Genomic DNA, 72,089 nt, shown 5'->3' with positions numbered 1-72,089 from the left:
CATTTACTTGAGTTGAATAGATAGGTGTTTGCCTACTTACCAGACCATCAGTGGTTCTGACCCCGTTTAATGGGGATTTCAGGTGTTGAACCTGCGTGGCGATATGCGGAGCAAGGCGGCATCAAGTTCCAGGGTTTCTCTAGACAGAGTTGTACTGCTTCCTTTTTATTGAACCTACACTGCTTTCCTAAGCAGTAGTGTTGTAATAAACATATGTTTTCGATAAAATGGAACACTTTGGTGGTCAATGAGTTGCTTGGCCACATACCTGCAACGTGCTCGGAGTTTTCTAAAACTGACGACTCATTATCGTCTGATTCCGCTGCTAAAAGCTTTTCTAAAGTTCCGCTGCAATGAAAAAAAAAAAAAAGAAATTCATGAAAATTTTAACTTAGCTTTGTTTTGGAAATCCGGGGCGTTACAGCAGCAGCTTCAAAAATACAAGTGGATTGGGAGCGATCAAAAGTGATCATAGCAAAAAGGCCCATAGTTGATGGTGGGAGCAAGAAGAGAATGTTTCCAAGTGGCCAGGGTTCACGACAACCCTTTCAGAAGAAAAGGTTCCAAGGTGGGAACAACACTCAACAAGTTGTAAGGCCAAGGCAGAACATGGCTCCAAACAACCTGCAGTCCAACCCAAACTGCCCAAAATGCCATGTTAATCACGCAAGAGGACCATGTCCACGTGACACAGGTGGATGCTTCTACTGTGGCAAAATGGGCCACATTGCAAGACAGTGCAGGAAGAAGCTTGCTGATGAGCAAAGGAGGAATGCCGGATCTGCCGGACCCTCTCAACAAGTACCACAACGAACACTAGTCCAACGACCCCCACCTAGAGTAGAACAAAGGCCTGCTGCAGGTCGTGTATACGCTATAACGACTGAACAAGTCGAAACCGGTGACCTCATTGAAGGCACCGTACCTGTTAATGGACATGCAGCTTACGTCTTGTTTGATTGTGGTGCTACTCATACGTTTATCTCCGACGATTTCACCGAACAACTCCACGCCTCGGTGCAACCGATTGATAAAATGATCGAAGTATATAACCCGTTGGGTTCACGCACCAAATGTATCCGGTGTGTGAAAAATTTGGATATTGAGATAGCAGGGCAACACTTGCCTACTGACGCCATCCTGATCGATATGATACAGTACGATGTCATTCTGGGAATGAATAATGCCAAGATTCTGTGTCGCGAGGGCAGAGTGATTCTATCTCGACCTGGATTACCTAAGATGGAATACCGGTTATCCAAACCAGTTCCACAAAAAAGGCTCATATCAGCACTTAAGGTACAAAAATACCTTAGGAAGGGTTGTGTGGCCTTCCTGTTGAGTCTCTCGGTGGAAAAATCCAACGACCAACCCCTTGAGAGTTTGGAAGTAGTGCGGGAGTTTCCCGATCTGTTTCCTGAGGAATTGCCAGGACTTCCGCCACTTTGTGAGGTTGAATTTGGAATTCAATCCTTACCTGGAACAACGCCGATATCCAAAGCCCCTTATCGTATGGCACCAGCTGAACTCAGTGAGTTGAAATGTTAGTTGGAAGAACTGATGGAACAAGGGTTCATCCGACCAAGCATGTCACCATGGGGAGCCCCAGTACTATTTGTAAAGAAGAAGGATGGATCCCTTCGGTTATGCATCGATTATCGGATGCTTAACCAGGCAACCATTAAAAATAAGTACCCGTTGCCTCAGATTGAGGACTTATTCGATCAGTTCAGAACAACGAGAGTGTTCTCCAAGATCGACCTCAGGTCTGGATACCATCAGCTCAGAGTTAAGGAGGAGGATATACCTAAGACTGCCTTCAGAACGAGATATGGCCATTATGAGTTCGTAGTAATGCCCTTCGGACTTACTAATGCGCCTGCTGTCTTTATGGACCTGATGAACCGAGTGTTCAAGCCATACTTAGACACTTTTGTCATCGTTTTCATTGATGACATTCTCGTGTATTCAGAGAATGAGGAACAACACAAGGAGCACTTGAGAATCGTCTAGAAAACCCTTCAAGATAATCAGTTATATGCCAAGTTTTCAAAATGTGAATTCTGGCTAGACAAAGTAATGTTCCTTGGCCATGTGATCTCAAAAGATGGAATCGCAGTAGATCCTGCGAAGGTCGAAGCTGTGATAGACTGGAAGCAGCCAGAAAATATCACTGAGGTCTGCAGCTTCCTTGGACTTGCCGGATATTATCGGAAGTTCATACAGGACTTCTCCCGAATCGCCGTACCAATGACGAAATTACTGAAAAGGGAGTCAAGTTTGAATGGACTGACCAGTGTAAGGAATGCTTTGAGGTTCTCAAACAGAGGCTTACCACTGCCCCTGTCCTTACCTTACCTTCTGGTCAGGGAGGCTTCGTTGCTTATACCGATGCCTCGGGAACAGGTCTGGGTTGTGTATTGATGCAGCATGGCAAAGTAATCGCCTATGCATCCCGTCAGTTAAGAATTCATGAGAAAAACTATCCAACCCACGATCTTGAGCTTGCCGCGGTAGTGTTCGCGCTTAAAATCTGGCGACACTACCTATATGGAGAGAAATTCGAGGTCATGTCGGACCATAAAAGCCTAAAATACCTCTTTTCTCAAAAAGAACTCAATATGCGGCAACGGCGATGGCTGGAATTCCTCAAAGACTATGAATTCACGCTTTCCTATCACCCTGGAAAAGCGAATGTTGTAGCAGATGCCCTTAGTCGCAAGACTGTTGGCACTCTGGCCAGCCTCACCGGACAATGGAAGCTGATGGAGGATTTTGTCAGTTGGAAGCCATTCCTGGCTGACCCAGGAAAGATTCGATTGTCATGCCTGACAATCCATATCGAGATCCTCGATCGCATTGTAGCCGAACAGTTCAAGGACCCCCAGTACTTGGAATTAAAAGCTCGTGCTGCAAAAGATGACACTTTCTTCCATTTAAAAGAGGATGGAGGAATATGGATGGAAGAAAGAATTTGAGTTCCAAATAACCCTGAGCTAAGACAGGAAGTACTCCAGGAGGCTCATAACAGCAAGTACACCATTCACCCTGGAGGTACAAAAATGTTTCGGGACTTACAGAGAAAGTACTGGTGGAGGGGTATGAAACGTGATGTGGCTACATTTGTCTCAAGGTGTTTAATCTGCCAGCAAGTAAAAATCGAGCATCAACGACCTGGTGGAAAAATGCAACGGATCGAGATTCCAGAATGGAAATGGGAGGGCATTACGATGGATTTCATCGTTGGACTGCCTCGGTCCAAGAGACAACATGACTCAATATGGGTGATCGTAGACAGACTCACCAAGTCTGCTCACTTCCTGCCAATCAACACTCGATACTCAACTGAACGATTGGCGGAGATCTACATTCGGGAAATCGTTAGACTTCATGGAGTGCCGATTTCGATCATATCCGATCATGACCCGAAGTTCACCTCTCACTTTTGGGAGCAGCTTCAGAGAGCCCTGGGGACGAAACTCAAGTTCAGTACAGCATTCCATCCCCAAACAGATGGGCAATCAGAACGAACCATACAGACTCTCGAAGATATGCTAAGAGCCTGTATGCCAGAATGGAAAGGTGATTGGGATTCCCACCTAGCGTTGGCTGAATTTGCTTATAATAATAGCCACCACGCTAGCATTGGGATGGCACCGTATGAAGCCTTGTACGGGCGACCCTGTCGATCACCAATCCATTGGGGTGAAGTGGGTGAGCGAACCTTGGACTCGCCCATAGTGTTGCACCATTATACTGAGCAGGTCCACATGATCAGGAAGAAGCTACTGACTGCTCAGAGTCGACAAAAGAGCTACGCTGATCAGCGGCGTAGGGAACTCACTTTTGTGGTTGGAGATAAGGTTTTTATAAAGGTCTCCCCAACCAAGAGTGTGTTTCGTTTCGGAAAGAAGGGGAAGCTCAGCCCCAGATTCGTTGGTCCCTTCGAGGTTTTGAGCCGGATAGGAGAGACCGCCTATAGAGTAGCATTGCCACCGCAGTATACACAGATACACAATGTATTTCACGTGTCAATGCTTAGAAAATACGTTCACGACCCTTCCCACGTCATCCAACATGAAGATATTGACATCCAGGAGGATATGACGGTGGAAGAAAGGCCAGTAGAGATCATGGACCGACGGGAGCAAGTGCTAAGGACAAAGGTCATTCCACTTGTCAAAGTGAGATGGCAACATCACGGAGTCGATGATTGCACTTGGGAGCCCGAATCGGATATGCGGGATAAATATCCTGAACTGTTCACCTTGTACTCTTAGCTGAATTTCATGGACGAAATTCCTTTAAGGGGGTAATGATGTAAGACCCGCAATTTTTCAGAAAATATCTGAATAAAATTCATGAGGCATTTACCGGTAAAAATAGCATTTCTTCTCAGAATGCGAAACGAATCAATTCCTGCGAGCCAGTTATACTTAGGATATTCGTCGAATCGCGAATATATGCTCAAACACTCTGGAAGCCATAACTTCCTACCTGAATGAAATCAAAGGATTCCTGCGAGCCAACTTTCTTAGTTACGTCAATACGAAGGGAATGGCGTACTCAGAATTTTTTGGAAAAAAATCGCCGGAAACCCGAAATTCTTGCGGGACCCACGAAAATATTGGTGGAACCCACAGAAATATTGCTCAGAAAATATCTGGTGGGACCCACAAAAATATCCCATGGAATATCCAAGTGGGCCCCACACCAAGGAACCTCTTGGCATTAAAAAGAAGCCAAGGGCAAATGGGTAAAGGGGAAACTTGGGGCCCAAGTTTCATTTCCTATAAATAAAGGCCCTCCCCTTTGGGAAAAATCGTCCCCCCCCTTTCTAGCCTCTTCTTTCTCTCTCCTACTTCCTAAAACCTCCCCTACCTAGCCCAGTAGGTCTGAGCCTACCTGACTTGGCCTGAGCCTGCCTGATCTGGTCTTAGCCTGCCTGACCTGGTCCTAACCCACTTGACTTAGGTCTGAACCTACTTGACTAAGTCCAAACCTAGTTGACTTGGCTTGAACCTAGTTAGGGTTGAAGTCAAAGTCAAAGTCCTTTTTGGTCCAGATCCCGGTTTGGATTTCTGAACCTAGACTTAGCCTACTTGAGCTGAGTTCGAACCTGCTGAACCCAGTTGACTTGGATCGAACCCTGTTTGGTTCAAACCACATAGGTTGAGTAGCTTGACCTACTCTACCTCTTTCTCAACTAAGTCAGCTTCATCTGACTTAGTCTGACCTCTCGAAGGAAGGCTCAAAGCCAAAGAAGCAACCCGGAGCCGTTTCTTCCGCGATTTGAAGTAAGTTCGCTTCATTAAACCATCTCTCTCAAGTATTTGATTGTTTGTATATAGCATATACTTTCTGAAGTAGTATCTTACTTTAGTTCTTGGTTGAGCCCTCTAGAACACTTCGGTGTTCACGCGCTCGCCTCGTAACTATCGTCCGATATATATGTTCGAATACGCAGTATATGCGTTCTTCAAAATAGTATCTCACCCTAGTTCTTGGTTGAGCCCTCTAGGACACTTCGGTGTTCACTCGCTCGCCTCGTAACTATCGTTGGATACAGATCTAGGTGTATATCTGCTGATACTGCCGACGCGTCTTATATCGCACAGGCCATGTAATTTACCTTTGCCGTCGCGTCGTATGATGCCAAGGCTCCCTGCTTTCTGTACTTTCGATTACTGCACTTCCGATTATGCATTTACTTACGCCGTCGCGTCGAACGATGCCAAGGCTCCTGCTTTCTGCAATGTATTTACTTACGCCGTCGCGTCGAACGATGCCAAGGCTCCTGTTTTGTTATATATGTAGAATATTTCGTTCAGTTACACACCCTGAACAATAGTATATGCATTTCCTTTACGCCGCCGCTGTATAAAGCACAGGCTTCTGCTTATATTACATATATGGCGCGTAAGTGAGCGTTCAAACGGAGATCAACTCCAAAATCGCCCATGCGATTCCCTTACCGCTCCTCGTACAAGATTCTGCTTGACGAATGAAGCCCCTATTGGAAAGGCTTCGCCTTTTGGCAAAATGTTCTTTACGTAAAGACTAAATCAATTACGTATGGCCTGGCTATGGCCCAAGGTTCCGGTAACCTTGATGGATGCAAAGTACGCACAACGGTGCGCATCCATTTCCCGAGTTAAGCGTAGCGATTTCCCACCAAAGAGGGGAGATGCCGCTGAAATGGATAAAAGAAAACGCACGCTTTCTCCGTTAAAGAGAGGAAGTGCTGCTAAAATTCCTGAAGGGCTAAGAATAGCTCAGAAAGAACGTAGCAGAAGTGCTACCCAGTTATGGAACGCCTTCTACGATGTAGAAAGGTTCGTCGCACCACTGCCGGTAGAGCAGAGAAGGTGTTGACAGAATGGTTGGCAGAAGAGCTGCCAAAACCAGTTAAGTGGCACAATGATGTCCTTTGTTGGAACGATGTCAAAATGACTCGTCTCCCTGACACCTGCAAGGGCATCATACTTGTAAGAGCCGTTGCGCCAAAGTAGTGGTAGCGCCTTGACAAGGTCCTGAGCTCGTTGCGTAAAAATACGCCGAGTAGCCGATCCGTAGAGATCGAGTCATGTGCATGCTCATTGAGAATTATCAGACAACCAGACTCGTAAGGGCCGCTGAGCCGGAGTGAGTTGTTTCCACCGAAAGAGGTGAAGTGCTCGTCAAGGCCGAAGTGCCGAGAGCAGAGTTAAGCATGCATATGAATAAAACCTTTGTTCCACGGTGAAAACCGTGTGGTTGATTGGGGTCGGGTACATACTTCTCAAAGGCTGCCCTATAGGCATGCAATGTTCGTCAAGTAATTGTAAGACCGGCAGGCCCCTTTCAGAATTTCTCACCGAGGAAGACGGTGATGGCGCAGCCTTGAGTGACATATATTTCACCCGAACCTGATAGAGTTCATTGATGGCCTTCGTCACTCAGAGGTATGGAGGTCGTGGTTATCCTTAAATATCTAAGGATTGAACCCAACTACTGCAGTAGCAGAATGCATTCGGATACCTAGTAAGGATCTCTTCCGGTATGCTGTACCGTCCTACTAGGGGGATGGGGTCAACAGGCCTCTGGGGTATCTAAAATACATAGAATAATCAACCCCCAGATCGTCGCGTTGTCGCCCAGATATGAGTCCCCTAAGCCCAGGGGGAGGTGCAATTATCGAAACAAAGCATTAGCTTAGGTACAACGCTACTTTGAATGTATGAGTGGATGACGTTGTTGAGTCAGTCCTGCATAACCTTTGTGAATGTGTCATGGTCGGTATACTACTGGACCGATTGGGAAAGAACCCCATTAATATCCGTACGACTAAGTGAAGCTCGGAGAGCTGTCCTTAGATTCGTAGGATACGGATGTGCCAAGCATAAAGGCTTGAGCTAGACATCCATTCGTGACTCTGAGGAAGTCAAGGCTAAGTCGTAGAGACTTGAGAGGTTATTCTAACTCACAGCCCTGAAGAGGCTTATGCGAAGTCATGACGACTTGCGTGGATGTTCAACTCATAGCCCTGATGAGGCTTGTGCGATATACGCTAAGTCATGGAGGCTTGAGCGTCGTATTACGAACTGCGACCCTGAGTGGTCTATGCATTTACTTGAGTTGAATAGATAGGTGTTTGCCTACTTACCAGACCATCAGTGGTTCTGACCCCGTTTAATGGGGATTTCAGGTGTTGAACCTGCGTGGCGATATGCGGAGCAAGGCGGCATCAAGTTCCAGGGTTTCTCTAGACAGAGTTGTACTGCTTCCTTTTTATTGAACCTACACTGCTTTTTCTAAGCAGTAGTGTTGTAATAAACATGTGGTTTTAGATAAAATGGAACACTTTGGTGGTCAATGAGTTGCTTGGCCACATACCTGCAACGTGCTCGGAGTTTTCTAAAACTGACGACTCATTATCGTCTGATTCCGCTGCTAAAAGCTTTTGTAAGTTCCGCTGCAAAGAAAAAAAAAAGAAATTCATGAAAATTTTAACTTAGCTTTGTTTTGGAAATCCGGGGCGTTACACAGATGGAGAATGAGAAAGCCAGCGAATTTATCCACAGGTGGAGAAGCACCTGTAACAGAATGAAAGTTCCCATCCCAGAGGAGCACGCCCTGCAGATTATTCTGAATAATTTTGCCCAGCCTCTAAGGAACCTCATTTCTACATCGCCTGCTAAGTCATTCATTAAATTGATTGAGAGAGCCGAGTGGCTCGAGACCGGCCTGGATAATGGCCTGTATGAGGGTTACCCTTTCGTCCGAGGAAATCCTGAGCAGAAGAAAAAGGCTCATGTTGCTTATTCCACGGATTTTCTTGACAACAGCGGTAGCTATGGCAAAAAGAAAAGCAAGAAGAATCGTAACAAGAACTCAGGGCATCCCAGGGCCGAAAGGACAAACTCGGCAGCCCAGAAGGGAAAATTTATTAAGCCACAGCCTGTTCAGTCAACGCCCCAGTCAGAAGCAAAGCAGCCAGAAAAGCCGAAGCACGAAGGTTGGAGTTATGATCGGGAATTTTCAGCTTTAGAGCAGTCCCGCGAAGACATCTTAGAATATATGATGTCGAAAGGAATGATCAAGCTCCCCAAGGTGGCGGACCCTCCCGTCGCTATGGGTAAATGGACTGACAAGTTCTGTAAGTTTCACCGGACTGTGGGACATGACACCGAACATTGTTTTGTCCTCAAAAACATCATTCAGGATTGTATTGACAAGAACATGCTGATTGAGGACGAGGATGAGCAGTAGCCAGAAATTTTGTCCAAACCATTTCCTAAACATTCAGCTTCGGTCATCACAGAACAGGTATTCTCTCTGCAAGGCAATATCCAACCATGTTCTAGGCAAGACATTCAGGATCAACATTAGGTCCTAGTCTTTCGCTAAGCACAGTCCTCCGCCAAGAGGGCGGATGTCACCGCATTTTCCAGTAAAACAACAAAGGCAACAACAGAAATTACCAAAGTAGTCCCCAGGATCCCGAAGTGCTTTATCAAGGCAGCTTCGAAGAAAGAAGAGGCTTCAGGGTCAGTTCAGAAGCCGATTACTGCATTATCCAACATCTCTATCTTGGACCTGACTCACGCTTCATCTGAGCACCAGCAAGTGCTAGAAGATCTTCTCAGAAAGATCAAGGTCAAGCCTAGCACGACTTCGCAAGACATGGCTCAGATCGTCAATCAGGCCATGACAAATGCACCGATCACTTTTTCTGATGAGGATTTGCCAAAACCTCATTCGTTTCATAACAATGCCCTATACATAGTAGTGCGGACTAGGGGCATGACAGTCCCTCATGTGCTCGTCGATGGAGGCAGCAACCTAAATATCTGTCCAGAAATGACAGCCAAGGCATTGGGTTTAAAAGAAGAGGAATACACCCCAGATCCGATCACGATCTACGGTTTTGATAACCATGGGCAGACAGCCAAGGGGAAGATATTTCTCGAAATTTTCATCAACTATTCGGTACATACGGTCCTGTTTCATGTAGTGAATGTGCCACCTACGTACAATCTGCTCCTTGGGCACACTTGGATTCACAACGCCAATGCGGTCCCATCAACCTTGCACCAATGCATCAAATGGTCGAAGGGAGGCATGATCACCACGGTCCTAGGAGAGGATCCAGAAGAATGACTCCCGCAGCCGATGATTCCCCGTCCTACTTTCACTGCTGACATCCCGAGCATCCGGGAAGCTGAAGAAATTGATCTAAGTGAAAGTCTGGATATGCTAAATTTGAAAGAAGTCCAGCCAACAGAAAATGTCACCGTAGTTGTTCAGTGGCAGGGACCTCGCTTCTTCAAGTTAGGAGGACGCCTCGATTGTACTTCATTCAAAGATCACCCGCTTTTTCATCGGTTCTCAAAAACAAGGAAAGGATTTGATCTCCTAATGAAGCACGGTTACCAACCCTTCAGGGGTTTGGGCAGAAATGAAGACGGCATCTTGGAGCCGATCGTCCCCGCTCAGCATATCATCGGCACAGGCTTGGGTTTCACAGGTCAGTCATCAGGAAGATCTACCATCTTCGTCAAGGGAGCCCGGCAATGAAGACAATGCCAGTGTTTTCTGTTTTTCTTTCCTTTCTGTCATCTTATAAGGGCAAGATCCGCCCCAACTCCTTTCTTTTCTTCAAACAATCACTTGTAAATATCAAAGTTTACTTAAATCAATGAAAAGTTTGTTTGCTCTATTCATCTCGGTGTACACGAATTCTTTGCTTATATTTTTGTCTATATTGTCATTCTCCGTTTCTGTACAAAAGGCAATTTTTTTCGAACATTTTACCTTTTTCTCAAAGGCCTCCTTTTCACTTTCAGGGTTGCCGGGATCATGGCACCTAAATCGTTCAAAAAGCTCGTTATCAATACCAACCTTTTTCAAAATAAACCAGCCAGAGCATGCAAAGCGAAGGCAGGGGCAGAAGTCAGCAAAATGCCAGAGCAGATTGAAGAGATGGCAGAATTCGACTCGACAATTCAAGGTTTGCCAGAATTTGCCAGCATTCAGAAGCAGGATGAACCATCGCCGTTGGTTCAAGATCCAACAGAGGATGTCAATATTGGTTCGGAAGACGATCCAAGAATCCTCAAAATTGGTTCCAGTCTAAGTTTAGATGAGAAGGAAAAACTCATCTACTTCCTCAAACAGCATTAGGAAGTTTTTGCTTGGACTTATGAAGATATGTCAGGTTTAGACTCCAAGTTAGTCGAGCATCGCCTTATGTTGAAGCCAGATTGCAAACCAATCAAGCAGAAACTAAGAAAAATGGATCCTCGAGTAGCACCACAAGTTAAAGAAGGACTCGAAGAGTTATTAAAAGCAGGGTTCATTCGGACCATCGAATACTCAGATTGGTTGGCGAACATTGTGGCAGTCCCCAAAAAGAATGGCAAAGTTCGAATCTGCATCGATTTCAGAGATCTGAACAAAGCAACCCCAAAAGATGATTATCCACTCCCCAACATCGATCTTCTGATCGATAGCACGACAGGCCATGCCATGTTCTCCTTCATGGATGGATACTCGGGCTACAATCAAATCAAATTGGCCGCTCGTGACCAATCCAAAACTTTCTTTACCACGCCTTGGGGTACCTTTTGCTATACAGTTATGTCGTTTGGACTCAAGAATGCTGGGGAAACCTATCAGAGGGCTATAGCAGTTATCTTTCATGACCAGATACACAAGAACATGGATGCCTACGTGGATGACATCCTGGTCAAATCTAAAGAAGGCGAGGATCATCTTGATGCTCTCAGCCAAGTCTTTGAAAGACTTATCCTCTACAAGTTGAGACTCAATCCGTAGAAATGTGTCTTGAGGGTAGAGTCAGGCAAGCTGCTTGGCTATATGATCAGCAAGAAAGGCATAGAGGTGGATCCTGCAAAGGCAAAGGCGATAATTGACATGCTGCCACCCACCAATCTTAAAGAGCTGCGGAGCCTTCAGGGGCGCATTCAGTCTATTCGACGTTTCATCTCAAATTTGGCCATGAGATGCGAGCCCTTCAATCACTTATTAAGAAAAGAAGTGAAATTTGAATGGGGATCAGAATGTCAGCTCTCATTTGAGCGCATCAAGCAGTACCTCCTCAATCCACCTGTTCTGAAGCCACCAGAACTCGGAAAGCCGCTGCTTCTGTATATTTCTGTCAACCACAATGCATGTGGCGGATTTCTTGCACAGTATGAGGAAGGCAGCCGGATAGAGCATGCCATCTACTACGTCAGCAAGACTTTCATCGATTATGAGAAGAGATACTCTCAGATGGAGAAAACATGTCTAGCCTTAGTATGGATGTGTCAGAAGCTGAGACATTATCTCCTGGCATCGGAAATCAAAATTTTGTCAAGGCTCAATCCTCTCAAGTACATCCTTGAGCAGCCTTTTCTTACTGGACGGATTGCAAAATGGCAAGTCCTCCTGATGCAGTATGACTTGAAATATGTTTCTCAGAAGTCAGTCAAGGGTCAGTCCATCGCAGATCAGTTGGCAGACTTCCCGTTGACAGAAGAAATCAAGGCGGAAGATGATTTTCCTGACAATCGAATTTGCAGTATTCAGGAATCTCCATGTAAGACCCACAATTTTTCAGAAAATATCTGAATAAAATTCATGAGGCATTTACCGGTAAAAATAGCATTTCTTCTCAGAATGCAAAACGAATCAATTCCTGCGAGCCAGTTATACTTAGGATATTCGTCGAATCGCGAATATATGCTCAAACACTCTGGAAGCCATAACTTCCTACCTAAATGAAATCAAAGGATTCCTGCGAGCCAACTTTCATAGTTACGTCAATACGAAGGGAATGGCGTACTCAGAATTTTTTGGAAAAAAATCGCCGGAAACCCGAAATTCTTGCGGGACCCACGGAAATATTGGTGGGACCCACAGAAATATTCCTCAGAAAATATCTGGTGCGACCCACAAAAATATCCCATGGAATATCCAAGTGGGCCCCACACCAAGGAACCTCTTGGAATTAAAAAGAAGCCAAGGGGGCAAGGGGGGGATAAAAATTCCCAAGAGGAGGTGGGCTTGGGCTATAAATAGCCCTCCCCACTCTCTCTCTTCTCATAAAAATCGACCCCCTCTCTCTCTCTTGCCTTCTCTCTCTCTCCTAAACCTCCCCTACTTAGCCTAACCCACCTGACCTGGTCTGAGCCTGCCTGACTTAGCCTGAGCCTGCCTGACCTGGTCCTAACCCACCTGACCTGGGTCTGAACCCACTTGACCTGGTCCAAACCCAGTTGACTTGACTTGAACCTAGTTGGGTTTAAAGTCAAAGTCAAAGTCCTTTTTAGTCCTGATTCCGGTTTGGGTTTCTGAACCCAGACTTAGCCTACTTGAGCTGAGTTCGAACCTGCTGAACCCAGTGGACTTGGATCGAACCTTGTTTGGTTCAAACCACTTAGGTTGAGTAGCTTGACCTGCTCTACCTCTTTCTCAACTAAGTCAGCTTCATCTGACTTAGTCTGACCTCTCGAAGGAAGGCTCGAAGCCAAAGAAGCAACCCGGAGCCGTTTCTTCCACGATTTGAAGTAAGTTTGCTTCGTTGATCCATCTCTCTCAAGTATTTGATTGTTTGTATATAGAATATACTTTTTGAAGTAGTATCTTGCTTTAGTTCTTGATTGAGCCCTTTTTGGACACTTCGGTGTTCACCCGCTCGTCTCGTAACTATCGTCGGATATATCTATGTTCAAACACGCAGTATATGCGTTTTTAAAATGGTATCTCGCCCTAGTTCTTGGTTGAGCCCTTCAGAACACTTCGGTGTTCACCCGCTCGCCTCGTAACTATCGTTGGATACGGATCTAGGTGTATATCTGCTGATTCTGCCGACGCGTCTTATATCGCACAGGCTATGTAATTTACCTTTGCCGTCGCGTCGTATGATGCCAAGGCTCTCTGTTTTCTACACTTCCGATTATGCATTTACTTACGCCGTCGCGTCGAACGATGCCAAGGCTCCTACTTTCTGCAATGTATTTACTTATGCCGTCGCGTCGAACGATGCCAAGGCTTCTGCTTTGTTATATATGTAGAATATTTCGTTCAGTTACACACCCTGAACAATAGTATATGCATTTCTTTACGCCGCCGCTGTATAAAGCACAGGCTTCTGCTTATACTACATATATAGCGCATAAATGAGCGTTCAAATGGAGATCAAACTCCAAATCGCCCATGCGATTCCTTGACCGCTCCTCGTTCAAGATTCTGCTTGACGAATGAAGCCCCTATTGGAAAGGCTTCGGTTTTTTGGCAAAATGCTCTTTACGTAATGACTAAGTCAATTTCGTATGGCCTGGCTATGGCCAAGGGTTCCTGCAACCTTGATGGATGCAAAGTACGCACAACGGTGCGCATCCATTTCCCGAATTAAGCGTGGCGATTTCCTACCAAAGAGGGGAGATGCCGCTGAAATGGATAAAAGAAACACACGCTTTCTCCGTAAAAGAGAGGAAGTGCTGCTGAAATTTCTGAAGAAGCTAAGAATAGCTCAGAAAGAACGTAGCAGGATACTCTGACATATAGCAGAGTGCTACCCAGTTCATGGTTTGCCCTCTACAACGTAGAAGGGTTCGTCGCACCACTGCCGATAGAGCATGGGAGGTGCTGACGAAATGGTTGGCAAAAGAGCTGCCAGAACCAGTTGAACGGCATAATGATGTCCGTTGATGGAACGATGCCAGATCGGCTCGTATCCTTGTGCCTGCAAGGGCACCTTGCTCGTAGGGGCCGCTGAGCCGGAGTAGAGGTTGCGCCTTGTCTAGGTTTGGACTCGTTGCATAAAAATACGCCGAGTAGCCGATCTAATTAGATCGAGTCATATGCATGCTCATTGAGAACGGTTACACAACCAGACTCGTAAGGGCTGATGAGCCAGAGTGTGTTGTTTCCACCCAAAGAGGTGTGATGCTCGTGGTGGCCGAAGTGCCAAAGAGCGGTGTTCTGCATGCATATGAATAAGACTTAAGGTCGCACATACCCCGCGGTTGAAGATCGTGTTAGGGGTACCCCCTCAGTAATGACTGTGTTGGGGCAGACTGAATGGGGTCGGGTACATACTCCCGTAGTGCTAAAAGCACGGGCTGCCTAAATGGCATGCAGATTCTGTCCAAGTAATTGTAAGACTGGCAGACCCCTTCAGGAATTATGCTCACTGTGGAATGACAGTGATGGTACAGCCTTGAGTGACATGTATTTTACTTTGGACCTGATAGAGTCCACGATGGCCTCAGTCACTCATGGGTTTTGGGGTCGTGGTTATCCTTAAGATCTAAGGATTTAACCCAACTACTGCAAGTAGAGGATGCATCCGAATATGGGCCTAGTAGGGTTCTCCCAGTTGAAACACACTGCCCTACTATGGATAGGGTCAACAGGCCTCTGGGGTATCTAAAATACATAGAATAATCAACCCCCAGAACGTCGCGTTGATGCCCGGACAATAGCTCTACCTGCGTACCAAAGGCGGGAGCAGTTAATTATCAAACAATGCATTAGTTCTAGGTACAGCGATGCTTTGAATGTATGAGTGAATGACGTGTTGAGTCAGTCCTGCATAACCTTTGTGAAGGTGTCATGTTCGGTATACTACTGGACCGACTGGGCAAAGACCCGTGTTGTATCCGCACGACTAAGCGAAGCTCGAGGAGTTGTCCTTAGATGCGTGGGATACGGATGTGCCAAGTATGAAGACTTGAGCTAGACATCACTTTGAGACCCGGAAGAGGTCATGGCTAAGTCGTGGAGACTTAAGCGGTTATTCAAATCACAGCCCTGAAAAGGCTTGCTCTAAGTCATGAAGACTCGAGCGGATGTTCAACTCATAGCCCTGAGGAGGCTCTTGCGATATACGCTAAGTCTTGGAGGCTTGAGCGTCGTTATTGCGCATTGCGACCCTGAGTGGTCATTATCGTACTTGAGTGGAATGGATGTATGACTGCATGCTTACCAGACCATCAGTGGTTCTGACCCCGTTTTATGGAGATTTCAGGTGTTGTATCTACGTGGCGATATGCGGAGCAAGGCGGCATCGAGTTCCAGGGTTTCTCTAGACATAGTTGTACTGCTTCCTTTTTATTGAACCTACACTGCTTTTTCTAAGCAGTAGTGTTGTAATAAACATGTGGTTTTAGATAAAATGGAACACTTTGGTGGTCAATGAGTTGCTTGGCCACATACCTGCAACGTGCTCAGAGTTTTCTAAAACTGACGACTCATTATCGTCTGATTCCGCTGCTAAAAGCTTTTATAAGTTCCGCTGCAAAGAAAAAAAAAAGAAATTCATGAAAAATTTTAACTTAGCTTTGTTTTGGAAATCCGGGGCGTTACACTCCAGCTTGGACTCTATTCTTTGATGGAGCCAGAAATATGTCTGGTATAGGGATTGGGATCTTGTTGATCACTCCTGAAAAGGAGATGCTCCCTTATTCCCTCAAACTCAATTTCCAATGTACTCACAACATGGCTGAGTATGAAGCTCTAATACAAGGCCTCAAGATTCTGCAAGACTTTGATGTCAAGAGAGTACATGCCTTTGGCGATTCCTTGCTTGGTGTTAACCAAGTTAATGTAGAATGGCAAGTAAAAGACTCGAAATTAATTCTCTATCAGAAGATCGCCTTGGCTCTCATAGGCGACTTTGAAGAGTTTCAGCTCAATCATGTCAAGAGGGAATACTATCACATAGCAGACGGCCTAGCCTGTTTAGGCTCTATTCTGTCTTTCAGGGATAGTGAGTCCTGTTGTTCCTTCGAGATCGGCAGACTTGATCAACCTGCCTACATTCCAATTGAGCAAGTGAACCAGGCCGCTCAGAAGGAAAAGCCTTGGTATCAAGACATCAAAAGCTTTATCGAAACTGGTGAATTCCCACCAGACATGCCAAGAAGGGAGCAACGTGCAATTCAACGCATGTCAGTCCGTTATTTCATCCTTGCCAATACTCTCTACCGTCGTGGGTTCAGTTCTGAGTATGCTAGATGCTTAGATAAGGATGAAGCCATGGAAGTTGTCCAAGAGGCACACGAGGGAATTTGTGGTGGCCATGCCGGTTACCAAACACTCGTCAAGCAGATTATCCGTGCAGGATATTACTGGAAAACCATGCAGCAAGATTGCCATCGATTTGTAAGGAAGTGCGTCAAATGTCAGATGCACGCGCCTTCCATTCATGCGCCAGCAGCATACTTGCAATCCGTGGTCTCTCCTTGGCCCTTTTCGATGTGGGCCTTCGACGTGGTGGGTCCGATCACTCCTTCTGCATCTAATGGCCAAAAATACTTCCTCGCAGCTACAGAATACTTCACCAAATGGGTCGAGGTTATAACTCTGCGAACAGTAGAAGGCCGGCATGTGGTTTTATTTATTCATAAAATTCTTCTTTATCGCTTCGGCGTCCCACATGATATTGTGTCAGATAATGGCAGCCATTTTAAGAATGAGAAGATGAAGTCCTGCTCGAAATTCAGGATTCATCACCACTTCTCAGCTCCTTACTATCCCCAAGGGAATGGCCAGGCTGAGGCCACCAACAAGATTTTGATCCGCATTTTGGAAAGAACAGTGGAAACAGGCCGTGATTGGCACGAGAAGATGCACGACGCACTTTGGGCGTACCGAACCACCATTCGAACCCCAACAAATGCTACTCCTTCAGAGCTCGTCTATGGGACGGAGATGGTGTTACCTCTACATATTCAAAAGCCCGCACTCAAGTTTGCATCGCTCATTGAACTTCCGATTGATCAGTATCAGCAACAGAGATTGGTACAGCTTGATCTATTAGATGAAAAAAGGCTTAAGGCGGCAGAGCACGCTCAAGCCTATCGTCAAAGGATAGCTCGGCACTACGCCAAATCGATCATTGAGAGAAGATTTCGAGTCAATGATCTTGTGCTCAGATCGACAGCTCATCTCAAGCATCGGCCGAAGGGCAAGTGGTCACCCAATTGGGAAGGCCCTTATGTGGTTAAGGAAGCATTACCCCGTAATTCCTATCGTCTGATCAATGCAGATGGAGCGGAATTGCCAGATCCTATTAATGCTTTACATTTGAAGAGATTTTACACTTAAATTCCTAGCCTTTTGTACTCTTCAAAAATCTCTCTCAATAAAGCGACGATTTTCTATTAAATTCTCACATCTTCTCCCTGATACTGGGGCATTTTATTTTGATCTATACTTGTCTTCCTTCGTCATATGCAGGCAGGATTAGATGAACTCTTTTTCTAAAAAACTTATCAATTTTTCAGTTGATCTATTTTTATTTAAATTGCATCTATTTCATTTTTCGATTTAATTGAATTTTCATCGATTTGTTATCCATTTTTATCAAGTTTTTATCAAACTTTTAAATTTTATCGATCTTTTATTTTACATCCCTTTCAGGTTAAGGGATAAAAACCTGAACTACTTCCCATAAACTCTTCAATTCATATCAACCTTTATTCATTCTTCCTGAGGATAAGGGAAAATCCTGAAGTAATCAAAGTTCAGACCATCTTGGGTCAAGAATCTTGAATAAATCTCTGTAATCGTCGGAATCTATTCATGCATTTTGTCAATTCTTCTGAAATCCGACTCTTGGGTAGGAATTATCTCCTTCTCATCTGGATTCCGACTCGGATTTTCTTTTTTTGTATATTCTCATTTTTGAAGTTTCAAGTTCCGACTTGAACTTCCTTTTGAATCCAATGCTCGTGTTGGACAAATTGTGATGTTGAGAATGCGAGTTTCCAAACTCAATTCTCATTCATTTTCTCATATTTAAAAACCGGGTTCCGACTCGGATTTTCCTTTTTTGTATATTTTCATTTTGAAGTTTCAAGTTCCGACTTGAACTTCCTTTTGAATCCAATGCTCGTGTTGGACAAATTGTGGTGTTGAGAATGCGAGTTTCCAAATTCAATTCTCATTCATTTTCTCATATTCAAAAACCGGGTTCCGACTCAGATTTTCCTTTTTCATATATTCTCATTTTTGAAGTTTCAAGTTCCGACTTGAACTTCCTTTTGAATCTAATGCTCGTGTTGGACAAATTATGGTGTTGAGAATGCGAGTTTCCAAATTCAATTCTCATTCATTTTCTCATATTTAAAAACCGGGTTCCGACTCGGATTTTCCTTTTTTGTATATTCTCATTTTGAAGTTTCAAGTTCCGACTTGAACTTCCTTTTGAATCCAATGCTCGTGTTGGACAAATTGTGGTGTTGAGAATGCGAGTTTCCAAATTCAATTCTCATTCATTTTCTCATATTTAAAAACCGGGTTCCGACTCGGATTTTCCTTTTTTGTATATTCTCATTTTGAAGTTTCAAGTTCCGACTTGAACTTCCTTTTGAATCCAATGCTCGTGTTGGACAAATTGTGGTGTTGAGAATGCGAGTTTCCAAATTCAATTCTCATTCATTTTCTTATATTTAAAAACCGGGTTCCGACTCGGATGTTCCTTTTTTTTGTATATTCTTATTTCTGAAGTTTCAAGTTCCGACTTGAACTTCCTTTTGAATCCAATGCTCGTGTTGGATGAATTGGTGTGTTGAGAATGCGAGTTTCCAAACTCAACTCTCATTCATTTTCTTATATTTAAAACCGGGTTCCGACTCAGATTTTCCTTTTGTATATTCTTATCTTTGAAGTCTCAAGTCCAGACTTGAACTTCCTTTTGAATCCGATGCTCGTGTTGAGAATTCGAGTTTTCAAACTTAATTCTCACTCATTCCTTATATTTGAAAAAACCGAGTTCCGACTAGGATTTTTCATTTTCCCTAAATCTTCATTAAATGTCCATTTTATTTCCCCTTCAGGATAAGGGATAATCCTGAAACACCGGCAATCATTCTCGCTCAATTCTCAAATATCTTCGAATGTCTGTCTCATTTTTCAAATCCTCCTTTTGAAAAACCCAGTACTCGTACTGGTGTGCATTTTTCAAAAAACCCAGCGCTCGTACTGGGGCTTTCTCTTTGAAATCCAGTGCTCGTGCTGGTGCATCTAGCGCTTGCGCTAGTGTTTGGCTGACTAATCAGTTAGACCTCCAGGTTCAGTCTTTGTGCTAACCGAACATCATCATTTCAAGTTCTAAATTCTCAATTTCGACCTTCAGGTCACCATTTTATCAAGAATCAATCTTTTTCTCTTGCAAAGGACCCTCTTCAGGGAGAGTTCGAGGGAGCTCGTTCTTTTCGCATGCAACCATCTTTCGTTCGCAAGGACCCTCTTCCAGGGAGAGTTTGAAGGGACTCGTTTTCTTCGCGAACAGTTCGCAAAACAACAACCAACTTTACACAAGAGAACCCTTTTTCCAGGGAGAGCTTCGACAGAAGCTCGTTTCTTTTGTGGCCCCTGTTTTATCATCTTTGGCCAACCCCTTCACAGAGGACCCTCTTCTAGGGAGAGTGTGATGGACTCATTCCTCTGTGATACTTTCTCAACTTTGTTTTTCGGCCACCTTTCCATAAGAGAAGCCTAGAGATAGGGAGTTTTGACGAAAACTTAATTTCTCTTCTAAAGTTCCGTTTTGCAAACACCTCCTCTTTGGGGAAGAGAGGAGTATTTCCAACTTCCCATTCAGGTAAGGGCTTAAGCCTGAGTCTCTCTTTTTGGGGAAAAAGAGAGGAGAATTTTGTCACGGACATGTCGATCCGATATCGAGCGATCTCCTTCATCAGGGATTTATAGAATACTTTCGCTAATTTGCTATCAAAAGTCATTGTTGATCTCATAGCTTTCTAAGGCTACCTTTAGTATTATTTCCAAAAGAGTAAGACTTTTTGCGAAATAAGAACTAAATTCAAGCTGTTTCTGTTGGTCAACCAAGAGGATGAAGAAAAATCTTCGATATGACCGGCAAAGGAAAATTCAATGATGTTGAAAAGCCATAAGTGAATTGATATTGATCATAGCTATGGCGCATTCTTAAAGATTATTCTTTTGGCGTTATGACAGTGGAAATATCCTGGGCAGTAAAAAGGACCTACCCAATCCATATATCCTCAGTCATCCAAGCTAAGCTGCAATCAAATGTCTGCAAAAGGGATCTCTCAATTGTCGTCAAGATGAAGGCGAACCAAGCGAGTGGACCCCCGGGGCCAAAGAAGATTTGAAACATCTCCAAGATGACCGAGTTTGTGACGGATCCTTCCAGGGAAAGTTCGGATCACCGTCGAGATGAAGGTGGATGTGATGGACCTACCGACAAACCCTAAAAGATATTTGATTCCAGCTATCATCTAAGTACCTTTGAGCCAATACCATCATATATAATCCCTGAGATAAATGAAGGATCGGAACATCTCCAAGATGAAGGAGTTTGTGACGTACCATTCCCTGAAAAAGAGAGAAAAGTCAGGACATCTCCAAAATGAAGGATGATGTAAAAGCCCAAGAAAGCCCCATGACTCAAAAGAGTGCAAAAAGATCATCATGGGAAAGTGCCCAGGATATCAAACTGCCCAAACTGCAAAGAATCTTCTTTATCTATGTGAAATTCTTCTATCAATATCTTTTCATTCAATTACTTTTATGAAGCTAAGAATATTTTCTCTCCTTTCATATCAAGGAAATTGATAGCATCCTTGAAGAAGACCAACAACTAAATTTGACTTTGATCCTAGATTCTATAGAGTTAACCTAGTTGGGGGTAATACTCTAGGTGGAAAAGGGAACATCTTCCAAAAAGTGCTTACCTTAAAATTACCTTGAAGCAACTGTAAATTTTATCATTTTGGCAAAATTTTCCAGCTTTCCTGATAAAGAAATAAGAACTTGATATCTGTTTTGATACATCTTGGTGTTGCCTTCCTCGTCTTTCGCTTTGTCGAGAGACTTGCCTTCTCCTTGATAAAAGGATTGCCTTCTTCGTCTTTTGCTTTGTCGAGAGACTCGCCTTCTCCTTCATAAAAGGATTGCCTTCTTCGTCTTTCGCTTTGTCGAGAGACTTGCCTTCTCCTTGATAAAAGGATTGCCTTCTTCATCTTTCGCTTTGTCGAGAGACTCGCCTTCTCCTTGATAAAAGGATTGCCTTCTTCGTCCTTCGCTTTGTCGAGAGATTCGCCTTCTCCTTGATAAAAGGATCGCCTTCCCCGTCTTTTCGCTTTGTCGAGAGACTCGCCTTCTCCTTGATAAAAGGATTGCCTTATCCGTCTTTCGCTCTGTCGAGAGATTCGCCTTCTCCTTGATAAAAGGATCGCCTTCCCTGTCTTTTTGCGTTGTCAAAAGATTTGCCTTTCTCCTTGATTAAATGATTGCTTTCCTCGTCTTTCGCTTTGTCGAGAGACTTGCCTTCTCCTTGTTAAAAGGATTGCCTTCTTCATATTTCACATCTTACATTCTCCTTGTTAAAATGATTGCCTTCTTCATATTTCACATCTTACATTCTCCTTGTTAAAAGGATTGCCTCCTTCATATTTCACATCTTACATTCTCCTTGTTAAAAGGATTGCCTTCTTCATATTTCATATCTTACATTTTCCTTGTTAAAAGCATTACCTTCTTCATATTTCACATTTCGCCTTTTTCTTACTATTGCCATCTTCATATCTTCATATTTTACCTTCTCCTTGCTAAAAAGATTGTCATCTTCATTACCATCTTCATATTTTCGCTTTCACCTTCTCATGTCCAAAGGATTTGTCTTGTTCCATCTTTCGCCTTGTCAAGAGATTCGTCTCCTTGATAAAAGGTCCGCCTTATTCATCTTTCACACCATCGAAAGATTCGCCTCATGCTACCTTATTCATCGTTCATCTCTTACATTCCCTGCAAGAATTACCCCATTCAGTTGAAGTATCTCTCCTGTCCCATCAGGGTTTCGAGAAATCCGTGTGGTCGGTTCCCGCTCAGGATAAGGGTTAAACCTGAACTTTTTGCAAAAGGTCTGTTATTGTCAAAAGCTATTTTCAGTCTCAGCAATGAGGCGCCTAAGAACAACCCCTTTTCAAAGCTTTAGGGACCCCCATTTTCATCCTTTTGCAAAACAACCCCTCTCGGGCTTGTTTTGCAAAGTCTAGAGGCCCATCACAGTTTTTCTCGCTCCTCGAGGATTCTGTATCCATTCAGGCTAAGGAGTAAACCTGTCGCCTCACTCCTCGAGGTGTAACCACCCGAACCTTCTGCGAGAGGTCGTCTGTTTTTAGAAAGCTGATTTTAGTCTCAGCAATTAGGCGCCCAAGATCATCCCTTTTCCAAGCTTTAGGGAAACCCTTGATTTTCTCTTCTCGCAAACCCCTTCTGGATTTGTTCGGCCAAACTCCGAAGGTCCCATTATGTTTTCTTCATCCGAGGATTCCGTATGGTCGTCCCTTTCAGGTTAAGGGTTAAGCCTGAACTTCGTTCCACGAGGTATCTTCCGTTCAGGTTAGGGTTAAACCTGAGTCTCATTTTCCAACTAGATGTCCTTTCTAGTCCCATCACAGTTTCTTCTTTCGAAGATTCCGTATCATCTCCCACTCAGGTCAAGGGTTAAACCTGAATCTCGCTTCGGCGATGCGTTTGTTGTCCCATCACGGTTTCTTCACTCGAAGATTCTGTATGGTCGTCCCTCTCAGGATAAGGGCGAAGCCTGAACCTCGCTCCGCGAGGTACCTCTCGTTCAGGTTTGGGTTAAACCTGAGCCTCGTTTAGATGAGGTTGTAACGCCCCGGATTTCCAAAACAAAGCTAAGTTAAAATTTTCATGAATTTCTTTTTTTTTTCTTTTCTTTGCAGCGGAACTTAGAAAAGCTTTTAGCAGCGGAATAAGACGATAATGAGTCGTCGGTTTTAGAAAGCTCCGAGCACGTTGCAGGTATGTGGCCAAGCAACTCATTGACCACCAAAGTGTTCCATTTTATCGAAAACTACATGTTTATTACAACACTACTGCTTAGAAAAGCAGTATAGGTTCAATAAAAGGAAGCAGTACAAAATCTGTCTAGAGAAACCCTGGAACTCGATGCCGCCTTGCTCCACATATCGCCACGCTGGTCCACCACCTGAAATCCCCATTAAACGGGGTCAGAACCACTGATGGTCTGGTAAGCATGCAGTCATACATCCATTCAACTCAAATACAATAATGACCACTCAGGGTCGCAATGCGCAATAACGACGCTCAAGCCTCCAAGACTTAGCGTATATCGCAAGAGCCTTCTCAGGGCTATGAGTTGAGCATCCGCTCAAGTCCTCATGACTTAGAGCAAGCCTTTTCAGGGCTGTGATTTGAATAATCGCTTAAGTCTCCATGACTTAGCCATGACCTCTTTCGGGTCTCAAAGTGATGTTTAGCTCAAGTCTTCATACTTGGCACATCCGTATCCCACGCATCTAAGGACAACTCCTCGAGCTTCGCTTAGTCGTGCGGATACAACACGGGTCTTTGCCCAGTCGGTCCAGTAGTATACCGAACATGACACATTCACAAAGGTTATGCAGGACTGACTCAACAACGGCCATCCACGCATACATTCAAGCATCGCTGAACCTAAGCTAATGCATTGTTTCGATAATTAACCGCTCCCGCCTTTGGTACGCAGGTAGAGCTATTGTCCGGGCATCAACGCGACGTTCTGGGGGTTGATTATTCTATGTATTTTAGATACCCCAGAGGCCTGTTGACCCTATCCATAGTAGGGCAGTGTGTTTCAACTGGGAGAATCCTACTAGGCCCATATTCGGATGCATCATCTACTTGCAGTAGTTGGGTTCAATCCTTAGATCTTAAGGATAACCACGACCCCAAAAACCCATGAGTGACTGAGGCCATCGTGGACTCTATCAGGTCCAAAGTAAAATACGTGTCACTCAAGGCTGTACCATCACCGTCATTCCACAGTGAGCATAATTCCTGAAGGGGTCTGCCAGTCTTATAATTACTTGGACAGAATCTGCATGCCATTTAGGCAGCCCGTGCTTTCAGCACTACGGGAGTATGTACCCGACCCCATTCAGTCCGCCCCAACACAGTCATTACTGAGGGGGTACCCCTAACACGATTTTCAACCGCGGGGTATGTGCGACCTTAAGTCTTATTCATATGCATGCAGAACACCGCTCTTGGCACTTCGGCCACCGCGAGCATCACACCTCTTTGGGTGGAAACAACACACTCTGGCTCTTCGGCCCTTACGAGTCTGGTTGCGTAACTGTAACGCCCCGGATTTCCAAAACAAAGCTAAGTTAAAATTTTCATGAATTTCTTTTTTTTTTTCTTTGCAGCGGAACTTAGAAAAGCTTTTAGCAGCGGAATAAGACGATAATGAGTCGTCGGTTTTAGAAAGCTCCGAGCACGTTGCAGGTATGTGGCCAAGCAACTCATTGACCACCAAAGTGTTCCATTTTATCGAAAACCACATGTTTATTACAACACTACTGCTTAGAAAAGCAGTGTAGGTTCAATAAAAGGAAGCAGTACAACTCTGTCTAGAGAAACCCTGGAACTCGATGCCGCCTTGCTCCGCATATCGCCACGCAGGTTCAACACCTGAAATCCCCATAAAACGGGGTCAGAACCACTGATGGTCTGGTAAGTATGCAGTCATACATCCATTCAACTCAAATACAATAATGACCACTCAGGGTCGCAATGCGCAATAACGACGCTCAAGCCTCCAAGACTTAGCGTATATCGCAAGAGCCTCCTCAGGGCTATGAGTTGAACATCCGCTCAAGTCCTCATGACTTAGAGCAAGCCTTTTCAGGGCTGTGATTTGAATAGCCGCTTAAGTCTCCACGACTTAGCCATGACCTCTTCCGGGTCTCAAAGTGATGTCTAGCTCAAGTCTTCATACTTGGCACATCCGTATCCCACGCATCTAAGGACAACTCCTCGAGCTTCGCTTAGTCGTGCGGATACAACACGGGTCTTTGCCCAGTCGGTCCAGTAGTATACCGAACATGACACCTTCACAAAGGTTATGCAGGACTGACTCAACACGTCATCCACTCATACATTCAAAGCATCGCTGTACCTAGAACTAATGCATTGTTTGATAATTAACCGCTCCCGCCTTTGGTACGCAGGTAGAGCTATTGTCCGGGCATCAACGCGACGTTCTGGGGGTTGATTATTCTATGTATTTTAGATACCCCAGAGGCCTGTTGACCCTATCCATAGTAGGGCAGTGTGTTTCAACTGGGAGAATCCTACTAGGCCCATATTCGGATGCATCCTCTACTTGCAGTAGTTGGGTTCAACCCTTAGATCTTAAGGATAACCACGACCCCAAAACCCATGAGTGACTGAGGCCATCGTGGACTCTATCAGGTCCAAAGTAAAATACATGTCACTCAAGGCTGTACCATCACTGTCATTCCACAGTGAGCATAATTCCTGAAGGGGTCTGCCAGTCTTACAATTACTTGGACAGAATCTGCATGCCATTTAGGCAGCCCGTGCTTTCAGCACTACGGGAGTATGTACCCGACCCCATTCAGTCTTCCCCAACACAGTCATTACTGAGGGGGTACCCCTAACACGATTTTCAACCGCGGGGTATGTGCGACCTTAAGTCTTATTCATATGCATGCAGAACACCGCTCTTTGGCACTTCGGCCACCACGAGCATCACACCTCTTTGGGTGGAAACAACACACTCTGGCTCTTCGGCCCTTACGAGTCTGGTTGTGTAACCGTTCTCAATGAGCATGCATATGACTCGATCTAAATAGATCGGCTACTCAGCGTATTTTTACGCAACGAGTCCAAACCTAGCCAAGGCGCAACCTCTACTCCGGCTCAGCGGCCCTTACGAGCAAGGTGCCCTTGCAGGCACAAGGATACGAGCCGATCTGGCATCGTTCCATCAACGGACATCATTATGCCGTTCCATTGGTTCCGGCAGCTCTTCTGCCAACCATTTCGTCAGCACCTCCCCTGCTCTACCGGCAGTGGTGCGACGAACCCTTCTACGTTGTAGAGGGCAAACCATGAACTGGGTAGCACTCCGCTATATGTCAGAGTATCCTGCTACGTTCTTTCTGAGCTATTCATAGCTTCTTCAGAAATTTCAGCAGCACTTCCTCTCTTTTACGGAGAAAGCGTGCGTTTCTTTTATCCATTTCAGCGGCATCTCCCCTCTTTGGTAGGAAATCGCCACGCTTAATTCGGGAAATGGATGCGCACCGTTGTGCGTACTTTGCATCCATCAAGGTTGCAGGAACCCTTGGCCATAGCCAGGCCATACGAAATTGACTTAGTCATTACGTAAAGAGCATTTTGCCAAAAAACCGAAGCCTTTCCAATAGGGGCTTCATTCGTCAAGCAGAATCTTGAACGAGGAGCGGTCAAGGAATCGCATGGGCGATTTGGAGTTTGATCTCCATTTGAACGCTCATTTATGCGCTATATATGTAGTATAAGCAGAAGCCTGTGCTTTATACAGCGGCGGCGTAAAGAAATGCATATACTATTGTTCAGGGTGTGTAACTGAACGAAATATTCTACATATATAACAAAGCAGAAGCCTTGGCATCGTTCGACGCGACGGCGTAAGTAAAGACATTGCAGAAAGCAGGAGCCTTGGCATCGTTCGACGCGACGGCGTAAGTAAATGCATAATCGGAAGTGCAGAAAACAGGGAGCCTTGGCATCATACGACGCGACGGCAAAGGTAAATTACATAGCCTGTGCGATATAAGACGCGTCGGCAGAATCAGCAGATATACACCTAGATCCGCATCCAACGATAGTTACGAGGCGAGCGGGTGAACACCGAAGTGTCCTAAAGGGCTCAACCAAGAACTAAAGCGAGATACCATTTTGAAGAACGCATATACTGCGTGTTTGAACATAGATATATCCGACGATAGTTACGAGACGAGCGGGTGAACACCGAAGTGTCCAAAAAGGGCTCAATCAAGAACTAAAGCAAGATACTACTTCAGAAAGTATATTCTATATACAAACAGTCAAATACTTGAGAGAGATGGATCAACGAAGTGAACTTACTTCAAATCGTGGAAGAAACGGCTCCGGGTTGCTTCTTGGGCTTCGAGCCTTCCTTCGAGAGGTCAGACTAAGTCAGATGAAGCTGACTTAGTTGAGAAAGAGGTAGAGCAGGTCAAGCTACTCAACCTAAGTGGTTTGAACCAAACAGGGTTCAATCCAAGTCAACTGGGTTCAGCAGGTTCGAACTCAGCTCAAGTAGGCTAAGTCTGGGTTCAGAAACCCAAACCGGAATTAGGACTAAAAAGGACTTTGACTTTGACTTTAAACCCAACTAGGTTCAAGTCAAGTCAACTGGGTTTGGACCAGGTCAGGTGGGTTAGGACCAGGTCAGGCAGGCTCAGGCTAAGTCAGGCAGGCTCAGACCAGGTCAGGTGGGCTCAGGTGGGCTAGGCTAGGTAGGGGAGGTTTAGGAGAGAGAGAGAAGGCAAGAGAGAGAGGGGGGGTCGATTTTTATGAGAGGAGAGAGAGTGGGGAGGGCTATTTATAGCCCAAGCCCACCTCCTCTTGGGTTTTTCCATGCCCAAACTACCCCCTTGGCTTCTTTTTAATTCCAAGAGGTTCCTTGGTGTGGGGCCCACTTGGATATTCCATGGGATATTTTTGTGGGTCCCACTAGATATTTTCTGAGGAATATTTCTGTGGGTCCCACCAATATTTCCATGGGTCCCGCAAGAATTTCGGGTTTCCAGCGATTTTTTCCGAAAAATTCTGAGTACGCCATTTTCTTCGTATTGACGTAACTAAGAAAGTTGGCTCGTACGAATCTATTGATTTCGTTTAGTTAGGAAGTTATGGCTTCCCGAGTGTTTGAGCATATATTCGCGATTCGACGAATATCCTAAGTATAACTGGCTCGCAGGAATTGATTCGTTTCGCATTCTGAGAAGAAATGCTATTTTTACCGGTAAATGCCTCATGAATTTTATTCAGATATTTTCTGAAAAATTGCGGGTCTTACATCATTACCCCCTTAAAGGAATTTCGTCCGCGAAATTCAGCTAAGAGTACAAGGTGAAGAGTTCAGGATATTTATCCCGCATATCCGATTCGGGCTCCCAAGTGCAATCATCGATTCCATGATGCTGCCACCTCACTTTAACAAGTGGAATGACCTTCGTTCTTAGCACTTGCTCCCGTCGGTCCATGATCTCCACTGGCCTTTCTTCTACCGTCATATCTTCTCGGATGTCAATGTCTTCATGTTGAATAACGTGAGAAGGATCATGAACATACTTTCTAAGCATTGATACGTGAAATACATCATGTATTTGCGCGTATTGTGGTGGCAATGCTACTCGGTAGGCAGTCTCTCCGATCCGGCTCAAAACTTCGAAGGGACCAACGAATCTGGGGCTGAGCTTCCCCTTCTTTCCAAAACGAAACACACTCTTGGTTGGAGAGACCTTGATAAAAACCTTATCTCCAACCGCAAAAGTGAGTTCCCTACGCCGCTGATCGGCGTAGCTCTTCTGTCGACTCTGAGCAGTCAGTAGCTTCTTTCTGATCATGTGGACTTGCTCAGTATAATGCTGCAACACAATGGGCGAGTCCAAGGTTCGCTCACCCACTTCACTCCAATGGATCAGTGATCTACAGGGTCGTCCATACAAGGCTTCATACGGCGCCATCCCAATGCTAGCGTGGTGGCTATTATTATAAGCAAATTCAGCCAACGCTAGGTGGGAATCCCAATCACCTTTCCATTCCAGCATACAGGCTCTTAGCATATCTTCAAGAGTCTGTATGGTTCGTTCTGATTGCCCATCTGTTTGGGGATGGAATGCTGTACTGAACTTGAGTTTCGTCCCCAGGGCTTTCTGAAGCTGCTCCCAAAAGTGAGAGGTGAACTTCGGGTCACGATCGGATATGATCGAAATCGGCACTCCATGGAGTCTAACGATTTCCCGAATGTAGATCCCCGCCAATCGTTCGGTTGAGTATCGAGTGTTGATTGGCAGGAAGTGAGCAGACTTGGTGAGTCTGTCCACAATCACCCAGATTGAGTCATGCTGTCTCTTGGATCGAGGCAATCCAACGATGAAATCCATCGTAATGCCTTCCCATTTCCATTCTGGAATCTTGATCCGTTGCATCTTTCCACCAGGGCGCTGATGTTCGATTTTTACTTGCTGGCAGATCAAACATTTTGAGACAAACGTAGCCACGTCTCTTTTCATTCCCTTCCACCAGTACTTTCTCTGCAAGTCCCGGAACATTTTTGTACCTCCAGGGTGGATAGTGTATCTGCTACTATGAGCTTCCTGGAGTACTTCCTGTCTTAGCTCAGGGTTATTTGGAACCCAAATCCTTTCTTCCATCCATATTCCTCCATCTTCTTTCAAATGGAAGAAAGTATCATCTTTTTCAGCACGAGCTTTTAATTCCAAGTACTGGGGATCCTTGAACTGTTCGGCTACGATGCGATCGAGGAACTCAATGTGGATCGTCAAACATGACATTTGGATTCTACCTGAATCAGCCAAAAATGGCTTCCACTTGACGAAATCCTCCATCAACTTCCATTGTCCGGTTAGGCTGGCCAGAGTGCCAACAGTCTTGCGACTAAGGGCATCTGCTACAACATTCGCCTTTCCAGGGTGATAGGAAAGCGTGAATTCATAGTCTTTGAGGAATTCCAGCCATCGCCGTTGCCGCATATTGAGTTCTTTTTGAGAAAAGAGGTATTTTAGGCTTTTATGGTCCGACATGACCTCAAATTTCTCTCCATACAGGTAGTGTCGCCAGATTTTAAGCGCGAACACTACCGCGGCAAGCTCCAAGTCGTGGGTTGGATAGTTTTTCTCATGGACCCTCAACTGTCGTGATGCATAGGCGATTACTTTGCCATGCTGCATCAACACACAACCCAGACCTGTTCCTGAGGCATCGGTATATGCCACGAAGCCTCCCTGACCAGAAGGTAAGGTAAGGACAGGGGCAGTGGTAAGCCTCTGTTTGAGAACCTCAAAGCACTCCCTACACTGGTCAGTCCATTCAAACTTGACTCCCTTTTTAAGTAATTTCATCATCGGTACGGCGATTCGGGAGAAGTCCTGTATGAACTTCCGATAATATCCGGCAAGTCCAAGGAAGCTACGAACCTCAGTGATATTTTCTGGCTGCTTCCAGTCCATCACAGCTTCCACCTTCGCAGGATCTACTGCGATTCCATCTTTCGAGATCACATGACCAAGGAACATCACTTTATCTAGCCAGAATTCACATTTTGAAAACTTAGCATAGAGTTGGTTATCTTGAAGGGTTTTCAAGACGATTTTCAAGTGCTCCACGTGTTGTTCCTTGTTCTCAGAATATACGAGAATGTCATCAATAAAGACGATGACAAAGCTATCCAAATATGGTCTGAATATCCGGTTCATTAGATCCATAAAGGCAGCAGGCGCATTAGTGAGTCCGAAGGGCATTACTACGAACTCATAATAGCCGTATCTCGTTCTGAAGGCAGTCTTGGGTATATCCTCTTCCTTTACTCTGAGCTGATGGTACCCAGACCTGAGGTCGATCTTGGAGAACACCCTCGCTGTTCTGAGTTGATCGAATAAGTCCTCAATCCGAGGCAACGGGTACTTATTTTTAACAGTTGCCTGGTTAAGCATCCGATAATCGATGCATAACCGAAGGGATCCATCCTTCTTCTTTACAAACAGTACCGGGGCTCCCCACGGTGACACACTAGGACGGATGAACCCTTGTTCCATCAGTTTTTCCAACTGACACTTCAACTCACTGAGTTCAGCTGGCGCCATTCGATACGGGGCTTTGGATATCGGCGCTGTTCCAGGTAAGGATTGAATTCCAAATTCAACCTCACGAAGTGGCGGAAGTCCTGGCAATTCCTCAGGAAACACATCGGGAAACTCCCTCACCACTTCCAAACTCTCAAGGGTTTGGTCATTGGATTTTTCCCCCGAGAGACTCAACAGGAAGGCCACACAACCCTTCCTAAGGTATTTTTGTACCTTAAGTGCTGATATGAGCCTTTTCTGTGGAACTGGTTTGGATAACCGGTACTCCATTTTAGGCAATCCGGGTCGAGATAGAATCACTCTGCCCTCGCGGCACAGAATCTTGGCATTATTCTGAGCTAACCAATTCATTCCCAGAATGACATCGTACTGTATCATATCGATCAGGATGGCGTCGGTAGGCAAGTGTTGACCTGCTATCTCAATATCCAAATTTTTCACACACTGGATACATTTGGTGCGTGAACCCAACGGGTTATATACTTCAATCATTTTATCAATCGGTTGCACCGAAGCGTGGAGTTGTTCGGTGAAATCGTCAGAGATAAACGTATGAGTAGCACCACAATCAAACAAGACGTAAGCTGCATGTCCATTAACAGGTACGGTGCCTTCAATCAGGTCACCATTTTCGACTTGTTCAGTCGTTACAGCATATACACGACCTGCAGCAGGCCTTTGTTCTACTCTAGGTGGAGGTCGTTGAAACTGAGAACGTTGTGGCGCTGGTCGAGAGGGTCCGGCAGATCCGGCATTACCCCTCTGTTCATCTGCAGCCTTCTTGGCGCAATCCTTTATAAAGTGGCCCATCTTGCCACAATATAAGCACCCACCAATGTCACGAGGACATGGATTTCCAGGGTGGTTCATACGACACCTTGGGCAGCTGAAGTTGGACTGCTGACCATTCGGAGTTGGGTTCTGTCTTGGCCTCATGACTTGTTGAGTGTTGTTCCCTCCTTGAAACTTCTTCTTTTGAAAGGGTTGTCGTGAACCCTGGCCACTTGGGAACGTCCTTTTACGATTCCCACCATTCACTATGGGCTTCTTTGCTACGATCACTTTAGATCGTGCCCAGTCCTCTTGGATTTTTGAAGCTGCTGCTACCGCAGCCTGAAAGGTCGAAGGCATGCTTGTTATCACTCGAGATCGCAGCCCTTCGCGCAGACCATTCACATATTTGTCGGCCCTTTCTTGGTCTGTTTCGAACAATCGAGAGCAGTAGCGCTCTAAATTCTGAAATTTGGTGGTATAGTCCATTAGACTCATACCGCCCTGTTCCAACTCCAGAAACTCCATCTTTTTCTTGTTTCTGGAATGCAACGGGAAGTAGTTATCCATAAAAGTCCTCCGAAAGTCAGTCCAAGGAATGACTTCGACTTGTGAGAACTGGATAAGTTTAGTGGTATCCCACCACTTCCGTGCATTATCTTTTAATCGATACGTGCCAAAGTTGGTCTTCTTCTCTTCTGGTACTCCTAGTACTGAGAAGGCACGTTCTGTCTCTTCGATCCAACTCTCCGCGAGCTCAGGATCGGCTCTGCCAATGAAAACTGGCGGGTCAAGCTTGAGGAACTTCTCATAAGTCACTCCTCCCAGGTGCTCGTTTCGTGGTGCGACTGGTTCTGGCCTCGTTTCACGGATGGCGGTAACCAGGTTGTTGAGTGTCTCCAACAGGAATCCTTGCGTATGAGACTCCTCGCTTGGTATGGTTCTCCTCGTCGTAGGAGCCATTTATCTATGCACACACAAGCACTTGTTTTTAGTTTCTCGATGTATATGAGGAAGTAAAAGCCTTATTTACTTAATATACATCACATTTACACAAGCATCGCCTTAAACAAAACGTCATGCCGCACTGGCAGACTTTAGGCGTTGAGAAACTATATACATGAGTCTATTGACTCCAAAACATCACCAGTCTCTTTAAGACTTGGATTTCTTTGATGAAGACGAACTCCAAAAGGTCCATCTATTGCCACATGGCCTTGGTGCAGGCACTACTAGCTTTGGCTTGGGCGGCACTTCCGCACTAGCAAGCGAATACTGGGGATATATGAGAGACTCCAGTCCACTTTCCCAGTCAGCAAGATCAAGACTCTGGGAGTCTGGAATAATGATTGGCGAACAGAAAGAATCCCCTCTTTTGTTCCTGCCATTTAAGCTCGGCATATGTGGTGCCGGATGGTAGCTTGGCGAGTGATAGACCTCCGCAGGGAAGTTCAAATCAAAATCCCTCAGCCTTGGTAATTCATCAAAAGATGTTGGGGTATGGTTGCTCCCAACACTAGAGTGATGCGGTCCACTGACACGCGAAGTCTCATCCTTGAGACCCTTTGAAGCCCGCCGACCCATATCGGCGGTATATTTCCTTTGGCATTTGTTGGCGGAATGCCCATCTTCGCCACAATATTGGCAGTCTTGGACTTCATACGGGCATATCCACTCATCGTGCATGACCTTGCAGCGATAGCAATATCCACGCGAGTCATGAGTTGCCATCTATACAAAGATGCACCCAGATCAGAACAAAAGTATAAAAACATATACTTACAGTGCGATATCGGGACTATGACGGATCTTGAACCAGGTTTCTCAGACTCATGCTCTGATACCAATTCTGTAACGCCCCGGATTTCCAAAACAAAGCTAAGTTAAAATTTTCATGAATTTCTTTTTTTTTTTCTTTGCAGCGGAACTTAGAAAAGCTTTTAGCAGCGGAATAAGACGATAATGAGTCGTCGGTTTTAGAAAGCTCCGAGCACGTTGCAGGTATGTGGCCAAGCAACTCATTGACCACCAAAGTGTTCCATTTTATCGAAAACCACATGTTTATTACAACACTACTGCTTAGAAAAGCAGTGTAGGTTCAATAAAAGGAAGCAGTACAACTCTGTCTAGAGAAACCCTGGAACTCGATGCCGCCTTGCTCCGCATATCGCCACGCAGGTTCAACACCTGAAATCCCCATAAAACAGGGTCAGAACCACTGATGGTCTGGTAAGTATGCAGTCATACATCCATTCAACTCAAATACAATAATGACCACTCAGGGTCGCAATGCGCAATAACGACGCTCAAGCCTCCAAGACTTAGCGTATATCGCAAGAGCCTCCTCAGGGCTATGAGTTGAACATCCGCTCAAGTCCTCATGACTTAGAGCAAGCCTTTTCAGGGCTGTGATTTGAATAGCCGCTTAAGTCTCCACGACTTAGCCATGACCTCTTCCGGGTCTCAAAGTGATGTCTAGCTCAAGTCTTCATACTTGGCACATCCGTATCCCACGCATCTAAGGACAACTCCTCGAGCTTCGCTTAGTCGTGCGGATACAACACGGGTCTTTGCCCAGTCGGTCCAGTAGTATACCGAACATGACACCTTCACAAAGGTTATGCAGGACTGACTCAACACGTCATCCACTCATACATTCAAAGCATCGCTGTACCTAGAACTAATGCATTGTTTGATAATTAACCGCTCCCGCCTTTGGTACGCAGGTAGAGCTATTGTCCGGGCATCAACGCGACGTTCTGGGGGTTGATTATTCTATGTATTTTAGATACCCCAGAGGCCTGTTGACCCTATCCATAGTAGGGCAGTGTGTTTCAACTGGGAGAATCCTACTAGGCCCATATTCGGATGCATCCTCTACTTGCAGTAGTTGGGTTCAACCCTTAGATCTTAAGGATAACCACGACCCCAAAACCCATGAGTGACTGAGGCCATCGTGGACTCTATCAGGTCCAAAGTAAAATACATGTCACTCAAGGCTGTACCATCACTGTCATTCCACAGTGAACATAATTCCTGAAGGGGTCTGCCAGTCTTACAATTACTTGGACAGAATCTGCATGCCATTTAGGCAGCCCGTGCTTTCAGCACTACGGGAGTATGTACCCGACCCCATTCAGTCTTCCCCAACACAGTCATTACTGAGGGGGTACCCCTAACACGATTTTCAACCGCGGGGTATGTGCGACCTTAAGTCTTATTCATATGCATGCAGAACACCGCTCTTTGGCACTTCGGCCACCACGAGCATCACACCTCTTTGGGTGGAAACAACACACTCTGGCTCTTCGGCCCTTACGAGTCTGGTTGTGTAACCGTTCTCAATGAGCATGCATATGACTCGATGTAAATAGATCGGCTACTCAGCGTATTTTTACGCAACGAGTCCAAACCTAGCCAAGGCGCAACCTCTACTCCGGCTCAGCGGCCCTTACGAGCAAGGTGCCCTTGCAGGCACAAGGATACGAGCCGATCTGGCATCGTTCCATCAACGGACATCATTATGCCGTTCCATTGGTTCCGGCAGCTCTTCTGCCAACCATTTCGTCAGCACCTCCCCTGCTCTACCGGCAGTGGTGCGACGAACCCTTCTACGTTGTAGAGGGCAAACCATGAACTGGGTAGCACTCCGCTATATGTCAGAGTATCCTGCTACGTTCTTTCTGAGCTATTCATAGCTTCTTCAGAAATTTCAGCAGCACTTCCTCTCTTTTACGGAGAAAGCGTGCGTTTCTTTTATCCATTTCAGCGGCATCTCCCCTCTTTGGTAGGAAATCGCCACGCTTAATTCGGGAAATGGATGCGCACCGTTGTGCGTACTTTGCATCCATCAAGGTTGCAGGAACCCTTGGCCATAGCCAGGCCATACGAAATTGACTTAGTCATTACGTAAAGAGCATTTTGCCAAAAAACCGAAGCCTTTCCAATAGGGGCTTCATTCGTCAAGCAGAATCTTGAACGAGGAGCGGTCAAGGAATCGCATGGGCGATTTGGAGTTTGATCTCCATTTGAACGCTCATTTATGCGCTATATATGTAGTATAAGCAGAAGCCTGTGCTTTATACAGCGGCGGCGTAAAGAAATGCATATACTATTGTTCAGGGTGTGTAACTGAACGAAATATTCTACATATATAACAAAGCAGAAGCCTTGGCATCGTTCGACGCGACGGCGTAAGTAAAGACATTGCAGAAAGCAGGAGCCTTGGCATCGTTCGACGCGACGGCGTAAGTAAATGCATAATCGGAAGTGCAGAAAACAGGGAGCCTTGGCATCATACGACGCGACGACAAAGGTAAATTACATAGCCTGTGTGATATAAGACGCGTCGGCAGAATCAGCAGATATACACCTAGATCCGCATCCAACGATAGTTACGAGGCGAGCGGGTGAACACCGAAGTGTCCTAAAGGGCTCAACCAAGAACTAAAGCGAGATACCATTTTGAAGAACGCATATACTGCGTGTTTGAACATAGATATATCCGACGATAGTTACGAGACGAGCGGGTGAACACCGAAGTGTCCAAAAAGGGCTCAATCAAGAACTAAAGCAAGATACTACTTCAGAAAGTATATTCTATATACAAACAGTCAAATACTTGAGAGAGATGGATCAACGAATTGAACTTACTTCAAATCGTGGAAGAAACGGCTCCGGGTTGCTTCTTGGGCTTCGAGCCTTCCTTCGAGAGGTCAGACTAAGTCAGATGAAGCTGACTTAGTTGAGAAAGAGGTAGAGCAGGTCAAGCTACTCAACCTAAGTGGTTTGAACCAAACAGGGTTCAATCCAAGTCAACTGGGTTTAGCAGGTTCGAACTCAGCTCAAGTAGGCTAAGTCTGGGTTCAGAAACCCAAACCGGAATTAGGACTAAAAAGGACTTTGACTTTGACTTTAAACCCAACTAGGTTCAAGTCAAGTCAACTGGGTTTGGACCAGGTCAAGTGGGTTCAGACCCAGGTCAGGTGGGTTAGGACCAGGTCAGGCAGGCTCAGGCTAAGTCAGGCAGGCTCAGACCAGGTCAGGTGGGCTCAGGTGGGCTAGGCTAGGTAGGGGAGGTTTAGGAGAGAGAGAAAAGGCAAGAGAGAGGGGGGGGTCGATTTTTATGAGAGGAGAGAGAGTGGGGAGGGCTATTTATAGCCCAAGCCCACCTCCTCTTGGGTTTTTCCATGCCCAAACTACCCCCTTGGCTTCTTTTTAATTCCAAGAGGTTCCTTGGTGTGGGGCCCACTTGGATATTCCATGGGATATTTTTGTGGGTCCCACCAGATATTTTCTGAGGAATATTTTTGTGGGTCCCACCAATATTTCCGTGGGTCCCGCAAGAATTTTGGGTTTCCGGCGATTTTTTTCGAAAAATTCTGAGTACGCCATTTTCTTCGTATTGACGTAACTAAGAAAGTTGGCTCGTACGAATCTATTTATTTCGTTTAGTTAGGAAGTTATGGCTTCCCGAGTGTTTGAGCATATATTCGCGATTCGACGAATATCCTAAGTATAACTGGCTCGCAGGAATTGATTCGTTTCGCATTCTGAGAAGAAATGCTATTTTTACCGGTAAATGCCTCATGAATTTTATTCAGATATTTTCTGAAAAATTGCGGGTCTTACAGTAACCGTTCTCAATGAGCATGCATATGACTCGATCTAAATAGATCGGCTACTCGGCGTATTTTTACGCAACGAGTCCAAACCTAGCCAAGGTGCAACCTCTACTCCGGCTCAGCGCCCTTACGAGCAAGGCGCCCTTGCAGGCACAAGGATACGAGCCGATCTGGCATCGTTCCATCAACGAACATCATTATGCCGTTCCATTGGTTCCGGCAGCTCTTCTGCCGACCATTTCGTCAGCACCTTCCCTGCTCTACTGGCAGTGGTGCGACGAACCCTTCTACGTCGTAGAGGGCAAACCATGAACTGGGTAGCACTCTGCTATATGTCAGAGTATCCTGCTACGTTCTTTCTGAGCTATTCTTAGCTTCTTCAGAAATTTCAGCAGCACTTCCTCTCTTTTACGGAGAAAGTGTGCGTTTCTTTTATCCATTTCAGCGGCATCTCCCCTCTTTGGTAGGAAATCACCACGCTTAATTGGGGTAATGGATGCGCACCGTTGTGCGTACTTTGCATCCATCAAGGTTGCAGGAACCCTTGGCCATAGCCAGGCCATACGTAATTGACTTAGTCTTTACGTAAAGGGCATTTTGCCAAAAAGCGAAGCCTTTCCAATAGGGGCTTCATTCGTCAAGCAGAATCTTTGAACGAGGAGTGGTTAGGGAATCGCATGGGCGATTTGGAGTTTGATCTCCATTTGAACGCTCATTTACGCGCTATATATGTAGTATAAGCAGAAGCCTGTGCTTTATACAGCGGCGGCGTAAAGAAATGCATATACTATTGTTCAGGGTGTGTAACTGAACAAAATATTCTACATATATAACAAAACAGAAGCCTTGGCATCGTTCGACGTGACGGCGTAAGTAAATACATTGCATAATCGGAAGTGCAATAATCGGAAATGCAGAAAACAGGGAGCCTTGGCATCATACGACGCGACGACAAAAGTAAATTACATAGCATGTGCGATATAAGACGCGTCGGCAGAATCAGCAGATATACACCTAGATCGGTATCCAACGATAGTTACGAGGCGAGTGAGTGAACACCGAAGTGTCCTAGAGGGCTCAACCAAGAACTAGGGCGAGATACTATTTTTGAAGAATGCATATACTGCACATTCGAACATATATATTCGACGATAGTTACGAGGCGAGCGCGTGAACACCGAAGCGTCCTAGAGGGCTCAACCAAGAACTAAAGCAAGATACTACTTCAGAAAGTATATGCTATATACAAACAATCAAATACTTGAGTGAGATGGTTTAATGAAGCGAACTTACTTCAACTTCAGGAAGAAACGACTCTGATTGCTTCAAACGCTTCGAACGAGGCTCGATTTGGAAAAAGGATCAACTTTGAACTTCGGACGAAAAAGGACTTGGACTTTGACTTTGAACCAAACCAGGTTCAAGTCAAGTCAACTGGGTTCAGACTTAGGTCAAGTAGGTTCAGACTTAGGTCAGGTGGGCTAGGACCAGGTCAGGCAGGCTCAGACCAGGTCAAGCAGGCTCAGGCTAAGTCAGGCAGGCTCAGACCAGGTCAGGTGGGCTCAGGTGGGCTAGGCTAGGTAGGGGAGGTTTGGAAAAGGAGGAGAGAGAGAGGGGTTGGCGATTTTCTAAAGGAGGGGGGTCCTCTATTTATAGGTTCTGAAACTTGGGCCCCAAGTTTCAGAATCCCCTCTTTACCCTTGGGCTTTTCTGAGAATCCCTTCCATGGAAGGTGCTGGAAGGAGCTGGAAGGTCTTGGAAGATGCTGGAAGGTGCTAGAATATTCTAGAACATTTTCTGAGAAATATTTCAGTGGGTCCAACCAATATTTTCGTGGGTCCCGCAAGAATTTCGGGTTTTCGGCGATTTTTTTTCAAAAAATTCTGAGTACGTCATTCCCTTCGTATTGACGTAACTAAGAAAGTTGGCTCGCAGGAATTCTTTGATTTCGTTCAGGTAGGAAGTTATGGCTTCCAGAGTGTTTGAGCATATATTCGCGATTCGACGAATATCCTAAGTATAACTGGCTCGCAGGAATTGATTTGTTTCGCATTCTGAGAAAAAATGTTATTTTTACTGGTAAATGCCTCATGAATTTTATTCAGATATTTTCTGAAAAATTGCGTGTAACGCCCCGGATTTCCAAAACAAAGCTAAGTTAAAATTTTCATGAATTTCTTTTTTTTTCTTTGCAACGGAATTTAGAAAAGCTTTTAGCAGCGGAATCAGACGATAAAGAGTCGTCAGTTTTAGAAAACTCCGAGCACGTTGCAGGTATGTGGCCAAGCAACTCATTGACCACCAAAGTGTTCCATTTTATCGAAAACCACATGTTTATTACAACACTACTGCTTAGAAAAGCAGTGTAGGTTCAAATAAAAAGGAAGCAGTACAACTCTGTCTAGAGAAACCCTGGAACTCGATGCCGCCATGCTCCGCATATCGCCACGCAGGTTCAACACCTGAAATCCCCATTAAACGGGGTCAGAACCACTGATGGTCTGGTAAGTATGCAACACCTATCTATTCAACTCAAGTAAATGCATAGACCACTCAGGGTCGCAGTTCATAATACGATGCTCAAGCCTCCAAGACTTAGCGTATATCGCAAGAGCCTCCGCAAGGCTATGAGTTGAACATCCGCTCGAGTCCTCATGACTTAGAGCAAGCCTTTTCAGGGCTGTGATTTGAATAACCACTTAAGTCTCTACGACTTAGCCTTGACTTCCTCAGAGTCACGAATGGATGTCTAGCTCAAGCCTTTATGCTTGGCACATCCGTATCCTACAAATCTAAGGACAGCTCTCCGAGCTTCACTTAGTCGTACGGATATCAATGGGGTTCTTTCCCAATCGGTCCAGTAGTATACCGACCATGACACCTTCACAAAGGTTATGCAGGACTGACTCAACAATGTCATCCACTCATACATTCAAAGTAGCGCTGTACCTAAGCTAATGCTTTGTTTCGATAATTGCACCTCCCCCTGGGCTTAGGGGACTCATATCTGGGCGACAACGCGACGATCTGGGGGTTGATTATTCTATGTATTTTAGATACCCCAGAGGCCTGTTGACCCCATCCACCTAGTAGGACAGTACAACATACCGGAAGAGATCCTTACTAGGTATCCGAATGCATTCTGCTACTGCAGTAGTTGGGTTCAATCCTTAGATATTTAAGGATAACCACGACCTCCATACCTCTGAGTGACGAAGGCCATCAATGAACTCTATCAGGTTCGGGTGAAATATATGTCACTCCAGGCTGCGCCATCACCGTCTTCCTCGATGAGAAATTCTGAAAGGGGCCTGCCGGTCTTACAATTACTTGACGAACATTGCATGCCTATAGGGCAGCCTTTGAGAAGTATGTACCCGACCCCAATCAACCACACGGTTTTCACAGTGGAACAAAGGTTTTATTCATATGCATGCTTAACTCTGCTCTCGGCACTTCGGCCTTGACGAGCACTTCACCTCTTTCGGTGGAAACAACACACTCCGGCTCAGCGGCCCTTACGAGTCTGGTTGTCTGATAATTCTTAATGAGCATGCACATGACTCGATCTCTACGGACCGGCTACTCGGCGTATTTTTACGCAACGAGCTCAGGACCTTGTCAAGGCGCTACCACTACTTTGGCGCAACGGCTCTTACAAGTATGATGCCCTTGCAGGTGTCAAGGAGATGAGTCATTCTGACATCGTTCCAACAAAGGACATCATTGTGCCACTTAACTGGTTCTGGCAGCTCTTCTGTCAACACCTTCTCTGCTCTATCGGCAGTGGTGCGACGAACCTTTCTACATCGTAGAAGGCGTTCCATAACTGGGTAGCACTTCTGCTACGTTCTTTCTGAGCCATTCTTAGCTCCTTCAGGAATTTCAACAGCACTTCCTCTTTTACAGAGAAAGCGTGCGTTTCTTTTATCCATTTCAGCGGCATCTCCCCTCTTTGGTAGGAAATCACCACGCTTAATTGGGGGAATGGATGCGCACCGTTGTGCGTACTTTGCATCCATCAAGGTTGCAGGAACCCTTGGCCATAGCCAGGCCATACGTAATTGACTTAGTCTTTACGTAAAGGGCATTTTGCCAAAAAGCGAAGCCTTTCCAATAGGGGCTTCATTCGTCAAGCAGAATCTTTGAACGAGGAGTGGTTAGGGAATCGCATGGGCGATTTGGAGTTTGATCTCCATTTGAACGCTCATTTACGCGCTATATATGTAGTATAAGCAGAAGCATGTGCTTTATACAGCGGCGGCGTAAAGAAATGCATATACTATTGTTCAGGGTGTGTAACTGAACAAAATATTCTACATATATAACAAAACAGAAGCCTTGACATCGTTCGACGTGACGGCGTAAGTAAATACATTGCAGAAAACAGGAGCCTTGGCATCGTTCGACGCGACGGCGTAAGTAAATACATAATCGGAAGTGCTTTAATCGGAAGTACAGAAAGCAGGGAGCCTTGGCATCATACGACGCGACGGCAAAGGTAAATTACATAGCCTGTGCGATATAAGACGCGTCGGCAGAATCAGCAGATATACACCTAGATCTGTATCCAACGATAGTTACGAGGCGAGCGAGTGAACACTGAAGTGTCCTAGAGGGCTCAACCAAGAACTAGGGTGAGATACTATTTTGAAGAACGCATATACTGCGTATTCGAACATATATATCCGACGATAGTTACGAGGCGAGCGCGTGAACACCGAAGTGTCCTAGAGGGCTCAACCAAGAACTAAAGCAAGATACTACTTCAGAAAGTATATGCTATATACAAACAATCAAATACTTGAGAGAGATGGTTTAATGAAGCGAACTTACTTCAAATCGTGGAAGAAACGGCTCCGGGTTGCTTCGTTGGCTTTGAGCCTTCCTTCGAGAGGTCAGACTAAATCAGATGAAGCTGACTTAGTTGAGAAAGAGGTAGAGTAGGTCAAGCTACTCAACCTAAGTGGTTTGAACCAAACTGGGTTCGGTCCAAGTCAACTGGGTTCAGCAGGTTCGAACTCAACCCAAGTAGGCTAAGTCTGGGTTCAGAAATCCAAACCAAAAGTTGGACTAAAAAGGACTTTGACTTTGACTTCCAACCCAACTAGGTTCAAGTCAAGTCAACTGGGTTTGAGCTAGGTCAGGTGGGTTCAGACCTAGGTCAGGTGGGTTAGGACCAGGTCAGGCAGGCTCAGGCTAAGTCAGGCAGGCTCAGACCAGGTCAGGTGGGCTCAGGTGGGCTAGGCTAGGTAGGGGAGGTTTGGAAAAGGAGGAGAGAGAGAGGGCTAGACGATTTTTCAAAGGAGGGGGGCTCTTCTATTTATAGATTCTGAAACTTGAGCCCCAAGTTTCAGAATTTCCATTTTAGTCCATAGCTTTTTCAGAAATTCTCTTTGATCTTATCCATTTGACTGTTTGATCTTATCTAGAAGGAATATTCTATGGAATATTCCCTGGAAGGTTCTGGAATATTCTAGAATATTTTCTGAGGAATGTTTTTGTGGGTCCCACCAATATTTTTGCGGGTCCCACAAAAAAGTTGAGTTTTCGGCATTTTTTTTCCGAAAAATTCTAAGTAGGCCATTATCTTCGTATTGATGCAACTAAGAAAGTTGGCTCGCAGGAATCCTTTGATTTTATTCAGGTAGGAAGTTATGGCTTCCAAAGTGTTTGAGCATATATTCGTGAAGATACGAATATCCTAAGTATATTTGGATCGCAGGAATCAGTTTGATTCGCTTTACGATAAAAACGCTATTTTTCACTGGAAAAATGCCTCAGGAATTTATTCAGAGTTATCTGAAAAATTGCGGGTCTTACATCATTACCCCCTTAAAGGAATTTCGTCCGCGAAATTCAGTTAAGAGTACTAAGTGCGTAACTCGGGATATTTCTCCCATATGTTAGATTCATAATTTTATTCACTTAGTTCAACATCGTATTCATTTCAATCATAACCTCATATCATGATTCTCGATCAATTGAGGTATGCTTCTCATATCTGAGTTCAAATTATGCTACAACCACGATAGTTTTGTTGAATCAATGTTCTTCCAACCGGCTATCAATATAGCCATCTTGTATAACTATTTCATACACATAGATCATTCTTCTAGAGATTAACCATATTGGAATAAGTCCCCTGTCAGACTACCTGGTATTGGAAACGTACCTCCTCACAGGTTCGCCCTCGTCAGACTCACCTGATATTGGATCAGTACACCCTCACAGAATCATACTAGCTAAGCTACTGATTTTGGAGCATATACACTCGCACGGAGCTGTATACCCTCACAGGCTCACTCTGGCTAGACGATCTGATCTTGAATATGTAAAACCTCACAGGACTCTCTTCTTGGGAACAATTCCTCAATGGTTTATTTTATTAAGTAACTTTTAACGTTCTAATTACGCAAACTTAATTTCTCAATCATGTGGTCTATAGCCATAAATTTTGGGCATAAGCACTTAAGATTTAATTTTAACAAATCCAAAATTACTTTAAAGAGCAAGGATACATATCGATCCAGATGACCGTACACAAGGTCATAAGCCTATTGTCTCGAGCGATTATTGGATCTTGTCCTTTGATAGCTTTTTACCCATTACAACTCTATCTATCAAGGTATCCAGATTCCTTGATATGGTCATCATTTGTGAGTTGTTCGGCTGTCACCGCATAGACACGACCTGCCACAGGTTTCTGCTCTATTCTGGATAGTGGCAGTCGTTGTTGTTGTACTTGTTGAGAGGGTCCTCCAGATCCCATATTTCTTTGTTGAAAATCTGAGGCCTTCTTACGACATTCTCTCACACGATGCCCTGCTTTGCCGCAATACAGACAACCTCCCGTATCACGAGGACAAACCCCTCCGGGATGATCAGAGCTACACCTCGGGCATCGAAAATTAGGCTGTTGATAGGGCTGATTTGCTTCTACCATCTGCAATGGTTGCGCGGCCTGTGGAGTAAAGTTGTTGTCTTGAAAATTCCTCTTATAAAAAGGTGGTCGTGAGTCCTGGCCACCTGGTAACGTCCTCTTATTGTTCCCACCATCAACTACGGCCCTCTTTGTTATGATCCCCTTAGATCGTGCCCAATCCTCGCTAATCTTTGAAGATGCTGCCACAGCAGCTTGAAAAGTCGAGGGCATACTTGTTATCACACGAGATCGCAACCCTCCTTGCAATCCATTTATATATTTATCGGCCCTTTCTTGATCAGTATTGAATAACGTGGAGCAATATCGTTCAAGGTTTTGAAATTTAGTGGTATAGTCCATCAGACTCATAACACCTTGCTCCAATTCTAGAAACTCCATCTTCTTTTTATTCCTGGAGTGTATCGGGAAGTAATTATCCAAGAAAGTTCTCCGAAAATCATCCCAAGGGATGACTTCAAGCTGAGAGAACTGGATTATCTTAGTGGTATCCCACCACTTCCGTGCATTATCCTTCAGCCTATAAGTGCCAAAGTTTGTCTTTTTCCCTTCCGGTACTCCCAGTACCAGGAAAGCGCGCTCTGTCTCCTCGATCCAGCTTTCTGCAAGCTCTGGATCGGCACTACCAACGAAAACTGGTGGGTCGAGTTTGAGGAACTTTTCATAAGTCACTCCTCCCAGATTCTCATTGCGAGGTGGGGCTGGTGCTTGCCTTGATTCATGAATGGCAGACACAAGCCTGTTGAGTGTTTCCAGCAGGAAGCCCTGTGTATGGGACTCCTCACTCGGCATGGTTCTCCTCGTCCTAGGAGCCATTTTATCTATTCACACAAATACACCCAAATCAGAGAAAGTATAAAATTTATACTTACAGTGCAATACCGCAAACACGACGGATCTTGAACCAGGTTTCTTAGACTCATGCTTTGATACCATTTCTGTAACGCCCCGGATTTCCAAAACAAAACTAAGTTAAAATTTTCATGAATTTCTTTTTTTTTTCTTTGCAACGGAATTTAGAAAAGCTTTTAGCAGCGGAATCAGACGATAATGAGTCGTCAGTTTTAGAAAACTCCGAGCACGTTGCAGGTATGTGGCCAAGCAACTCATTGACCACCAAAGTGTTCCATTTTATCGAAAACCACATGTTTATTACAACACTACTGCTTAGAAAAGCAGTGTAGGTTCAAATAAAAAGGAAGCAGTACAACTCTGTCTAGAGAAACCCTCGAACTCGATGCTGCCATGCTCCGCATATTGCCACGCAGGTTCAACACCTGAAATCCCCATTAAACGGGGTCAGAACCACTGATGGTCTGGTAAGTAGGCAACACCTATCTATTCAACTCAAGTAAATGCATAGACCACTCAGGGTCGCAGTTCGTAATACGACGCTCAAGCCTCCAAGACTTAGCGTATATCGCAAGAGCCTCCGCAGGGCTATGAGTTGAACATCCGCTCGAGTCCTCATGACTTAGAGCAAGCCTTTTTAGGGCTGTGATTTGAATAATCGCTTAAGTCTCTACGACTTAGCCTTGACTTCCTCAGAGTCACGAATGGATGTCTAGCTCAAGCCTTTATGCTTGGCACATCCGTATCCTACAAATCTAAGGACAGCTCTCCGAGCTTCACTTAGTCGTACGGATATCAATGGGGTTCTTTCCCAATTGGTCCAGTAGTATACCGACCATGACACCTTCACAAAGGTTATGCAGGACTGACTCAACAACGTCATTGTAACGCCCCGGATTTCCAAAACAAAGCTAAGTTAAAATTTTCATGACTTTCTTTTTTTTTTCTTTGCAGCGGAACTTAGAAAAGCTTTTAGCAGCGGAATAAGACGATAATGAGTCGTCAGTTTTAGAAAACTCCGAGCACGTTGCAGGTATGTGGCCAAGCAACTCATTGACCACCAAAGTGTTCCATTTTATCGAAAACTCATGTTTATTACAACACTACTGCTTAGAAAAGCAGTGTAGGTTCAATAAAAGGAAGCAGTACAACTCTGTCTAGAGAAACCCTGGAACTCGATGCCGCCTTGCTCCGCATATCGCTACGCAGGTCCAACACCTGAAATCCCCATTAAACGGGGTCAGAACCACTGATGGTCTGGTAAGCATGCAGTCATACATCCATTCAACTCAAATACGATAATGACCACTCAGGGTCGCAATGCGCAATAACGACGCTCAAGCCTCCAAGACTTAGCGTATTTCGCAAGAGCCTCCTCAGGGCTATGAGTTGAGCATCCGCTCAAGTCCTCATGACTTAGAGCAAGCCTTTTCAGGGCTGTGATTTGAATAGCCGCTTAAGTCTCCATGACTTAGCCATAACCTCTACCGGGTCTCAAAGTGATGTCTAGCTCAAGTCTTCATACTTGGCACATCCGTATCCCACGCATCTAAGGACAACTCCTCGAGCTTCGCTTAGTCGTGCGGATACAACACGGGTCTTCGCCCAGTCGGTCCAGTAGTATACCGAACATGACACCTTCACAAAGGTTATGCAGGACTGACTCAACACGTCATTCACTCATACATTCAAAGCATCGCTGTACCTAGAACTAATGCATTGTTTGATAATTAACCACTCCCGCCTTTGGTACACAGGTAGAGCTATTGTCCGGGCATCAACGTGACGTTCTGGGGGTTGATTATTCTATGTATTTTAGATACCCCAGAGGCCTGTTGACCCTATCCATAGTAGGGCAGTGTGTTTCAACTGGGAGAATCCTACTAGGCCCATATTCGGATGCATCCTCTACTTGCAGTAGTTGGGTTCAATCCTTAGATCTTAAGGATAACCACGACCCCAAAACCCATGAGTGACTGAGGCCATCGTGGACTCTATCAGGTCCAAAGTAAAATACATGTCACTCAAGGCTGTACCATCACTGTCATTCCACAGTGAGCATAATTCCTGAAGGGGTCTGCCAGTCTTACAATTACTTGGACAGAATCTGCATGCCATTTAGGCACCCCGTGCTTTTAGCACTACGGGAGTATGTACCCGACCCCATTCAGTCTGCCCCAACACAGTCATTACTGAGGGGGTACCCCTAACACGATTTTCAACCGCGGGGTATGTGAGACCTTAAGTCTTATTCATATGCATGCAGAACACCGCTCTTGGCACTTCGGCCACCACGAGCATCACACCTCTTTGGGTGGAAACAACACACTCTGGCTCATCAGCCCTTACGAGTCTGGTTGTGTAACCGTTCTCAATGAGCATGCATATGACTCGATCTAAATAGATCGGCTACTCGGCGTATTTTTACGCAACGAGTCCAAACCTAGCCAAGGCGCAACCTCTACTCCGGCTCAGCGGCCCTTACGAGCAACGTGCCCTTGCAGGCACAAGGATACGATTCGATCTGGCATCGTTCCATCAACGGACATCATTATGCCATTCCATTGGTTCCGGCAGCTCTTCTGCCAACCATTTCGTCAGCACCTCCCCTGCTCTACCGGCAGTGGTGCGACGAACCCTTCTACGTTGTAGAGGGCAAACCATGAACTGGGTAGCACTCTGCTATATGTCAGAGTATCCTGCTACGTTCTTTCTGAGCTATTCTTAGCTTCTTCAGAAATTTCAGCAGCACTTCCTCTCTTTTACGGAGAAAGCGTGTGTTTCTTTTATCCATTTCAGCGGCATCTCCCCTCTTTGGTAGGAAATCGCCACGCTTAATTCGGGAAATGGATGCGCACCGTTGTGCGTACTTTGCATCCATCAAGGTTGCAGGAACCCTTGGCCATAGCCAGGCCATACGAAATTGACTTAGTCATTACGTAAAGAGCATTTTGCCAAAAAGCGAAGCCTTTCCAATAGGGGCTTCATTCGTCAAGCAGAATCTTGAACGAGGAGCGGTCAAGGAATCGCATGGCGATTTGGAGTTGATCTCCATTTGAACGCTCATTTATGCGCTATATATGTAGTATAAGCAGAAGCCTGTGCTTTATACAGCGGCGGCGTAAAGAAATGCATATACTATTGTTCAGGGTGTGTAACTGAACGAAATATTCTACATATATAACAAAGCAGAAGCCTTGGCATCGTTCGACGCGACGGCGTAAGTAAATACATTGCAGAAAGCAGGAGCCTTGGCATCGTTCGACGCGACGGCGTAAGTAAATGCATAATCGGAAGTGCAGTAATCGGAAGTGCAGAAAACAGGGAGCCTTGGCATCATACGACGCGACGGCAAAGGTAAATTACATAGCCTGTGCGATATAAGACGCGTCGGCAGAATCAGCAGATATACACCTAGATCCGTATCCAACGATAGTTACGAGGTGAGCAGGTGAACACCGAAGTGTCCTAAAGGGCTCAACCAAGAACTAAAGCGAGATACCATTTTGAAGAACGCATATACTGCGTGTTTGAACATAGATATATCCGACGATAGTTACGAGACGAGCGGGTGAACACCGAAGTGTCCAAAAAGGGCTCAATCAAGAACTAAAGCAAGATACTACTTCAGAAAGTATATTCTATATACAAACAATCAAATACTTGAGAGAGATGGATCAACGAAGCGAACTTACTTCAAATCGTGGAAGAAACGGCTCCGGGTTGCTTCTTCGGCTTTGAGCCTTCCTTTGAGAGGTCAGACTAAGTCAGATGAAGCTGACTTAGTTGAGAAAGAGGTAGAGTAGGTCAAGCTACTCAACCTAAGTGGTTTGAACCAAACTGGGTTCGATCCAAGTCAACTGGGTTCAGCAGGTTCGAACTCAGCTCAAGTAGGCTAAGTCTGGGTTCAGAAATCCAAACCGGAATCTGGACCAAAAAGGACTTTGACTTTGACTTTAAACCCAACTAGGTTCAAGTCAAGTCAACTGGGTTTGGACCAGGTCAAGTGGGTTCAGACCCAGGTCAGGTGGGTTAGGACCAGGTCAGGCAGGCTCAGGCTAAGTCAGGCAGGCTCAGACCAGGTCAGGTGGGCTAGGCTAGGTAGGGGAGGTTTAGGAGAGAGAGAGAAGGCAAGAGAGAGAGGGGGTCGATTTTTATGAGAAGAGAGAGAGTGGGGAGGGCTATTTATAGCCCAAGCCCACCTCCTCTTGGGTTTTTTCCATGCCCCTTTTACCCCTTGGCTTCTTTTAAATTCCTGGAGGTTCCTTTTGAGGTGGGGCCCACAAGATATTTCCATAGGATATTTTGTGGGTCCCACAAGATATTTTCTGAGGAATATTTCTGTGGGTCCCACCAATATTTTCGTGGGTCCCGCAAGAATTTCGGGTTTCCGGCGATTTTTTCCGAAAAATTTTGAGTACGCTATTTTCTTCGTATTCACGTAACTAAGAAAGTTGGCTCGTACGAATCTATTGATTTCGTTTAGTTAGGAAGTTATGACTTCTAGAGTGTTTGAGCATATATTCGCAATTCGACGAATATCCTAAGTATAACTGGCTCGCAGGAATTGATTTGTTTCGCATTCTGAGAAGAATTGCTATTTTTACCGGTAAATGCCTCATGAATTTTATTCAGATATTTTCTGAAAAATTGCGGGTCTTATATCATTACCCCCTTAAAGGAATTTCGTCCACGAAATTCAGCTAAGAGTACAAGGTGAAGAGTTCAGGATATTTATCCCGCATATCCGATTCGGGCTCCCAAGTGCAATCATCGATTCCATGATGCTGCCACCTCACTTTAACAAGTGGAATGACCTTTGTTCTTAGCACTTGCTCCCGTCGGTCCATGATCTCCACTGGCCTTTCTTCTACCGTCATATCTTCTCGGATGTCAATGTCTTCATGTTGAATGACGTGAGAAGGATCATGAACGTACTTTCTAAGCATTGATACGTGAAATACATCATGTATTTGCGCGTATTGTGGTGGCAATGCTACTCGGTAGGCAGTCTCTCCGATCCAGCTCAAAACTTCGAAGGGACCAACGAATCTGGGGCTGAGCTTCCCCTTCTTTTCAAAACGAAACACACTCTTGGTTGGAGAGACCTTGATAAAAACCTTATCTTCAACCGCAAAAGTGAGTTCCCTACGCCGCTGATCGGCGTAGCTCTTCTGTCGACTCTGAGCAGTCAGTAGCTTCTTTCTGATCATGTGGACTTGCTCAGTATAATGCTGCAACACAATGGGCGAGTCCAAGGTTCGTTCACCCACTTCACCCCAATGGATTGGTGATCTACAGGGTCGTCCATACAAGGCTTCATACGGCGCCATCCCAATGCTAGCGTGGTGGCTATTATTATAAGCAAATTCAGCCAACGCTAGGTGGGAATCCCAATCACCTTTCCATTCCAGCATACAGGCTCTTAGCATATCTTCAAGAGTCTGTATGGTTCGTTCTGATTGCCCATCTGTTTGGGGATGGAATGTTGTACTGAACTTGAGTTTCGTCCCCAGGGCTTTCTGAAGCTGCTCCCAAAAGTGAGAGGTAAATTTCGGGTCACGATCGGATATGATCGAAATCGGCACTCAATGGAGTCTAACGATTTCCCGAATGTAGATCTCCGCCAATCTTTCAGTTGAGTATCGAGTGTTGATTGGCAGGAAGTGAGCAGACTTGGTGAGTCTGTCTATGATCACCCATATTGAGTCATGTTGTCTCTTGGATCGAGGCAATCCAACGATGAAATCCATCGTAATGCCTTCCCATTTCCATTCTGGAATCTCGATTCGTTGCATCTTTCCACCAGGTCGCTGATGTTCGATCTTAACTTGCTGGCAGATCAAACACTTCGAGACAAACGTAGCCACATCACGCTTCATAACCTTCCACCAGTACTTCCTCTGCAAATCTCTGAACATCTTCGTATCTCCAGGGTGAATGGTGTACTTGCTATTATGAGCCTCCTGGAGTACTTCCTGTCTTAGCTCAGGGTTATTTGAAACCCAAATCCTTTCTTCTATCCATATTCCTCCATCTTCTTTCAAATGGAAGAAAGTGTTATCTTTTTCAGCACGAGCTTTCAATTCCAAGTACTGGGGATCCTTGAACTGTTCGGCTACGATGCGATCGAGGAACTCAATGTGGATCGTCAAACATGACATTTGGATTCTACCAGAATCAGCCAAAAATGGCTTCCACTTGACGAAATCCTCCATCAACTTCCATTGTCCGGTTAGGCTGGCCAGAGTGCCAACAGTCTTGCGACTAAGGGCATCTGCTACAACATTCGCCTTCACAGGGTAATAGGAAAGCGTGAATTCATAGTCTTTGAGGAATTTCAGCCATCGCCGTTGCCGCATATTGAGTTCTTTTTGAGAAAAGAGGTATTTTAGGCTTTTATGGTCCGACATGACCTCAAATTTCTCTCCATATAGGTAGTGTCGCCAAATTTTAAGTGCGAACACTACTGCGGCAAGCTCCAAGTCGTGGGTTGGATAGTTTTTCTCATGGACTCTCAACTGTCGTGATGCATAGGCGATTACTTTGCCATGCTGCATCAACACACAACCCAGACCTGTTCCCGAGGCATCGGTATAAGCAACGAAGCCTCCCTGACCAGAAGGTAAGGTAAGGACAGGGGCAGTGGTAAGCCTCTGTTTGAGAACCTCAAAGCACTCTTTACACTGGTCAGTCCATTCAAACTTGACTCCCTTTTTAAGCAATTTCGTCATCGGTACGGCGATTCGGGAGAAGTCTTATATGAACTTCCGATAATATCCGGCAAGTCCAAGGAAGCTGCGGACCTTAGTGATATTTTCTGGCTGCTTCCAGTCCGTCACAGCTTCCACCTTCGCAGGATCTACTGCGATTCCATCTTTCGAGATCACATGACCAAGGAACATCACTTTGTCTAGCCAGAATTCACATTTTGAAAACTTAGCATAGAGTTAGTTATCTTGAAGGGTTTTCAAGACGATTTTTAAGTGCTCCACGTGTTGTTCATTGTTCTCAGAATATACGAGAATGTCATCAATAAAGACGATGACAAAGCTATCCAAATATGGTCTGAATATCCGGTTCATTAGATCCATAAAGGCAGCAGGCGCATTAGTGAGTCCGAAGGGCATTACTACGAACTCATAATGGTCATATCTCGTTCTGAAGGCAGTCTTAGGTATATCCTCTTCCTTTACTCTGAGTTGATGGTACCCAGACCTGAGGTCGATCTTGGAGAACACCCTTGCTGTTCTGAGCTGATCAAATAAGTCCTCAATCCGAGGCAACAGGTACTTATTTTTAACAGTTGCCTGGTTAAGCATCCGATAATCAATGCATAACCGAAGGGATCCATCCTTCTTCTTTACAAACAGCACTGGGGCTCCCCACGGTGACACACTAGGACGGATGAACCCTTGTTCCATCAGTTCTTCCAACTGACACTTCAACTCACTGAGTTCAGCTGGCGCCATTCGATACGGGGCTTTGGATATCGGCGCCGTTCCAGGTAAGGATTGAATTCCAAATTCAACCTCACGAAGTGGCGGAAGTCCTCGCAATTCCTCAGGAAACACATCGGGAAACTCCCGCACCACTTCCAAACTCTCAAGGGGTTGGTCATTGGATTTTTCCACCGAGAGACTCAACAGGAAGGCCACACAACCCTTCCTAAGGTATTTTTGTACCTTAAGTGCTGATATGAGCCTTTTCTGTGGAACAGGTTTGGATAACCGGTATTCCATCTTAGGCAATCCGGGTCGAGATAGAATTACTCTGCCCTCGCGGCACAGAATCTTGGCATTATTCTGATCCAACCAATTCATTCCCAGAATGACATCGTACTGTATCATATCGATCAGGACGGCGTCAGTAGGCAAGTGTTGCCCTGCTATCTCAATATCCAAATTTTTCACACACCGGATACATTTGGTGCGTGAACCCAAAGGGTTATATACTTCGATCATTTTATCAATCGGTTGCACCGAAGCGTGGAGTTGTTCGGTGAAATCGTCAGAGATAAACGTATGAGTAGCACCACAATCAAACAAGACGTAAGCTGCATGTCCATTAACAGGTACGGTGCCTTCAATCAGGTCACCATTTTCGACTTGTTCAGTCGTTACAGCGTATACACGACCTGCAGCAGGCCTTTGTTCTATTCTAGGTGGAGGTCGTTGAAACTGAGAACGTTGTGGTGCTGGTCGAAAGGGTCCTGCAGATCCGGCATTACTCCTCTGTTCATCTACAGCCTTCTTGGCGCAATCCCTTATAAAGTGGCCCATCTTGCCACAATACAAGCACCCACCAATGTCACGAGGACATGGCTTTCCGGGGTGGTTCATACGACACCTTGGGCAGCTGAAGTTGGACTGCTGACCATTTGGAGTTGTGTTCTGTCTTGGCCTCACGACTTGTTGAGTGTTGTTCCCTCCTTGGAACTTCTTCTTTTGAAAGGGTTGTCGTGAACCCTGGCCACTTGGGAACGTCCTTTTACGATTCCCACCATTCACTATGGGCTTCTTTGCTACGATCACTTTAGATCGTGCCCAGTCCTCTTGGATTTTTGAAGCTGCTGCTACCGCAGCCTGAAAAGTCGAAGGCATGCTTGTTATCACTCGAGATCGCAGCCCTTCGCGCAGACCATTCACATATTTGTCGGCCCTTTCTTGGTCTGTTTCGAACAATCGAGAGCAGTAGCGCTCTAGATTCTGAAATTTGGTGGTATAGTCCATTAGACTCATACCGCCCTGTTCCAACTCCAGAAACTCCATCTTTTTCTTGTTTCTGGAATGCAACGGGAAATAGTTATCCATAAAAGTCCTCCGAAAGTCAGTCCAAGGAATGACTTCGACTTGTGAGAACTGGATAAGTTTAGTGGTATCCCACCACTTCCGTGCATTGTCTTTCAACCGATACGTGCCAAAGTTAGTCTTCTTTTCCTCTGGTACTCTCAGTAGTAAGAAGGCACGTTCCGTCTCTTCGATCCAACTCTCCGCGAGCTCAGGATCGGCTCTGCCAATGAAAACTGGCGGGTCAAGCTTGAGGAACTTCTCATAAGTCACTCCTCCCAGGTGCTCGTTTCGTGGTGCGACTGGTTCTGGCCTCGTTTCACGGATGGCTGTAACCAGGTTGTTGAGTGTCTCCAACAGGAATCCCTGCGTATGAGACTCCTCGCTTGGTATGGTTCTCCTCGTCGTAGGAGCCATTTATCTATGCACACATAAGCACTTGTTTTTAGTTTCTCAATGTATATATATGGAAGTAAAAGCTTTATTTACTTAATATACATCACATTTACACAAGCATCGCCTTAAACAAAACGTCATGCCGCACTGGCAGACTTTAGGCGTTGAGAAACTATATACATGAGTCTACTGACTCCAAAGCATCACCAGTCTCTTTAAGACTTGGATTTCATTGATGATGACGAACTCCAAAAGGTCCATCTATTGCCACATGACCTTGGAGCAGGCACTACTAGCTTTGGCTTGGGCGACACTTCCGCACTAGCAAGCGAATATTGGGGATATATGAGGGACTCCAGTCCACTTTCCTAGTCAGCAAGATCAAGACTCTGGGAGTCTGGAATAATGATTGGCGAACAGAAAGAATCCCCTCTTTTGTTCCTGCCATTTAAGCTCGGTGTATGTGATGCCGGATGGTAGCTTGGCGAGTGATAGACCTCCGCAGGGAAGTTCAAATCAAAATCCCTCAGCCTTGGTAATTCATCAAGAGATGTTGGGGTATGGTTGCTCCCAACACTAGAGTGATGCGGTCCACTGACACGCGAAGTCTCATCCTTGAGACCCTTTGATGCCCGCCGACCCATATCGGCGGTATATTTCCTTTGGCATTCGTTGGAGGAATGCCCATCTTCGCCACAGTATTGACAGTCTTGGACTTCATACGGGCATATCCACTCATCGTGCATGACCTTGCAGCGATAGCAGTATCCACGTGAGTCATGAGTTGCCATCTATACAAAGATGCACCCAGATCAGAACAAAAGTATAAAAACATATACTTACAGTGCGATACCGTGACATGACGGATCTTGAACCAGGTTTATCAGACACATGCTCTGATACCAATTCTGTAACGCCCCAGATTTCCAAAACAAAGCTAAGTTAAAATTTTCATGAATTTCTTTTTTTTTTCTTTGCAGCGGAACTTAGAAAAGCTTTTAGCAGCGGAATAAGACGATAATGAGTCGTCAGTTTTAGAAAACTCCGAGCACGTTGCAGGTATGTGGCCAAGCAACTCATTGACCACCAAAGTGTTCCATTTTATCGAAAACTCATGTTTATTACAACACTACTGCTTAGAAAAGCAGTGTAGGTTCAATAAAAGGAAGCAGTACAACTCTGTCTAGAGAAACCCTGGAACTCGATGCCGCCTTGCTCCGCATATCGCTACGCAGGTCCAACACCTGAAATCCCCATTAAACGGGGTCAGAACCACTGATGGTCTGGTAAGCATGCAGTCATACATCCATTCAACTCAAATACGATAATGACCACTCAGGGTCGCAATGCGCAATAACGACGCTCAAGCCTCCAAGACTTAGCGTATTTCGCAAGAGCCTCCTCAGGGCTATGAGTTGAGCATCCGCTCAAGTCCTCATGACTTAGAGCAAGCCTTTTCAGGGCTGTGATTTGAATAGCCGCTTAAGTCTCCATGACTTAGCCATGACCTCTACCGGGTCTCAAAGTGATGTCTAGCTCAAGTCTTCATACTTGGCACATTCGTATCCCACGCATCTAAGGACAACTCCTCGAGCTTCGCTTAGTCATGCGGATACAACACGGGTCTTCGCCCAGTCGGTCCAGTAGTATACCGAACATGACACCTTCACAAAGGTTATGCAGGACTGACTCAACACGTCATCCACTCATACATTCAAAGCATCGCTGTACCTAGAACTAATGCATTGTTTGATAATTAACCGCTCCCGCCTTTGGTACGCAGGTAGAGCTATTGTCCGGGCATCAACGCGACGTTCTGGGGGTTGATTATTCTATGTATTTTAGATACCCCAGAGGCCTGTTGACCCTATCCATAGTAGGGCAGTGTGTTTCAACTGGGAGAATCCTACTAGGCCCATATTAGGATGCATCCTCTACTTGTAGTAGTTGGGTTCAATCCTTAGATCTTAAGGATAACCACGACCCCAAAACCCATGAGTGACTGAGGCCATCGTGGACTCTATCAAGTCCAAAGTAAAATACATGTCACTCAAGGCTGTACCATCACTGTCATTCCACAGTGAGCATAATTCCTGAAGGGGTCTGCCAGTCTTACAATTACTTGGACAGAATCTGCATGCCATTTAGGCAGCCCGTGCTTTTAGCACTACGGGAGTATGTACCCGACCCCATTCAGTCTGCCCCATCACAGTCATTACTGAGGGGGTACCCCTAACACGATTTTCAACCGCGGGGTATGTGAGACCTTAAGTCTTATTCATATGTATGCAGAACACCGCTCTTGGCACTTCGGCCACCACGAGCATCACACCTCTTTGGGTGGAAACAACACACTCTGGCTCATCAGCCCTTACGAGTCTAGTTGTGTAACCGTTCTCAATGAGCATGCATATGACTCGATCTAAATAGATCGGCTACTCGGCGTATTTTTACGCAACGAGTCCAAACCTAGCCAAGGCGCAACCTCTACTCCGGCTCAGCGGCCCTTACGAGCAACGTGCCCTTGCAGGCACAAGGATACGAGCCGATCTGGCATTGTTCCATCAACGGACATCATTATGCCGTTCCATTGGTTCCGGCAGCTCTTCTGCCAACCATTTCGTCAGCACCTCCCCTGCTCTACCGGCAGTGGTGCGACGAACCCTTCTACGTTGTAGAGGGCAAACCATGAACTGGGTAGCACTCTGCTATATGTCAGAGTATCCTGCTACGTTCTTTCTGAGCTATTCTTAGCTTCTTCAGAAATTTCAGCAGCACTTCCTCTCTTTTACGGAGAAAGCGTGCGTTTCTTTTATCCATTTCAGCGGCATCTCCCCTCTTTGGTTGGAAATCGCCACGCTTAATTCGGGAAATGGATGCTCACCGTTGTGCGTACTTTGCATCCATCAAGGTTGCAGGAACCCTTGGCCATAGCCAGGCCATACGAAATTGACTTAGTCATTACGTAAAGATCATTTTGCCAAAAAGCGAAGCCTTTCCAATAGGGGCTTCATTCGTCAAGCAGAATCTTGAACGAGGAGCGGTCAAGGAATCACATGGGCGATTTGGAGTTGATCTCCATTTGAACGCTCATTTATGCGCTATATATGTAGTATAAGCAGAAGCTTGTGCTTTATACAGCGGCGGCGTAAAGAAATGCATATACTATTGTTCAGGGTGCGTAACTGAACGAAATATTCTACATATATAACAAAGCAGAAGCCTTGGCATCGTTCGACGCGACGGCGTAAGTAAATACATTGCAGAAAGCAGGAGCCTTGGCATCGTTGGACGCGACGGCGTAAGTAAATGCATAATCGGAAGTGCAGTAATCGGAAGTGCAGAAAAGAGGGAGCCTTGGCATCATACGACGCGACGGCAAAGGTAAATTACATAGCCTGTGCGATATAAGACGCGTCGGCAGAATCAGCAGATATACACCTAGATCCGTATCCAACGATAGTTACGAGGCGAGCGGGTGAACACCGAAGTGTCCTAAAGAGCTTAACCAAGAACTAAAGCGAGATACCATTTTGAAGAACGCATATACTGCGTGTTTGAACATAGATATATCCGACGATAGTTACGAGACGAGCGGGTGAACACCGAAGTGTCCAAAAAGGGCTCAATCAAGAACTAAAGCAAGATACTACTTCAGAAAGTATATTCTATATACAAACAATCAAATACTTGAGAGAGATGGATCAACGAAGCGAACTTACTTCAAGTCGTGGAAGAAACGGCTCCGGGTTGCTTCTTCAGCTTTGAGCCTTCCTTCGAGAGGTCAGACTAAGTCAGATGAAGCTGACTTAGTTGAGAAAGAGGTAGAGTAGGTCAAGCTACTCAACCTAAGTGGTTTGAACCAAACTGGGTTCGATCCAAGTCAACTGGGTTCAGCAGGTTCGAACTCAGCTCAAGTAGGCTAAGTCTGGGTTCAGAAATCCAAACCGGAATCTGGACCAAAAAGGACTTTGACTTTGACTTTAAACCCAACTAGGTTCAAGTCAAGTCAACTGGGTTTGGACCAGGTCAAGTGGGTTCAGACCCAGGTCAGGTGGGTTAGGACCAGGTCAGGCAGGCTCAGGCTAAGTCAGGCAGGCTCAGACCAGGTCAGGTGGGGTCAGGTGGGCTAGGCTAGGTAGGGGAGGTTTAGGAGAGAGAGAGAAGGCAAGAGAGAGAGGGGGTCGATTTTTATGAGAAGAGAGAGAGTGGGGAGGGCTATTTATAGCCCAAGCCCACCTCCTCTTGTGTTTTTTCCATGCCCCTTTTACCCCTTGGCTTCTTTTAAATTCCTGGAGGTTCCTTTTGAGGTGGGGCCCACAAGATATTTCCATAGGATATTTTGTGGGTCCCACAAGATATTTTCTGAGGAATATTTCTGTGGGTCCCACCAATATTTCCGTGGGTCCCGCAAGAATTTCGGGTTTCCGGCGATTTTTTTCGAAAAATTCTGAGTACGCCATTTTTTTCGTATTCACGTAACTAAGAAAGTTGGCTCGTACGAATCTATTGATTTCGTTTAGTTAGGAAGTTATGGCTTCCAGAGTGTTTGAGCATATATTCGCAATTCGACGAATATCCTAAGTATAACTGGCTCGCAGGAATTGATTTGTTTCGCATTCTGAGAAGAAATGCTATTTTTACCGGTAAATGCCTCATGAATTTTATTCAGATATTTTCTGAAAAATTGCGGGTCTTACAGTCATCCACTCATACATTCAAAGTAGCGCTGTACCTAAGTTAATGCTTTGTTTCGATAATTGCACCCCCCCTGGGCTTAGGGGACTCATATCTGGGCGACAACGCGACGATCTGGGGGTTGATTATTCTATGTATTTTAGATACCCCAGAGGCCTGTTGACCCCATCCCCCTAGTAGGACGGTACAGCATACCGGAAGAGATCCTTACTAGGTATCCGAATGCATTCTGCTACTGCAGTAGTTGGGTTCAATCCTTAGATATTTAAGGATAACCACGACCTCCATACCTCTGAGTGACGAAGGCCATCAATGAACTCTATCAGGTTCGGGTGAAATATATGTCACTCCAGGCTGCGCCATCACCGTCTTCCTCGGTGAGAAATTCTGAAAGGGGCCTGCCGGTCTTACAATTACTTGACGAACATTGCATGCCTATAGGGCAGCCTTTGAGAAGTATGTACCCGACCCCAATCAACCACACGGTTTTCACCGTGGAACAAAGGTTTTATTCATATGCATGCTTAACTCTGCTCTCGGCACTTCGGCCTTGACGAGCACTTCACCTCTTTCGGTGGAAACAACACACTCCGGCTCAGCGGCCCTTACGAGTCTGGTTGTCTGATAATTCTTAATGAGCATGCACATGACTCGATCTCTACGGATCGGCTATTCGGCGTATTTTTACGCAACGAGCTCAGGACCTTGTCAAGGCGCTACCACTACTTTGGCGCAACGGCTCCTACAAGTATGATGCCCTTGCAGGTGTCAGGGAGACGAGTCATTCTGACATCGTTCCAACAAAGGACATCATTGTGCCACTTAACTGGTTCTGGCAGCTCTTCTGTCAACCATTCTGTCAACACCTTCTCTGCTCTACCGGCAGTGGTGCGACGAACCTTTCTACATCGTAGAAGGTGTTCCATAACTGGGTAGCACTTCTGCTACGTTCTTTCTGAGCCATTCTTAGCTCCTTCAGAAATTTCAGCAACACTTCATCTTTTACGGAGAAAGCGTGCGTTTCTTTTATCCATTTCAGCGGCATCTCCCCTCTTTGGTGGAAAATCGCTACGCTTAACTCGGGAAATGGATGTGCACCGTTGTGCGTACTTTGCATCCATCAAGGTTGCAGGAACCTTGGGCCATAGCCAGGCCATACGTAATTGATTTAGTCTTTACGTAAAGAGCATTTTGCCAAAAGGCGAAGCCTTTCCAATAGGGGCTTCATTCGTCAAGCAGAATCTTGTACGAGGAGCGGTAAGGGAATCGCATGGGCGATTTTGGAGTTGATCTCCATTTGAACGCTCACTTACGCGCCATATATGTAATATAAGCAGAAGCCTGTGCTTTATACAGCGGCGGCGTAAAGGAAATGCATATACTATTGTTCAGGGTGTGTAACTGAACGAAATATTCTACATATATAACAAAGCAGAAGCCTTGGCATCGTTCGACGCGACGGCGTAAGTAAATACATTGCAAAAAGCAGGAGCCTTGGCATCGTTCGACGCGACAGCGTAAGTAAATGCATAATCGGAAGTGCTTTAATCGGAAGTACAGAAAGCAGGGAGCCTTGGCATCATACGACGCGACGGCAAAGGTAAATTACATAGCCTGTGCGATATAAGACGCGTCGGCAGAATCAACAGATATACACCTAGATCTGTATCCAACGATAGTTACGAGGCGAGCGAGTGAACACCGAAGTGTCCTAGAGGGCTCAACCAAGAACTAGGGTGAGATACTATTTTGAAGAACGCATATACTGCGTATTCGAACATATATATCCGACGATAGTTACGAGGCGAGCGCGTGAACACCGAAGTGTCCTAGAGGGCTCAACCAAGAACTAAAGCAAGATACTACTTCAGAAAGTATATGCTATATACAAACAATCAAATACTTGAGAGAGATGGTTTAATGAAGCGAACTTACTTCAAATCGTGGAAGAAACGGCTCCGGGTTGCTTCGTTGGCTTTGAGCCTTCCTTCGAGAGGTCAAACTAAGTCAGATGAAGCTGACTTAGTTGAGAAAGAGGTAGAGTAGGTCAAGCTACTCAACCTAAGTGGTTTGAACCAAACTGGGTTCGGTCCAAGTCAACTGGGTTCAGCAGGTTCGAACTCAACCCAAGTAGGCTAAGTCTGGGTTCAGAAATCCAAACCAAAAGTTGGACTAAAAAGGACTTTGACTTTGACTTCCAACCCAACTAGGTTCAAGTCAAGTCAACTGGGTTTGAGCTAGGTCAGGTGGGTTTAGACCTAGGTCAGGTGGGTTAGGACCAGGTCAGGCAGGCTCAGGCTAAGTCAGGCAGGCTCAGACCAGGTCAGGTGGGCTCAGGTGGGCTAGGCTAGGTAGGGGAGGTTTGGAAAAGGAGGAGAGAGAGAGGGCTAGACGATTTTTCAAAGGAGGGGGGCTCTTCTATTTATAGATTCTGAAACTTGAGCCCCAAGTTTCAGAATTTCCATTTTAGTCCATAGCTTTTTCAGAAATTCTCTTTGATCTTATCCATTTGACTGTTTGATCTTATCCAGAAGGAATATTCTATGGAATATTCCCTGGAAGGTTCTGGAATATTCTAGAATATTTTCTGAGGAATATTTTTGTGGGTCCCACCAATATTTTTGCGGGTCCCACAAAAAAGTTGAGTTTTCGGCATTTTTTTTCCGAAAAATTCTAAGTAGGCCATTATCTTCGTATTGATGCAACTAAGAAAGTTGGCTCGCAGGAATCCTTTGATTTTATTCAGGTAGGAAGTTATGGCTTCCAAAGTGTTTGAGCATATATTCGTGAAGATACGAATATCCTAAGTATATTTGGATCGCAGGAATCAGTTTGATTCGCTTTACGATAAAAACGCTATTTTTCACTGGAAAAATGCCTCAGGAATTTATTCAGAGTTATCTGAAAAATTGCGGGTCTTACATTGCGGGTCTTACATCATTACCCCCTTAAAGGAATTTCGTCCGCGAAATTCAGTTAAGAGTACAAAGTGAAGAGTTCAGGATATTTATCCCGCATATCCGATTCGGGCTCCCAAGTGCAATCATCGATCCCATGATGCTGCCACCTCACTTTAATAAGTGGAATGACATTCGTTCTTAGCACTTGCTCCCATCGGTCCATGATCTCCACTGGCCTTTGTTCTACCGTCATATCTTCTCGGATGTCAATGTCTTCATGTTGAATGACGTGAGAAAGATCATGAACGTATTTACGAAGCATTGATACGTGAAATACATCATGTATTTGCGCGTATTGTGGTGGCAATGCTACTCGGTAGGCAGTCTCTCTGATTCGGTTCAAAACTTCGAAGGGACCAATGAATCTGGGGCTGAGCTTCCCCTTCTTTCCAAAACGAAAAATACTCTTGGTTGGAGAGACCTTGATAAAAACCTTATCTCCAACCGCAAAAGTGAGTTCCCTACGCCGCTGATCGGCGTAGCTCTTCTGTCGACTCTGAGCAGTCAGTAGCTTCTTTCTGATCATATGGACCTGCTCAGTGTAATGCTGCAACACAATGGGCGAGTCCAAGGTTCGCTCACCCACTTCATCCCAATGGATTGGTGATCGACAAGGTCGCCCGTACAAGGCTTCATACGGTGCCATCCCAATGCTAGCGTGGTGGCTATTATTGTAAGCAAATTCAGCCAACGCTAGGTGTGAGTCCCAATCACCTTTCCATTCCAGCATACAGGCTCTTAACATATCTTCAAGAGTCTGTATGGTTCGTTCCGATTGCCCATCTGTTTGGGGATGGAATGCTGTACTGAACTTGAGTTTCGTCCCCAGGGCTCTCTGAAGCTGCTCTCAGAAGTGAGAGGTGAACTTCGGGTCACGATCAGATATGATCGAAATCGGCACTCCATGGAGTCTAACGATTTCCCGAATGCAGATCTCTGCCAATCGTTCAGTTGAGTATCGAGTGTTGATTGGCAGAAAATGAGCAGATATGGTGAGTCTGTCCACGATCACCCATATTGAGTCATGTTGTCTCTTGGATCGAGGCAATCCAACGATGAAATCCATCGTAATGCCTTCCCATTTCCATTCTGGAATCTCGATCCGTTGCATCTTTTCACCAGGTCGCTGATGTTCGATCTTAACTTGCTGGCAGATCAAACATTTTGAGACAAACGTAGCCACGTCACGCTTCATACCCCTCCACCAGTACTTCCTCTGCAAATCTCGGAACATCTTTGTACCTCCAGGGTGAATGGTGTACTTGCTATTATGAGCCTCCTGGAGTACTTCCTGTCTTAGCTCAGGGTTATTTGGAACCCAAATCCTTTCTTCCATCCATATTCCTCCATCTTCTTTCAAATGGAAGAAAGTGTCTTCTCTTTCAGCACGAGCTTTCAATTCCAAGTACTAGGGATCCTTAAACTGTTCGGCTACAATTTGATCGAGGAGCTTAATGTGGATCATCAAACACGACATTTGGATTCTGCCAGAATCAGCCAAAAATGGCTTCCAGTTGACGAAATCCTCTATCAACTTCCATTATTCGGTTAGGCTGGCCAGAGTGCCAACAGTCTTGCGACTAAGGGCATCTGCTACAACATTCGCCTTTCCAGGGTGATAGGAAAGCGTGAATTCATAGTCCTCAAGGAATTCCAGCCATCGCCGTTCTCGCATATTGAGTTCTTTTTGAGAAAAGAGGTATTTTAGGCTTTTATGGTCCGACATGACCTCAAATTTCTCTCCATACAGGTAGTGTCGCCAGATTTTAAGCGCGAACACTACCGCGGCAAGCTTCAAGTCGTGGGTTTGATAGTTTTTCTCATGGACTCTCAACTGTCGTGACGCATAGGCGATTACTTTGCCATGCTGCATCAACACACAACCCAGACCTGTTCCCGAGGCATCGGTATAAGCAACGAAGCCTCCCTGACCAGAAGGTAAGGTAAGGACAGGGGCAGTGGTAAGCCTCTATTTGAGAACCTCAAAGCACTCCTTACACTGGTCAGTCCATTCAAACTTGACTCCCTTTTTCAGTAATTTTGTCATCGGTACGGCGATTCGGGAGAAGTCTTGTATGAACTTCTGATAATAACCGGCAAGTCCAAGGAAGCTACGGACCTCAGTGATATTTTCTGGCTGCTTCCAGTCCATCACAGCTTCCACCTTCGCAGGATCCACTGCGATTCCATCTTTTGAGATCACATGACCAAGGAACATCACTTTATCTAGCCAGAATTCACATTTTGAAAACTTAGCATAGAGTTGGTTATCTTGAAGGGTTTTCAAGACGATTTTCAAGTGCTCTACGTGTTGTTCCTTGTTCTCAGAATATACGAGAATGTCATCAATAAAAACGATGACAAAGCTATCCAAATATGGTCTGAATATCCGGTTCATTAGATCCATAAAGGCAGCAGGCGCATTAGTAAGTCCAAAGGGCATTACTACGAACTCATAATGGCCGTATCTCGTTCTAAAGGCAGTCTTGGGTATATCCTCTTCCTTTACTCTGAGCTGATGGTACCCAGACCTAAGGTCGATCTTGGAGAACACCCTCGTTGTTCTGAGCTGATCGAATAAGTCCTCAATCCGAGGCAACGGGTACTTATTTTTAACAGTTGCCTGGTTAAGCATCCGATAATCGATGCATAACCGAAGGGATCCATCCTTCTTCTTTACAAACAGCACTGGGGCTCCCCACGGTGACACACTAGGACAGATGAACCCTTGTTCCATCAGTTCTTCCAACTGACACTTCAACTCACTCAGTTCAGCTGGCGCCATTCGATACGGGGCTTTGGATATCGGCGCTGTTCTAGGTAAGGATTGAATTCCAAATTCAACCTCACGAAGTGGCGGAAGTCCTGGCAATTCCTCAGGAAACACATCGGGAAACTCCCGCACCACTTCCAAATTCTCAAGGGGTTGGTCGTTGGATTTTTCCACCGAGAGACTCAACAGGAAGGCCACACAACCCTTCCTAAGGTATTTTTGTACCTTAAGTGCTGATATGAGCCTTTTCTATGGAACAGGTTTGGATAACCGGTATTCCATCTTAGGCAATCCGGGTCGAGATAGAATTACTCTGCCCTCGCGGCACAGAATCTTGGCATTATTCTTAGCCAACCAATTCATTCCAAGAATGACATCGTATTGTATCATATCGATCAGGATGGCGTCAGTAGGCAAGTGTTGCCCTGCTATCTCAATATCCAATTTTTTCTCACACCGGATACATTTGGTGCGTGAACCCAACGGGTTATATACTTCGATCATTTTATCAATCGGTTGCACCGAGGTGTGGAGTTGTTCGGTGAAATCGTCAGAGATAAACGTATGAGTAGCACCACAATCAAACAAGACATAAGCTGCTTGTCCATTAACAGGTATGGTGCCTTCAATCAGGTCACCATTTTCGACTTGTTCAGTCGTTACAGCATATACACGACCTGCAGCAGGCCTTTGTTCGATCCTAGGGGGCGGTCGTTGGAACTGCGAACGCTGTGGTGCCGGTCGAGAGGATCCGACAGATCCGGCATTACTCCTCTGTTCATCTGCAGCCTTCTTGGCGCAATCTCTTATAAAGTGGCCCATCTTGCCACAATACAAGCAACCACCCATGTCACGAGGACATGGCTTTCCGGGGTGGTTCACACGACACCTTGGGCAGCCGAAGTTGGACTGCTGACCATTCGGAGTTGTGTTCTGCCTTGGCCTCACGACTTGTTGAGTGTTGTTCCCTCCTTGGAACTTCTTCTTTTGAAAGGGTTGTCGTGAACCCTTGCCACTTGGGAACGTCCTTTTACGATTCCCACCATTCACTATGGGCTTCTTTGCTACGATCACTTTAGATCGTGCCCAGTCCTCTTGGATTTTTGAAGCTGCTGCTACCGCAGCCTGAAAAGTCGAAGGCATGCTTGTTATCACTCGAGATCGCAGCCCTTCGCGCAGACCATTCACATATTTGTCGGCCCTTTCTTGGTCTGTTTCGAACAATCGAGAGCAGTAGCGCTCTAGATTATGAAATTTGGTGGTGTAGTCCATTAGACTCATACCGCCTTGTTCCAACTCCAGAAACTCCATCTTTTTCTTGTTTCTGGAATGCAACGGGAAATAGTTATCCATAAAAGCCCTCCGAAAGTCAGTCTAAGGAATGACTTTGACTTGTGAGAATTGGATAAGTTTAGTGGTATCCCACCACTTCCGTGCATTGTCTTTCAACCGATACGTGCCAAAGTTGGTCTTTTTCTCTTCTGGTACTCCCACTACCGAGAAGGCACGTTCTGTCTCTTCGATCCAACTCTCTGCGAGCTCCGGATCGGCTCTGCCAATGAAAACTGGCGGATCAAGCTTGAGGAACTTCTCATAAGTCACTCCTCCCAGGTGCTCGTTTCGTAGTGCGACTGGTTCTGGCCTCGTTTCACGGATGGCTGTAACCAGATTGTTGAGTGTTTCCAACAGGAATCCTTGCGTATGGACTCCTCGCTTGGCATGGTTCTCCTTGTCGTAGGAGCCATTTATCTATGCACACACAAGCACTTGTTTTTAGTTTCTCAATGTATATATCGAAGCAAAGTTTCATTTACTTAATATACATCACATTTACACAAGCATCGCCTTAGACAAAATGTCATGCCGCACTGGCAGACTTTTAGGCGTTGAGAAACTATGTACATGAGTCTATTGACTCCAAAACACGACCAGTCTCTTCTAGGAACTGGATTTCTTTCTTGACCCAAAGAACCCGAAGTATCGTTTACTTCCACATTGCCTTGGTGCAGGCACTACTAGTTTTGGCTTGGGCGGCACTTCCGCGCTCTCAAGCGAATCTTGTGGGTAGATCAGTGATGCCGGTCCACTTGCCCATTGAGTGGCATCATGGCTCGGGGAATCCGATACCATAACGGTATGATAGGGGTTGTATCCCTCTTCCTGGCCATTCAGACTCGGCGTTGGTGAAGCCGCTCTGTTCTCCCATATAATAGTACTTTGATTCGAGGAATCTGAAATCATGATGGGATTATAGAAGGAGTTGTTGCATCCCTCCTCCCAACTGTGCAAGCTAGGCGTACATGATGCCTGTTGATAGCCTTGCGATTGACCAAATCCCTCAAGGAAGTTCAAGTCAAATCCTACCAGAGACGGTAGTTCATCAGAAGTTGCTGGAGTATGGCTACTCCCTCTACTGGAGTAATGTGGCCCACTAACACGCGAGGTCTCATCCCTAAGACCAAGCGATCCCCTCCGACCCATATCGGCGGTATGTTTTATTTGGCATTCGTTGGCGGAATGCCCTTCTTCGCCACAATACTGGTAGTCTTGGACTTCATACGGGCATACCCACTCATTGTGCATGATCCCACAACGATAGCAGTACCCTCGGGAGTCATGAGTTGCCATCTATACAAAGATACACCCAGATCAGAACAGAAAGTATAAAATATACTTACAGTGCGATATCGTGACACGACGGATCTTGAACCAGGTTTCTCAGACACATGCTCTGATACCAATTCTGTAACGCCCCGAATTTTCAAAACAAAGCTAAGTTAAAATTTTCATGATTTTTTTTTTCTTTGCAGTGGAACTTAGAAAAGCTTTTAGCAGTGGAATAAGACGATAATGAGTCGTCGGTTTTAGAAAGCTCCGAGCACGTTGCAGGTATGTGGCCAAGCAACTCATTGACCACCAAAGTGTTCTATTTTATCGAAAACTACATGTTTATTACAACACTACTGCTTAGAAAAGCAGTATAGGTTCAATAAAAGGAAGCAGTACAAAATCTGTCTAGAGAAACCCTGGAACTCGATGCCGCCTTGCTCCACATATCGCCACGCAGGTCCAACACCTGAAATCCCCATTAAACGGGGTCAGAACCACTGATGGTCTGGTAAGCATGCAGTCATACATCCATTCAACTCAAATACAATAATGACCACTCAGGGTCGCAATGCGCAATAACGACGCTCAAGCCTCCAAGACTTAGCGTATATCGCAAGAGCCTCCTCAGGGCTATGAGTTGAGCATCCGCTCAAGTCCTCATGACTTAGAGCAAGCCTTTTCAAGGCTGTGATTTGAATAACCGCTTAAGTCTCCATGACTTAGCCATGACCTCTTTCGGGTCTCAAAGTGATGTTTAGCTCAAGTCTTCATACTTGGCACATCCGTATCCCACGCATCTAAGGACAACTCCTTGAGCTTCGCTTAGTCGTGCGGATACAACACGGGTCTTTGCCCAGTCGGTCCAGTAGTATACCGAACATGACACCTTCACAAAGGTTATGCAGGACTGACTCAACAACGGCCATCCACGCATACATTCAAGCATCGCTGAACCTAAGCTAATGCATTGTTTCGATAATTAACCGCTCCCGCCTTTGGTACGCAGGTAGAGCTATTGTCCGGGCATCAACGCGACGTTCTGGGGGTTGATTATTCTATGTATTTTAGATACCCCAGAGGCCTGTTGACCCTATCCATAGTAGGGCAGTGTGTTTCAACTGGGAGAATCCTACTAGGCCCATATTAGGATGCATCCTCTACTTGCAGTAGTTGGGTTCAATCCTTAGATCTTAAGGATAACCACGACCCCAAAAACCCATGAGTGACTGAGGCCATCGTGGACTCTATCAGGTCCAAAGTAAAATACGTGTCACTCAAGGCTGTACCATCACTGTCATTCCACAGTGTGCATAATTCCTGAAGGGGTCTGCCAGTCTTATAATTACTTGGACAGAATCTGCATGCCATTTAGGCAGCCCGTGATTTCAGCACTACGGGAGTATGTACCCGTCCCCATTCAGTCCGCCCCAACACAGTCATTACTGAGGGGGTACCCCTAACATGATTTTCAATCGCGGGGTATGTGCGACCTTAAGTCTTATTCATATGCATGCAAAACACCGCTCTTGGCACTTCGGCCACCACGAGCATCACACCTCTTTGGGTGGAAACAACACACTCTGGCTCTTCGGCCCTTACCAGTCTGGTTGCGTAACCGTTCTCAATGAGCATGCATATGACTCGATCTAAATAGATCGGCTACTCGGCGTATTTTTACGCAACGAGTCCAAACCTAGCCAAGGCGCAACCTCTACTCCGGCTCAGCGGCCATTACGAGCAAGGTGCTCTTGCAGGCACAAGGATACGAGCAGCTCTTCTGCCGACCATTTCGTCAGCACCTTCCCTGCTCTACTGGCAGTGGTGCGACGAACCCTTCTACGTCGTAGAGGGCAAACCATGAACTGGGTAGCACTCTGCTATATGTCAGAGTATCCTGCTACGTTCTTTCTGAGCTATTCTTAGCTTCTTCAGAAATTTCAGCAGCACTTCCTCTCTTTTACGGAGAAAGCGTGCGTTTCTTTTATCCATTTCAGCGGCATCTCCCCTCTTTGGTAGGAAATCACCACGCTTAATTCGGGGAATGGATGTGCACCGTTGTGCATACTTTACATCCATCAAGGTTGTAGGAACCTTGGCCATAGCCAGGCCATACGTAATTGACTTAGTCTTTACGTAAAGAGCATTTTGCCAAAAAGCGAAGCCTTTTCAATAGGAGCTTCATTCGTCAAGCAGAATCTTTGAACGAGGAGTGGTCAGGGAATCACATGGGCGATTTGGAGTTTGATCTCCATTTGAACGCTCATTTACGCGCTATATATGTAGTATAAGCAGAAGCCTGTGCTTTATATAGCGGCGGCGTAAAGAAATGCATATACTATTGTTCAGGGTGTGTAACTGAACGAAATATTCTACATATATAACAAAACATGAGCCTTGGCATCCTTCGACGCGACGGCGTAAGTAAATACATTGCATAATCGGAAGTGCAATAATCGGAAATGCAGAAAACAGGGAGCCTTGGCATCATACGACGCGACGGCAAAGGTAAATTACATAGCCTGTGCGATATAAGACGCGTCGGCAGAATCAACAGATATACACCTAGATCTGTATCCAACGATAGTTACAAGGCGAGCGAGTGAACACCGAAGTGTCCTAGAGGGCTCAACCAAGAACTAGGGCGAGATACTATTTTTGAAGAACGCATATACTGCGCATTCGAACATATATATCCGACGATAGTTACGAGGCGAGCGCGTGAACACCGAAGCGTCCTAGAGGGCTCAACCAAGAACTAAAGCAAGATACTACTTCAGAAAGTATATGCTATATACAAACAATCAAATACTTGAGAGAGATAGTTTAATGAAGCAAACTTACTTCAATTTGAGGAAGAAACGACTCCGATTGCTTCAAACGCTTCGAACGAGGCTCGATTTGGAAAAAGGATCAACTTCAAACTTCGAACGAAAAAGGACTTGGACTTTGACTTTGAACCAAACCAAGTTCAAGTCAAGTCAATTGGGTTCAGACTTAGGTCAAGTAGGTTCAGACCTAGGTCAGGTGGGCTAGGATCAGGTCAGGCAGGCTCAGACCAGGTCAAGCAGGCTCAGGCTAAGTCAGGCAGGCTCAGACCAGGTCAGGTGGGCTCAGGTGGGCTAGGCTAGGTAGGGGAGGTTTGGAAAAGGAGGAGAGAGAGAGGGGTTGGCGATTTTCTAAAGGAGGGGGGGTCCTCTATTTATAGGTTCTGAAACTTGGGCCCCAAGTTTCAGAATCCCCTCTTTACCCTTGGGCTTTTCTGAGAATCCCTTCCATGGAAGGTGCTGGAAGGAGCTGGAAGGTCCTGGAAGATGCTGGAAGGTGCTAGAATATTCTAGAATATTTTCTGAGAAATATTTTAGTGGGTCCCACTAATATTTTTGTGGGTTTCGCAAGAATTTCAGGTTTTCGGCAATTTTTTTTCGAAAAATTCTGAGTACGCCATTCCCTTCGTATTGACGTAACTAAGAAAGTTGGCTCGCAGGAATCCTTTGATTTCGTTCAGGTAGGAAGTTATGACTTCCAGAGTGTTTGAGCATATATTCGTGATTCGACGAATATCCTAAGTATAACTGGCTCGCAGGAATTGATTTGTTTCGCATTCTGAGAAAAAATGCTATTTTTACTGGTAAATGCCTCATGAATTTTATTCAGATATTTTCTGAAAAATTGCGGGTCTTACAGAGGCAATCCTTCCCGGCCCATCATGGCTTTCCCCACAAAGGAATTTGTACTCTTTGTACATCCCTCCAGGAAAGAATTATCCTTAAGCTTCATCTCACAAGGCGTTTTCCAAAATGTCCCATCGAGGTCTGCTTATATTTCCTTTTCCCATCCCAGATTATCTCGATATATCTTCGTCCCATCCAGGTTAAGGGCTAAACCTGACTCATTCCAAAAAATTGATCTCGCCTCACTCATGTGGCTTGACCAAAATCCTTCACCATTTTTGGGACCTTCACTCAAAGTCCCATCACTATTTTCTCATGTCTATATATTCAGTCATATCATTTTCGAGGATTTCATCCCCCTCAAGCCATTCAGGATAAGGTTCTAAGCCTGAAAAGCCACATTCAAAATAACTCTTTCACCACAGTTCAAGTTGGCTAACTGAAACATTTTTTTTCAAAATTTGGAGTGTTTCTTTGCCACTAAGCTCGGCTTTCAACCGGCTTAGTAGCAAAGAGGGGCATCTGTAAACACCCCAAATTTTTCAAAATGTCGTAAGTATCCCCTTTTGCCTCTAACCCTCATTCTCTGACAAAATCGAGTCACTTTAAAACAAAACTCTGGTTTATTCTCGAATTTTCTGAATCAAATCAACCTTCTTATATCTGACTTGATTTTTATCCAGTTAAAATCAAAATCTGAGTCTCGCTATCCAAGTTTTGATCAAAATCTACAAAAATCTAAGAATAAATTATTATTTTTTTTTGAAAGACTCAGACATTTC

The sequence above is a fragment of the Nuphar pumila genome, chromosome 12 (genome assembly GCF_984573655.1).
Source record: "Nuphar pumila chromosome 12, dmNupPumi1.hap1.1, whole genome shotgun sequence".
NCBI lineage: Eukaryota > Viridiplantae > Streptophyta > Magnoliopsida > Nymphaeales > Nymphaeaceae > Nuphar > Nuphar pumila.
Note: the sequence above shows the minus strand (reverse complement) of the source record.